This window comes from Pinus tabuliformis, chromosome X, assembly GCF_031772625.1.
Source record: "Pinus tabuliformis cultivar Carrire ecotype Pingquan chromosome X, CPIR1, whole genome shotgun sequence".
Classification (NCBI taxonomy): domain Eukaryota; kingdom Viridiplantae; phylum Streptophyta; class Pinopsida; order Pinales; family Pinaceae; genus Pinus; species Pinus tabuliformis.
In genome coordinates, this window is record NC_142308.1 from 576759016 (window position 1) to 576831104 (window position 72089).

At 38.1% G+C, this 72089-nt stretch overlaps 1 protein-coding gene and 1 pseudogene across 1 annotated transcript; one reads left to right on the forward strand and one right to left on the reverse strand.

The window, feature by feature from the left end:
- Positions 1-8673: 8673 nt before the first annotated feature.
- Positions 8674-60603, reverse strand: LOC149141322 (putative mitochondrial saccharopine dehydrogenase-like oxidoreductase At5g39410). The gene is made up of 2 exons (XM_089449905.1): positions 59741-60603; positions 8674-9719 (listed from the first exon to the last, which is right to left on the reverse strand). The coding sequence occupies exons 1-2, from the start codon at positions 60398-60400 to the stop codon at positions 9033-9035; spliced, it is 1347 nt and encodes a 448-aa protein (XP_089306031.1). The 5' UTR covers positions 60401-60603; the 3' UTR covers positions 8674-9032.
- Positions 29044-30785, forward strand: LOC149141323 (uncharacterized; annotated as a pseudogene).
- Positions 60604-72089: the final 11486 nt, after the last annotated feature.

The window sequence follows — 72089 nt, forward strand, 5'->3', positions numbered from 1 at the left end:
GTTAACACTTTCTTTAAAGCAGAAGCATCAGTCCTGAGAAGAAACCTTTTATGTATGAGGTTGATGTCAAATTTGTCTATACAATTCCATGTAGCTTTTACCTCTTTTTCAATTGTAGAATAGTTGTGTTCTACTCGGTTCCATGTGCCTGAAACAAACTGGATAACTTGTTCTTCTCCTTCTTTAGTTTGCTTGAGAATACCTCCCCATCCAATGTTATTGGTGTCACTTTCTACAATTTTTGGCAAATCCTCATCCGCAAGGTAGAGAATAGATAAATTTTTTACCTTAGATTTTATTTTTCTGATAGCATTGGTATGTTTTGAATTCCAAGGCTAGATCTTTTTTCAATCTTTGATTTAACAATTTTCTGTCATGGGCACATCCTTCATAGAAATTACTGACGTAGTTCAAACAACCTAGGAATCTCTACAATTGTTTTTTATCTGTGATCATTGTAGGAATTTACAGGGTAAGTTCCTCAGAAAGAACACCAAAAGGACACCGCTCACAACCAGATCACAGATCAATACACCAGTATTTTTGACGTGGTTAAAACCCTCAAAGAGGTAAACAGTCCACGGCCTGCGCCAACGTGGCTACTACAAGCAATTTATTAATCAAAAAATGAAAATTTACACAAGCTTCTCTCATGCACGGATTACCCGAACAATGACCCTCCATGCGCTTTAAATAGAACTCATGGACCAAACGGGTGTCAAGCCACGGATCAAGTGTCGGTAATACCGAGGTGAGAGTGAACCGTCGGATCACTACATATCGTGACCGTCGGATTGTAAGTTACAAAATGTACAACGGTAAAGAAACACACTTTACCTAACTCTATACCTAACTCTATACTAGACCAAGTTGAACTTAACTATTTCCTATGTGTCGGAATATCCTAACATCCCCCCTTAAGAACAACTTGGGATAGGATTGAAGGATTTACAAATATGACACAATAGGAGAAGGAAGGAGGCACTAGAGCCTATCCCCCCTTAGTGACAACTTCCTGAACTCCAAGCATATATCGAAGTTTAGTGAACTTCGCCTCTGTGAGAGCCTTTGTGAAGATGTCTGCAACCTGATCATCTGTTGAACAATATTGCACTTCAAGAACATGGTCATGAATGAGCTTTCTGATGAAGTGCATGTGTAGTTCAATGTGTTTGCTGCGCTGATGCTGGACTGGATCTTTGCATAGCTGAATGGCACTTTGATTATCACACCAAAGTGTGGTTGGATGCTGCTGCTCAAAGCCAAACTCTGATAGGATCTGACGAAGCCACAAGGCTTCCTTACTAGCTTCCACGGCACCACGATACTCTGCTTCTGCTAACGAAAGAGAAATGGCAGCCTGTTTCTTACAAGCCCATGTAATAGGTCCTGAAGTAACAGGAAGTGGACCACATAAATCATTATGCACAAGCTGTAAAGGGGCTGAGGCGTGCCAAGAGGCACGTTTGTCAAAACTGTCCCGATGATGTTTTCCGAGTACACATCCGGAACAAACACCATCTCTGCAAGATACCATAGGAAGACCTGTCACCATATTTTCTTTACATAGATGCTGAAGGGAGCGATAGTTTAAGTGACCAAATCGTTCATGCCAAAGTTTGTTCACTTCACCATTATGAGCAACAAATACTGAGGGAAGATTTGATGACCCAAAGTTGTGAAACTTATACAACCTTGTGGAATCATCAGCAATACCAGTAGCTAGAATCTGTTTAGGATCTCTTAGATCCTTGATTACAACATCATGAGGTGAAAATTCAACAATTTTACCTTCACCTGAATGAGTTATCTGATATACAGATAGAAGGTTGCAGGATAAGGTTGGAACACATAATACATCATTAAACTGACCATTGTCTAGATGAACAGTTCCAGTCCCGACAACATTAAGAGATCTATCATCACCAACATATATATTTTTGGTGTTACAATCATTTAAAGAAGAAAACATGGCTTGGTTTTTGGCCATGTGATAAGAGGCTCCAGAATCAATGAGCCACTCATGAGAAGGAGAGGAAGAAGATACATTTAATGCATAACCAGACTTAGATAATTGACAACGACATGCAGAAAGTGCCATTCCGGAAGTTGAAGTTGAAGTATGCTCCACATGGATGTTATGTTTCTTCATTGCGGCTTCCAAGGCTTCCATCTTCTTAAAGCATTTAGATTCTAAGTGGCCATCTCGATTACAAAAGTTACAATGTCTATCAGTCTTCTTCCATTTGTTTTTATTGGTCTTATCATTGTGCTGAAATGATCTTTCATTTTGAGGCTGAGTTGGTTTAGGACCATTCTTTTGAGGATATGACTTCTTAGGATTCTTTGAATTTGGTTGCTGCTGGGCGGCTAAAACTTTCGTGGAAGAGTTTCCAAAATTAAGAAGACCAAGGTGTAAGAGTTTTTCTTGTTCTCTTATTAAAGAATCACAAAAAGAGTCAAAGGAAGGGGCCTTGTAGTCTTTTCCTTGACAAATGAAAGCTTCCCTTGTAGAATGGAAGGTGGAAACAAATACAGAGTAGGCTGGTCCCAACTTAGTAAGGATGGAATAAATAAGGTTACTATCTTCTTTCTTAACCTTAACACCTTCCAAAAGATATCTAAGGGTCTTGAATTTGGACAAGAAATCTTCAATGCAAGAAAAATTATTAGGATCCAATGTAAGCAACTCATTTTCAAGTTGATGGGCTCTAATTTCATTTTTAATCCCAAAAACTTTAGTGAGTTTTTTTCAATGCTTCATGAGGAGTCTCAAGTTCTGCAATATGGAATCGAAGATCAGGAGAAATAGACATCCCTATCAAACCACGTGCTTGATCTTGTCTATTTTCCCATTTTGCAGCCTTGTCTTCATCTTTTGGTTTCTTCTCTTGATCTGTGGCTATTCTGTAGAGACCTTTACTTCTAAGTAAATCTTCCATGTAGGCTATCCATTGGAAGTAGTTAGTGCTGTCAAGAATGACTTGGCATGGACTTTCCATTTTTTAAAAAAAACTGAAGCTGAAGATGCTGAAAGTAAGTGTTCCAATGGATAGATCTCGAAAAATTAGGCTGTTTTAAAAAAAACGGCTCTGAAAAAAGCTTCCGGATGAAGAAGTTATGGCTTTTTGAAAAAAAATTGTTGAAGTTGCCGGCAAAGTGCGCGAATGTGCGGGAATGAAAAAATCCGCCCCCACAAAATGGAGACTTGAACCCAAGACCTCTACTCTCTTAAAATAGCTTTGAACCAATTGATCTATACAAAAAATTTGAGAGAGAGAGAGAGAGAGGGGGGGGGGGCTTGGTTTGCGTGCTTGCCTTGAGAAAGCTCTTTTTCCCTACAAAACACAAAACACAAAACCCAACACGAATATGCAAAGAAAAACGAACCTTGCAGCTCGAAGTTAGCTTTAGCCAAAAAACTAGATATTTTTAAAAAAAATCTCAAGGTTAGCTTTAGCCGAAAAACTTAAATATTTTTCTCAATGTTTCTGATTTTCCGAGATCACACTAAGGTGCAGGGAAAAGAGCATACGCATGAGAAAAATCCTTCTTTTCTGTTTCTGATTTGCCCAGATCGCACAGAGTCGCAAGGCAAAGAGCATACGCAGAGATGAAAGGTATAGATCCGGTTAAAAAAAAAGGGCTAAATAAACCGAAACCGAAATAAGCAGAGAGAAAATAACAGTAAACTGCAAAAACATTGTATACCTCCCGATCTGAAAAATGACGCAGCTAGGGCTACCGGAAACCTTTTCGCGTGAAACGAAAGGGGTTCCTCACTGGAACAGATGCTCCGAACGCAACAGAGCAGTCCTCTCGGCCCGAAAGCAGTCAGAAACAACAGATCTAGGAAACGACAGCCGCATGCAGTTCTACCGGCTTCAGATTTGGATCACCAACGGACACAGCCCTCAAATAGCTCTGATACCATGTAGGAATTTACAGGGTAAGTTCCTCAGAAAGAACACCAAAAGGACACCGCTCACAACCAGATCACAGATCAATACACCAGTATTTTTGACGTGGTTAAAACCCTCAAAGAGGGAAACAGTCCACGGCCTGCACCAACGTGGCTACTACAAGCAATTTATTAATCAAAGAATGAAAATTTACATAAGCTTCTCTCATGCACGGATTACCCGAACAATGACCCTCCATGCGCTTTAAATAGAACTCATGGACCAATCGGGTGTCAAGCCACGGATCAAGTGTCGGTAATACCGAGGTGAGAGTGAACCGTCGGATCACTACATATCGTGACCGTCGGATTGTAAGTTACAAAATGTACAACGGTAAAGAAACACACTTTACCTAACTCTATACTAGACCAAGTTGAACTTAACTATTTCCTATGTGTCGGAATATCCTAACAATCATATCTGGGAATTTATCAGCAAATTCAAGTGCATGCTTTTGTAATGTGATTTGACCATCCTCAATAGTATGTCCCAGGAATTTGATCTTTGTCTGAAAAAATTTCATTTTCTTCTTGCTTAGTACAAGCCCACTTCTCTTGACTACCTATGTAAAAATCTGTACATGTTTGAAATGTTCTTCTACATATTTAGAGAAGATTAACACATCATCAATATATACAATGAGCCAATCAAAGTATGGCTTGAAAACCTGGTCCATGACCTTTTGAAATTTGGATGGTGCATGTTTTAGGCCAAAGGGCATAACATTCCACTCATAATGACCAGCAGGAATGCTGAAGGCAATTTTGAATCTATCTTCTTCTTTTACCGCAACCTGCCAAAACCCAGATTTCATATCAAATTTGGAGAAAACTTTAGCTCTTACTATTCGGCTTATTAGGCTTCCTTTGTGGGGAATAGGATATGTATCATTTGCTAGTACAGAATTTAGAGGTTTGTAATTTATGACTAATCTGGGAACACCTCTAATCTATTCTGAGTGTTTATTTACATAGAACCCATAGCAGTTCCAAGGACTACTAGATTCTCTAATCAATCCTCTTTTTAAGAGATCTGAGATTTCTTTTGGCACAGAGTTCTGTACTCGCTGTTCATAGGTATGGCTCGGCTCTTGCATGATTTTCCATCATATTCTTGTTTGAACGACAATGAAACTCTGTGTTGCTTTCTATGCCAGAAAGCATTTGGGTTTTCAGGAAAGCAATCATTTTCTAATTGCTCTCTGAGCTTTGAGATTTTTTGTTGTACCTTTGGGGATTATAGTTGTTCTTTTATTTTGAGAGAGGACTTGAAGTCTTTTAATTCTCCCAGTTTTCTTTCTGTCAGATTAACTTCCTGCATAATCTGAACCATGGTGGATATTCTTGGTGTTGAAATAAAAGGCAATGTGACGGCTTGTAAAAAACCTTTGTTATCAGGGACAGAGATAAAATAACCATCTTTGCCATCATGTAATCTGGCCGACCCATGTGGTTCAACAATAGCAAGAAAAATATTGCCTAAAATACAGTGAATTGGAATATTTCTGATTGCTCACTTTCATACAACATCTTGAAAAACAAAGAGTTTAACTGGAGACTTCATATTGAATATCCTGTGTACCTACCCCTGTGACTTGCCTATATCCAGGGGTCCAGTGTTTGGTTGGGATCATTTTTTTGTTTAAAACATTTATGTCTGCCCTCGAATCTATTAATGTTCTAAGAGTGAAGATTTCTCCTTGTATATTAACATTTAATAGTACATGGTGATGTTGATACTGAATGGTCATGATCTTCATATTGCCAAACCCTATGCCACTATTTTGCATATCTTCAAAAATCTCAACATTAGGATTTTCTGCTAGTTCTTGCCATTTTCCCTTTTCTATCTGAGAGATTTTTGCTTTCAACTCAACTATTTCATTTTTTAAATGATGAATCTCATGACTGACTTCTCCTAGAGTCAAAGACCTTGGTTTTGTATGTTGTTGGTTTCTTTGAAAATATTTTGTGTTTTTCTCATAAGAAGCATCAACAAACAATGCTTTAGAAATATTACCTTTTGAGGTATTACCAAGATCTTTGTGTCTGATTTGTAAAAAAGTTTCTAGAAGTTTTTCTTTCATTTCTCCTTCTGCAAGCATCTTGATGCCTGCCAGAACTTTTGATTCATCATCATCAATAGTGTGTGCCATACACACTTTCTCTTTGGCTGGTGCCTTTTCTGTTTTTGTTTCTAAGCTAAAGTCTAAGTCTGTCTCAGAAGGGTTGTAGTTGCACTCATCAGTATCTGTGCAATTGCATTGTTGGACATTCACCTGTTCTTCACTATGTTCAGACTCAGATAAACTCAAATCAGATGATTCTGATGAACTGCAACAATTTTGCTTCATCAGGTGTACTTCTTCCTTGAAGTGGATTCTAGGTCTTCTAGAGGCATATTCTTGTGTCTTTTTGCCTCTATTTTCCCTTGACTCTCTTCCTTGAGGACATTTGTTTGCAGTATGTCTAGTCTATCCACATAACCAACAAGTAATCATATTTTTTCTTTGAGACTTAAGATGGATATCTTTGGGCTCATAGTAGTGTGTTCTGGGCACTATTTTATATGATCCTTTCTTGTGCCTATTTGACTTATGAGGATGAATTTTAGCCGACTGTTTATGACCTTTCTTCTGGGCTTTTCTGTGTTTTCTTCTTTGCACAATTAGATCATCAATAATCAATCCATATTTACTCCAGATTTGTTGTCAGGTAGTCTGGACATCTTTTGTAAGGACTTCTTGACTTCCATGCTGGTGTAAAGTCCTACCAAGGCTTTTGTTATGTTGCAATATATCTCTCCCCATGTATAGTATTCAAAAGAAGTTTGGAACACTTCTTGTTGTTGGATGTATTCAACAAATTTGGAGGGTAATGCTGCTAAATATACTTGTTTCGACAGGTCATTCTGACTTTCTTTTACGAAATTAATATCTTGTACCTTTTGTAAAATTTGAAATTAATCATTAATCCTAGACAAGCAGTGGAATGTAAATATCCAACCTTGAACATGTCTAGCCTTAAATAAATAGTTAAAATGATGCATTTAGTCATGTATCCTAACTAAACAGTGAAAGGACATCCAACCTTGAACATGTCTAGCCTTAAATAAATAGTTAAAATGATGTATTTAGTCATGTATCCTAGCTAAACAGTGAAAGGACAAACCGCTAGGGATTAGGATTACCCTTCGGATTGGGTCTAAATTTGGTCAAACCCTTGGGGATTAGGAATATCCTTCACCTTGACTTTGTCAAATTGGTCAAACCAATAAAGATAGATAGATGGTTTATGACAACGACCTGGTCCTCCACAGAAAGAATGGGAAATTATTATCAACATCATAGCATGTGCTGGGAAATATCGATACCAACAACAGTTTGAGACATTCCTATCAAACACAATAGCAGGTGCTGGACATTAAAGGTAACGGTCACGAACAACAGTTTGAGACATTCCTATCAAACACAATAGCAGGTGCTGGACATTAAAGGTAACGGTCACGGTCGAGCTATTCTAAAAGCCGTAGTCTAACGAGACTGCTTTTTTGCCCTGAAAGTTATGCAAATTCTGGCCATATTTTGACAAAATCCGGCAAGGATTTTTGTAAAACTAAATTAAAACTGTCAAAGTTCAAGATTTTAGGTGCCCTAGAAATTTTGGATGGCACTGAATCCATTTGCCCGGATTCTAACCACTTCTGGCCATCCGGGCAATTCCTCCGCCTCCGCAGATGACTCCATTCTAAAAGATATTCTAGAACTTACTAATATTTACAAAAACTAGATACCGTGGAGAAACATGTACAACAAAAAGCTACATGTGTCGTGGATAGACTCCAATCTTTGGGATAACTCATCTCCGCTGCCATCGGTGTCTCTGAATTAATCTGTATGATTGAATAGACGCAACCAGTTTTGTATATGGATTTACAAGGATATAAGCCCCTCTCAAAGCCAGCCAAAAATGGCACATGTTAGTTGCCTGTACTACAGCATGTCAAATGCGTTTTGTATATGGATTTACAAGGATATAAGCCCCTCTCAAAGCCAGCCAAAAATGGCACATGTTAGTTGCCTGTACTACAGCATGTCAAATGCGTGGATTTCAAGAATTTAAAAGGTTACTCATCTCTTAAAGAGCATGTAGAAATGAGCATTATCTACTGCTAATTTGTAAGCACTAAATTGTTTATAATTAGCATCATTCTAATAGGAATAAAATTACAATAGAACAGGCAAGAAATTACAGTATAGTTGCCTGTACTACAGCATGTAGTACACCATGTCAAATGCATGGCTTTCACGGATTTAAAAGGTTAACTCTTACAGAGCATAAGACATAATTTGTAAGCACTAAATTGTTTATAGGCATAAAATTACAATAGAATAGACAAGAAACTATAGTACAGTTAGAGTAAACCACAAAATATGTGGAAAGAAGCATCACTGCCATGTATCTTGCAATGCTAAAACAATTAAAAATTGAAAACCCATCTACCTAATTTACTCTCATGCTATAACTAACACTCAGATAAATCGTGTATAATATGTGTACAGCTTTTAAACCGTGAAAGTAGGTATTGCCCCATTTATTACCCGCTAACAATGTATCTCTACCAACAAGTCTTAAATTACCTAACAAAGAGGCTTCTGCCACATCTGCAAAAATTACCTAACAAAAAGGCTTCTGCCACATCTGCAAAAAAGTAATTCGAAATCCTCTAAAACACCCTTCAATATAATAAAATTGCTTTCGCGGTTGATGCCAAACCAGTCTAGAAATCAAAAGTTTTCAATTGAAAGAAGATCAATGGCTATCATATTCAAAGGTATAACCTACAGCGTCCACATATGTTCAGGACCCAGGTGAGAGTAAAAAAATACAAGTCCTTCAAAACAGCACCTCGAAGAAACCATACTAAGACCACTGCTATTCTCGTTAATTTTGCTAAAGCACATAGATTGAGATTTATTCTCGAAGTAGTTTTCTTTGACCATGAATAAAGACAAGAACATGGCCATCCAGTTAAGAGAAATGCCATAGTTTTTTGTGTACACTATTGCTATCAGATTGTGCGTTTGCTGAGAACTTCAAATGATATGCCATTTTTCTCCAAACGTTCTTGCAATTCTGTTGGACCAAACACAATACCAGGAGGTAAAACCCCTCCCTTTGGCAAATTATGACGTTGATCAATCAGAATAAGAGCGCACTGTACAAGAGTGATAGGAGTTGTTACATAACCGACTTCAGGTCCTGAGATTCTAGTCACTATCTCCATATCCGGTTTTGACTTTTGCTGCAATAAACGACTCTCATCACTGTAGCCATGTCCTACAAATGTCATCTTGAATGTAGCACTGCTTACCTCTTCCTCCGTCGGACCTGTCTTCCTGAAGACTCCAAGAGTAAAAATTTCTGGGTATTTCAAAAGAAGTGAGCGTCCCCACCCAAAACTGCACAACAATGCCATATTCAACCCAAAGAAAATTAACCCAGCAACCCTCGAGATAGAGTTACAGCCCATGTAAACACCATAATGGAGAGGCTTAACCTCGGACCAAAAATTCTTCCTCTTTTCTGCAAAATCAGGGTTCTCATTCACACCAGGTAAGCCATGTGGATCTTCTGCCAGGAAGTTTTGTGTTCTTCGAACAACAATCGCATCTGAGGAAGGTAACTTCAGTGCCCATAATCCAATAGAACTCAAGTGTTCTATCAGCTTAGATTTCCTTGCAGGTGGACCAGGTATCTGCATCCGAGAAATAAAACTTAGAACTACAAGGATTTCACTTTCAATTTAAATTCAAACATTCTTTCCGTTTAATCTCAGGTTGCTGCGAGGGATCAGAAAGTAAGTCCCTTTATGACGACATAAGACATGCCTAGTATGTATTTTAACACTTCCTACATGCACTGATTCCAGAGTATCAATTAATGGCAGATATTTTACAATGGATATAAATACGTCTAATAAATATTTCAGTAATATTCATGTACAACCTCTCACAACTATCAACGAACGAAGACATTTACACTGAACACATTAAATACAGTTCATTGTTCGACCATTAGTTCGGTTCATTTTTTCAAAAATGAGTAACAAATAATACTATTATTTTATCCAATTTCAAACTTTGGCAGCGATAGTCACTATAAGGTACAATTCATTTAGATTCCAGTCCGTCTCTAACCTTCTTTGCTTCATTTGCTTTAGTATGTAGTTATGGTGGCTCACTAATAGTGAACTGCCGTCCACTTCTAATATTTGACTTCTCTTGTAAGTTGTAACAAATTAGCACTTATCCACTTAAAAGTCAAGACCGTAACAGCTCCATGTTAACTAAATTCTTATCTACCGGACTAGAATGAGTGCAAGAGCCTCATTGATTATGTATTTTGTTTCAGATATGTTATAACTAAATTTAAATCTTCATCACTAGAGTGAGTGCAAGAGCCTAATTGATTATGTATTTTGTTTCAAATAAGTATTGCACTAAGTGTCACGTTTAAGTTTTCAACCTTACATGGTATATGCATGAGCATCATTGATCATGTATTTTGTTTCAGATAAGTATTGCACTAGGTGTCACTTTTCACCCTTACATGGTATATACATGAGCATCATTGATTATGTATTTTGTTTCAGATAAGTATTGCACTAGGTGTCACTTTTCACCCTTACATGGTATATACATGAGCGGACTTTGCATAGGCTCTAAATGGCCTCTGGATTCCAAAAAACAACACGCTACGAGTTGCTAGCCTACTAGATACCCTAGTACAAATCACTAACCTGATCAATCATCAAACTTACCAACACTACTGGAAATGGGATCCTAAGCATCAGCATTTGGCTCCAAGTCCTTGGATTCAAGGACATCAACAACTACAGTAGTAGTACTAGTAGAAGCATGGGTTGCATGGCTACATTAAGTGGTGTCAAATCCACTACAAACAACCCACAAGGATTTCCAAACAAGCTCCAAGCTTACTCTAAATTGCGGCCTCCAAAAACTCCAAATGCTCAAGGAGTGAAGTGTGATGTAAATATGGAGGAGTCTCTTTATGAAGAAGTTTTAGGGTTTAGGTGAGTGAAATTAGATATTAGGTTTAATATTTTAAAACTAACTTTTCCCTTAATCTGTGCACCACAGGACTATGATAGGCCAACTCAGTTCGACTCAAGTTGGACCAGTTTGGTACCAAACCAACCAAAACCAGCCGAGTCGACGTATGACACAGCCAATTCAGTACTGAACCAGTCCCCCAAACCATTTTTAAGACCAAGCTGACTTTTCAAGGGATCAACTCGATCAACTAGGTCAGGTCTGAGTCCGAGTTGACCAAGTTTTAAAACTTTGATTGGGAGATGTTACACAGTGAATTATTCAATTATGTTTGACCAGAATTTGATCTATCATAAACAAGCTTAACTAGACCTAAAACTCATAAATAAGACTGAAAGTGTCCTTGAACAGGCGACACCTTGATTATTATGATTTGATAAACCTTCAGTAGACCCTAAAAAGTCTCTTCGTGGCTCTAACCATAGAGCAATCTTAATTAACGAGTTAAGGAAGTCATTTTAAGATGAAGAGTTTCCTTCTTCTAAGGGATGTGCTCCTTTAGTGATAGTGAGTTGTGGTCGTATCAACTGTAACTTGTTCCAAGGTATAAACACGCCTTATTTACCCTACCCAAGGTAGTTATCTATGCATTTATTGTCATTGTCACCTCTCACAAGATTATACCCCTCGAACATGGTAGGTAGTATTCATGGTAGGTAGTATTCCTCAATAACATGTCCACCTCGAACATGGTAGGTAGTATTCATGGTAGGTAGTATTCCTCAATAACATGTCCAAGAAGCAAAGGGATCCAATGACATAATCCTGATGATGAACCACACAGCTTGGTTCGAAACGTGTTGGCCTAAATCTACCAATGTGATTTCTTCCGAAAATGTTTTCAAATAATCACCAAATTTATTAACGTGTTGGCCTAAATCTACCAATGTGATTTCTTCCGAAAATGTTTTCAAATAATCACCAAATTTATTAAAATACTTCTAGTTGATTTGAAGAAAAAAGATGGTAAAAGGATAACACTACCTATATTAACACAAACAGTGTGTTATCAAACTCAAAGAAAAAATCAACTCAGTGGCCGCATTTGAGGAATTTGTGTACCATCAAAATTTACCCAAAACCTGCATTTGGCATTGTCTATTCACCCAACATAATCATGGACTCGTATTAACACAATGGAGCAAGTCAAGCAAGGTTTGAAAAATTTACATGAGTTACACAACATCGAATAAGTCTAACAAAGTTTGAAAATTTTCCTCATGAGTTACACATGACATCGAGTAAGTCAAGCAAGGTTTGAAAAATTTACATGAGTTACACAACATCGAATAAGTCGAACAAAGTTTGAAAATTTTCCTCATGAGTTACACATGACATAGAATAAGTCAATCAAGATTTGAAAAGTTGTGAGTTACACATGACATTGACTAAGTCAAGCAAGGTTCGAAAAATTTGATCACAAGTTTACGCATGACATCGTCAAAAACTTACCCAAGACTTGCATTTGGCATTGTCAACTTACCCAACATAATCATGTGTTTGTATTAACACAATGAAGTCAATCAAGGTTTGAAAAAATTTTGAAAACTTTACTCATGAGTTACGCGACATTGTCAAAAATTTAACCAGCACTTGCATTTGGCATTGTCTACTTGCACAACATGATCATGTACTTGTATCAACACAATGGAGTAATAAGTCAAGCAAGGTTTGAAAAATTCACTCATGTTTTACACATGACATTGTCGACTTGCCGAAGGTTATTGTGAGCTCCCATTAACATAGTGGAGTAAGCCCAACAAGGTTTGAAAATTTTAAACATGATTTGCACCTAACCCTCTCAACTCACCCACATGTTATCGTGGACATGTCCTAAATTGTGTGAGCAAGCATATCCCAACAAAGTTTGAAACCCGAGTCGTCATCATCTTAATTTCCTTACCATATCACTAGATCATAGCACATTGTTGTTAGAATTTAATGATTATTTTGTTCTTGTACTTGTACATATAGAGGCATGTGTGTTGTGTCAACTAGTCATGTTAGTATGTCAATTAAGAAAAAGGTTTTAGTAAGCTTGTCTCTAGAAAGATCCAAAAGAGACTAAAGAAGATGTCCATGGGTTATTATGGGACTAAGAAAGCATAGCCCAAACCCAGGTCATCATCATCGTAGTTTCCCTACCTTATCAATAGGCCGTGACACATTATTGTTAGAATGAAATGTATTTCGTTCTTGTGCTTATGCATATGGGGGCATGTGTGTTGCATCAATAGTCATGTTAGTATTGCAATGAGTGCTAATTAAGAAAAAGGTTCCAGTAAGTTTGTCCCTAGAAAGATCTAAAAGAAGAGGCCAAAGAAGATCAATACATCTACACTTCCTCCTCACCAATCCTCACAATTTAAACAAAATTCATCTTTATTAAGTACTCATTTCTCACCATGATTCGGGGTGTCAACATACACTATTTACACTTCTCCTAAATAACCCCCCTAAAGGATTTTGCATCTAGATACTCAAAAGAGTACCTAATCGTAAAAACATATTAGTCCACATTTGTCTTCCCTAAAGGAAGCACATAGGCTAAATTCTAGTGTGCAACAATTAATGTGTCTCGGTAATAAGATTCGGCACACAAGATATAGGACAATAATACAAGACATCTACCGCCCAAGGACAATATGATAAGGCATCTACAGACTACTTTTTAAAAGAGATTCTCATATGAGATGATAGAGAACCATTGTACATTGTGGATGCTTTCGGCAAAGCCCACGGGAACCATCAGAATATCTTTTCCATGCAATTACACAGTGGATACTTTATGCAAAATCCCACGAGAAAACAAAAACAAGAGATTTGAATATCTTTTCCATGCAATTACACAGTGGATACTTTATACAAAAGCCCACGAGAAAACAAAAGCAAGAGGATTGAGATACTCACCACGCCTCATATGCGCAATGAGCAAAGAGGGCCCACCAATGCTTCCAATCAAGGAGTAGGGATATGATAAAGTTGTTCAAGAGATGGTCTCATATGTGGCTCATCATGCGGTGGCATAGAAAAGAAACAATGTAAGAACGACGAACCAAAGAGACCTGGAACAAGATCATTGTGGAGGGAATATCTCCATAAAACCAAGTAGTTAGTTTATATATTGGTTTAGCAGGTGGATTCCAACTATCATGTTCCAAATCAACCTGTAGACAGGTAAATTCAAAACTAAACCAGGCATTATTGTGAGCACTTTCACGCAGTTCCTCCCTTAGATAATCAATAAAATCATATCATGAAACTGTTGGAAAATATACATCCCTTGGACAATATTTATGGAGAAAAATCTTGAAATATGCGGACCAAGCAGCATTGCATACATCTCCAAATTCAAACATAATTTCAATAGTTCCTTGTGCCCTGGAAAACATGCAAATGTGGCAGAAATCTGCATACTAGATCTAGGGATCATAAATTCCGATGTATGATCCCCGATCAAATCTTCGAACACCCTGATACATAACTAGAGATCTGAGAAAATATGAAATAAGAGGAGAAGAATAATCTGCTTTGTTTGCTAAAAATGAGACAACTTTTTCATAACATGGATCAGGTTGACTTTTAATTTGTTGGATAAGTATCTCCACCCTGAAGTCTGTAAAACGATTTTACATAAAGGAACAAAATTTAATTGTGCAGCAGTGTTGCGAACATCACGATTTTATCGCGATTTTTTCAGATAAACGATTTTCGATTTTTTTATTTTCAAAAAATCGTGATCCTCTAAGTGACAAACAAAACAGTCGCAATGAGAAGGGATCAGACCATCCTAGATTAATCTTTGGTGGAATATTCTAATCGCTAGAATTTTGTAACGACTTGTCATCATAGGACTGGATTGAGGTTACATCACTATTCTCTGGAACGTCAATTTGTTGTTTTTGTTCTGAAAGGTCCCGATATGTAGCTTGGTTGAGTTGTCTACTGTCATGATTCGGATGTAGATAGGGAACTTTTATGGTTTGACTTTCCCTTATTAGGTGTGAGGAAATTTTTTGATTTTCTTCTTGTGAGGACGTTGTTGAGTTCGTTACCAAACCTTCACTTGGGATGTTCATCGTCTGAACTACAATATCTAAGTGTATATTTTCTTCGACTTGCTTGTCTTTTTCCTGAGTTGTGACATTCACTAGATCGGTATCTGTTGTTTTTTCGTCAACTTGAATTCCTACATTTGATGCTTCCTCCTCGATAAGTTGTTGTACCTTGTTTTCTAATGACTTCTTATCCTTCTTAAGTTTCTTAATTTGCGTCAATAATTTTTCACTATGGTTTCTCAGCTGAGAGACTTCTTCATTTTTGTCAACGGTGATTTTGTCAACTTCCTTTTTCATATTTTGTATCACTTTTTAACTTTCTTGAAGAATTACTTTTGAGATTTCTTGTGTGTCTTCTGGCATCACTGAATTTGGTTTCAAAGTAACATATTGTAGCGTTATTTTTTTTCTTTTTGTGGGAAAAGGTCAAAAATTCCTTTTTCATATTTAGAATAAATGACCCTAGATTTTCCATCCAGGTTGAGCCCAAGACAATGTCATTATTGTCAAAAAATAAGGTTTTCGCAGTGAATTGCGAGGTAAAAGTATAATCCCCAATACTTAGTTGTAGATTGTTTATGTCGTATTGTTTGTTACCCGACAATTTTTTTTTCAATTATAGTTGATTCAAGGATTACTAATTGGTTAGCACATTTAGTACTAACATAATTACTATCTTTAGTAGGACTGATAGAGATTATAATATCTCTTCTTGCCAGTGATCCTTTGATTTTAAAAAGTGTACTAAAACACTTAATAAAAGTTTTAGGAAATCTTCTCTCTCACATTTTTGAATTACACTCAATGTTTTTCTTGTCAGTGATTGACTCCATATTTTTTATTTTTTTAGAGATAGACTCTATTTGTATTAGTTAATAGTTTGGTTTTTTTTCCTCCTTTTACTCTTGAAAAATGCTTCCTTAATTTTGATTAATTATATTCCTTTTAATAAATATATATATTCACTTGGTATCTTAATAATCTCCCCCCCCTTTTTTTCAACTCTTTCACTTATTTGTGGGATCCCCTTTATTTTTATTTTTAGTGGATATATATATATATATATATATATATATCTCCTCAACCAACTTTGGAAATAATTAAATATTCCCTTCACTTGAATGATCTAACACTTGGTCTTCGAATTTTAATTAGAAAGCCCCCCCTTTTTTTTAAATTCTCAAATCAAAATTTGATTTATAATTTAATAACCAATTTAACTTTTCATAGACTAATTCCTCAATTTGGGATGTGATTCTTCACTTGTAGTGGTTCTTCCGAAAATCCTTATACCAATCAATAAAATGAAATTAAAAAAACTGTGAATTCTCCAATAGTCAAATGAATCGGGTGTGATGGTGACAATGATGGAGAAGGTCGTTATCGGTGGGGACATTGGGTGCATGGCGTATAGTGGTTGTCGACAACTGTGCGTTGGATGCCAATGAGGGAAATTGTTGCGATGCTAAACACCGGAAGGGCGATGGAAACGACTGCAACTTATAGCGTATAGGCGTTTTGTATTGCAAGTGTAGGCAATAGGATGTGGTTGCTAACAGGGTTTGTAGTAATGCACGTTGGCAGTGTCGAATTGGCAAGGACGCGACGAGGACGGTAGGGCGGCTCGGCAAGGATCAGGGCCCGAAGATGCGATGGCGATTGAAACAGCGAACAACAATGATGGTGGTACAGAAGTGGTGGAGAGTCGATCAGAAAAATGAGCGTGAGCGTACACAGCGCTTGTCGACGACTGGCGGCTGTGGTTCCCCTAGCAATGGCTGGCAGCAATTTCACCTGACTGGCGGTTGTGGTTTCCCCTGGAATGCGGTTGTCATTTTCATTTTTTGGTTTTGTTTTGGTTAAATTTTTATTTTTTTATTTTTTTATTTTTTTAATATTATGATTTTCGTTTTGTATTTTTAATAATAATAAAAAATTGTTTTTTTTCATATTGATTTTTTTAAATATATATATATATATATATATTAAATAATTCTTTTTTATTTTTCTATGGCCAAAGGCCAATTGGCGAATTGGAGAACCTCCAGAAACTTGTAGCAAAATGCTCCATCGGCAACAAGGTTGACGAATTTCAATGGCTAATGACCGGATCAGACTGGCTCTGTGTAGAATCTTGTAGCAAAATGCTCCATCGGCAACAAGGTTGACGAATTTCAATGGCTAATGACCGGATTAGACTGGCTCTGTGTAGCGGTTGAGCAGCTAGAGGATCGAACAGCTCTGATACCAAATGAAGCGAATAAAGTTCCTTCTACAAATTAATTACTCCAAAAGACTTGGAATATAACTAGCAATTGCCCCAAAAGGTGCAAATAAAGGCCGATAGAAATGTTAAATTGAAGAATTGTATTTTGGTTCAAAATAATAAATATTATAATAATTCAATCATCCAAACTAAACCTAGTCAATAAATTAACCAAAATAAAATAAATCCTTAATCAAAATTATACAAATTAAATCTGGTCATTGGGACTATTGCAGTCACCTCTAGCAGAGGTCCCACCAATGGCAATAATAATAAGAAAAAAGCTGGCAATATGCGTAGGACTACATTTGATAAACATGGACAGAATTTTGAAGAAGAAAAGGAGCTACAATTTAGGCCTCCACCGGTTGAGCCTTCAAGGCCGAAAAAACATAAATTTCCTAAGGGTAAGGCTCCAAACCCACCCATTTTTTCACCAAAAACCCATCGTTTGTCTCCCCAGCTTGAGTCTTCAAATCCTCCAGAGTTTCTGAGAAAAACCCATCAATTTTCTCCTCCAATTGATCCTCCATTTCCGCCTCAGTTTTCAGGAAAAACCCATGATTTTCCTTCTCTGGTTGAGCCAACCCAAAGCTTTTCTCATGTGGGAATGAACAAATCTAAAGTGGCCGCGGCCGCATCCAACGTCTTGGAAGTTCCTCATAATGAAGATATGACCAACTGTGTTAGGACTAAAGATGGCACAAACCCAGATGGCCTATCCACGGACAAACTGAATGCAATGGCTGAAAATTTCATTCATAATTTCAAGCAGCAGTTCATGTTATAGAGAATTCAATCCCGCAACGAAAGGAGGGGCAAATAGCCCAGCCCCATGGAAGGCCTTGGGCTATATCATTGTACTCGGCAATTTTTAGGCCGATTGCTTTAAATCGTTATATTTTTCGATTATGCAATGGCAAGGATATGAATTTCCTGTAATTTTTGTTAATGTTTAATACAGAACACGAGGCCTTGTGCCAATGTTGTTAGCCTTGTTGCATCTGGCACCTCGCCAAAATGTTTGCCGGTGAAAATCAATTTTACATGTATTGGAGTCTTGGTATCCACAAAAAGTCATTTTCAGATGTTTCTGTTTCAGTGGCAGATTGCTGGATCCTTCCATAATCTGTCTATTCTGTCTGAATTTGAACATGATGATGATTCTTTGTTAACATTGTCGTATTCATTCATATGAAGCAGTCTCTGGCATAGGTGCCTAATTGAGCTGAACTTGTTTCATTTACATAGTCCAATCTTCTTCAATGCTGGAAACATTGACAGGCTTTGAAGAAAACTTTTTACAGTATTTTGATTTTAATGCCTCAATAAGCAAGCATTCTGTTTGTCCAAAAAATATGTTGTTGTCATTGAGAACTTCCGCGAGTAATAGGTCTATTGACGAACAAGCTTTGTGTTGTTATTGTTGAATATATATGAAGCGTCTGAATGCTAAAGAAAATGAATTGTTATTATTGAATATATATATGAAGCATCTACTAGTAACCAAGCATGCTTTTAGTACTCAAATGCCTGTTGTAACTCTTGCTCGACAAGAATGGATTTTATTATTTTTATCTCTTTCATTGTCAACAGTCCTAGTCATAGTCCATATCCAAAATCAGGCTGGCTGCTGTTAGAAGCTGATAATGTGAATCCTCTGTCATCTTAATAGTCTGCTATTGTATTCTCTTCAAAGACTTAAACATACCAAGCTGATAATTTAAGTATATCTGCCAATGACACAAACAAACACATATATAATATATATAATACTGGCTGATAACCTTTAGTTCTAGTGCTATGTTTAGTCTGTTTCTAGTTATCCTCTCCGAGTAGAGCACGGTATTTTGAGATGTTTAATATTCTTATTGGAAGAAATGTAGAAAAAATTACAAGGGATGGTTGTTGCAAATGATCAGTACATTGTATGTCTAGTAGATTCAGTTGGCTGATGTTTGGGTGAAGGTTCATAGGAGGTTACTATATTTTTTAAGGTCTGATGGTCTGAATACATACAAGCAGAGAAGTTTGCAAAGTTATGCAAAGACATGTTTCTTTCAACTTTGTAATGGTCTTAGGATTGCAGATGTGTTTGCTTTGTTTGTTCTTTGAAATACATGGGTTAAAGATAAAAGAAAGTCTGGCATTAATGTCTTGCTCGAGACTCTTTTATGTCTATCAATTTTCTCTTTCAATTCAAAGAATTGCAACAGGTTTATTTTGCTCTAGCAGTTGAATGCCATTTCAAAGATAGATTACCACTGTATTTTATTCAGTTATGAAATAATTTCCAGTTGAGTCTTTCCTGCTAATTGTTTGCAAAGGATCGGTGTTCTGAACACGGATAGGTTACTGTTTTGATGTTGGAAATGGAAGGTGGTTGTAGGGAAATCAATTTATCATTAAGGAGAAAGTTCAAACAACTTTCATAGCCCAGAAGGTGGTCTCATCCAACTTCTCAACCTGAACGTGCTACAGAGGTGGCACTTCCACCAATTATATACATTCTGTCTGCAACAAGCCTTCGTTGATGCAGAGTTCTGGAATCTGGACTGAGAGGAAAGGGTGGCAAGCAGACTCTGGTTATCAGTCTCATATTATTATAGTTCACTTGTCAGTCTACCTTGCTTTATGCAATACACACACACACCTGTGAGTTAATTTTTAGTGTAACTGCTTCTAGAGTCCTAGGCAGTTTGCCTACCACCTTATTGCAAACTTGTTTTTCTGTTATTAAAATTCTATCTTCGGAGGAATTTTCATAGCCCAAAAGTTGCACTTGGCAATTAGCATTCATTGCTGCACACTTATAACACGAGCTCATTCTAGCAATTTTATACGGGATACATTCCTACAAGCAGCAGAAACATATTCCCTATACACTCTAGTTTTATGCTGTATTATTTCTCAGTACTTCTTGGTCATATTAAATCTAAGCGGGTTCAAAATTCTATGTTAGTAGAGTGATCTCAAGCTGCAACGGATGACAAGGAGCATTAACAGATGCTTGGAAACTAACACAAAAACCAAATGAAACGCAGTGTTTATGGATACTGTTAACATTCTATAATTAACCTCTTCCACTTACCATATTAAAGAAGAAGCTTCGCTGAATGTAATGGTTTGTGAATATTGTCGTTGATATCTAGAAAAGAGAAAAAATTGTGTTTAACTGATATTATAATTAGTATTACAGAATGGGTTAGTTTTATATTTCTAAAAAGAAACCCAAAACTCTCATTATTGTATTTTGTAGAAGATGAATTGGTAAGGGGAGATCTGGATTATTCCAAAGGATAAATGATGATACAAAAGGCTCAAAAAAACCTTATGGTTACTGGTATGTCCTTTTGAACACCATTAGTGGACTGTTGATGATGTGATAACAGATGTTAAATTTTTTTTAGATAAGTCATATGTTGGGTATTCACGAGGTGTAGAGTAGTTAATTTGTGTGGGGTTTAGTCCTGTCTGTCACTAGTTCAAATTTCATGGGGAGGGGTTGAGGGTGTGAGCCAACTGTGGGGATAAAAACTGTCTCATGTGGTGTCCGGGTCTGACTGAATATTGCACAATCCCGGTAGAATTTAAAAGGACTTGAAGCCGAGCCAGACCAGAACCAGAGACTTCACGGCTCAGCTAGGCTAGAACTGGACACCTCATGACTCAGCCAGACTAGTTGGAGGCCTCATGACAAATCAAACCAATTGAGCTAACCCACTGGGTTCTTGGCAGTAAATATTTCCCTTCATTATTGGATAGAGAATATTTCTGATAACATTCAATCTCCGGACGAACATGGGGGTGTTGGCCAATTTATCCCATTGCAGATCACCTTGACAAGAATGGAACATTCAGGATACCAAAACAAGGTGGATGAGGAGGCCTCAAGCCTCAAGGTATCTAGCCATCCAACTATTTTGAGATTAGAATGTTTGGGTGGTTCAATCTTCGTATGGGTTCAGCAACAAAAGATAGACTATATAGCACTGACCTTACAAATGCACGTTGTGTAGTTTGCTGGGGGATGCATAACGGTTAGGCATGTTATGTGGATTTGCAAACTTGCCAAAACATTTTGGGTCTGGATTGCCGCTCAGTACAGGGGTGTCTTTTTCTCTCCTTCACATAGGAAAAGGATTTTTTTTTGGAGATCAAATGAATGATTTGACAAATAGTAGTGGGTGAAACGTGATAAGATTGATTGGCATATTTTTCTTCTGAAAACCAAGAGAAACAATTGGTCCATTCAGCTTGAGAGAAGTTTTAGCTGTTCAATTTTCCCTCTTTTGAATTCAAAGCACTACAGGTCAGATATATCAACTTGAAGAGACTGGGTACTGTAAACTCAGTTATAAATCATTTCAGTATACATATATACCCTCCATTATTCATGAGGACGTTAATGATTTATTTGGTAAGAAAACATACTTGTTCTACATAAACGAATTTACGGTTCGGATCTTCTTGCAATGAGTAGACCAAAGAATCCAATATGTTCCTCACACATGTAGGTTGCGCCGGCTGCAGATATGATTCACAGTCTATGGTAAATACATTTCATTCAGATGCATTACAACAAACCGATTAATGTAGAATAAGGCTTGATATTTGAATAGAGGAATTAATAAGACCTGAAGACTGTCATTGGAGCCTACGTAGTACTGATCAACGGTCTTAACCCACCCCACGCCGTCGTGAGTATGGGGGACCAAATACACATTAAGCTTGCCTTCCACAGGCCCAGCTGTTGTATTGTAGTGAATATACACACCATTAATCCTATGCTGGGATAACAATACTGAGCTTACCAGTAACAAAACCAGTGCCCTTAATGCAATAATCATTCTGCAGTGCACTAGTATATTGCAGAAGCTTGTAGTTGCTTGCAACAATGGATATGATCACAAATTTATATTGGGATTGACTGTAGCAAACTTGCAATTGCCCTACAAGCAAAAGGAAGAGGGCATTTAACTCAAATTTAGAAGATAGGTTAATCTTTAGACGCAGAGACATCCGGCGTGAGTAAAAATTTAAGCAACCTATGTTTCCATAGATTTATTTAAAAGAAAGAAAAAATAATTTCAAAAGACAATAGCAGAAGAATTTAAGGTTTGACGACAGTGAATCAAACCGGAGGGATTCCATTCATTTCCAGCAACCGCCAGAGTTTAGACAGACTCAGTAGCAAAAAAATACGAAGTTCGTGGAAGGGTCAACGCCCTTAATCATCAAAATATACAGAAGTAACCCCAGAGGGAAAATCCACACATCAACTTAGGAACTTCGTCAAACCCTACCAAACAACGACGGATTTCTGGAAAGAACAGCGCCGAGGATATATCCGTCATTCTGTCGCTGTTGGGAGAAGATAATAATACTGATAATGATAACAATTCGAGGCAGCATATATGTGCAAGGAAAGCCGAGCACCTGCTCCCCCAATTCTTATCCACGGTCGCTCCCGTCACCGCAAGCTTCTTCCTTGTCCTTCAAGGATACTGATGAAGAAAACAACAGCACCAAATCTCATTTTCTCTTTCAAAAGCGCGATATTTATGAAGATCCCTGGCCTCCGTTAAAAGGATCACGCGGATGAATCAAACCCTGACTTCGACTATTGACTGCATAACCAGAAATTAAAAATATTAAGTAATAAATATAAAACCGCGTCAAAGACCGCTGGAAGTTGGAGGATAAAGCCCTAGCTGCGCAGAACACGAACAAATTAGCGGATGTTAGTTCCTCAACGCTGCCCCCCTCTGGCCTTTCCATGATACCAAGTGCCTGTTCCTCGTCCAAGTATTAAACAAAAATCACTCCAGTCCAGGCATTTCACCTACTCTGTCATATTGTGAGAATTAAAAGAAGGAACCCCATCGCTGCTAACTCTACACTGCCTTCTCAGTAATTTGTAACGTTTTATTCACGGATTACAGGGAGCTGTAACAAATTTGCGGATATTTCTGCCTGCGAAATAAAAGAAGGAACCCCATCGCTGTTAACTCTACACTGCCTTCTCAGTGATTTGTAACGTTTTATTCACGGATTACAGGGAGCTGTAACAAATTTGCGTTTTATTCACGGATTACAGGGAGCTGTAACAAATTTGCGGATATTTCTGCTTGCTTCATGTAGTGGGTGAAGATTCGGTTTGCCGGAAGTTCTCAATCACTGAGAATAAACAGAAATTACCTCAACATTAACAATTTGCCTGCTGTATGCCCGCCAGATGTCAGAATGAAAGGGACGACGAAAGTCTCTTTCAAAGGGAAGGCCTATCGGCCTAACCAGGTGTCATCCTCAGAATGAAAGGGACGACGAAAGTCTCTTTCAAAGGGAAGGCCTATCGGCCTAAACATATCCATGAGGATACAAATATTATATATTAATGTGTGAATAAGAATGATTGATACAATGAGAATGAGAGGCTTACTTATATACCAAGCACGTGTCTCTTCATGGAGAGTCATGTCTCTTTATGATTATTACCATTTACATTATTTTACATTATTTGAAATTTCTTATATATTTATTCACAACATATGCTCAGGGGGATGCTCGGAACGCAGATTAGGGGGCTGAAAAGCTTCAAGATTCACCACGCTGGGTTGTGTCAATGAGTGATATTGATCTTGCAAAGTAGTCAACTAGCGTTCATAATAATGTCTAGCAGCAAATTCACCAGGAGTACAGGCTGCAATAGAAGCTTTTAGGTCAGCAATTTCACGAGGGTGAACCATAGAAAACATTTTAACAGACAGAAAATCAGGAAGATCGGAATCCTCAGTAATAGAAGAGGAGTCAGAGGCAGAATCAGAATCTATCTGATAATGATGACTATTAACCATCTCAGAATCATCGCTAGAGGACTCTGTAACTGAGAAATAATCATTGTCTTCTTGTGGTTTTACTACTTGCTCCCATTCTGTAGGATCATAACAATTTGAAAAGATATCAAATAATTTAGAAGACATTTTTGATTTCTTGCAATCAGGACAGCGATTAGCCCAATGTCCTTTTTTACCACAAATGAAACAAGTACTGTGGGCAGAGGAAGGAGCTTGCTTTCTCTTCTGAAAAAACCTTTTTTTATCTAAAAATTCTTCTCTTAATAACAGGATATTTCTGGCATCTGGATTTCTTTTTGCAACTTGAACAACCACAATAAAATTACCAGAACAAATCCTTTTCTTTTATTGTTGTTTCTTGTCACATCCAAAATTATAAGTATCAGCAAAACTGTCACAGAATTGAGGATTAAAGCCAAGATGTTTCTTGACTGACTTCTGCATTTTCCTCTGGAGACAAGCTTGCTTTAAAATATGATTATGTAATCCAACCAGAGAGAGCTTTTCTATATCAATTCCCCTCCTTTTCAAGATACTGACTTACAAGGTCAGGAATCCTTCCTGGCATAGAAGCTAAATATTTTCGAAGATATGCTGGATTCTGAGGATGATGTGATTTACACAAAAATTTCTGCATAGTACAATAGTACTCATCTAACATATTTATATTACAAAGTCTTTGACTCGTAAACAAATCTGAATATTGTTGACTATTTACATGCACTTCTCCATGAAACTGATTCAATACTGCTTTACAGAGATCAGCAACAGGAGTTTCAGAACTAATGATTCTCAATTTATCACTTTCTTTTAATCTGGACCACCAAATGGCCAAATTACCTTGAAATCCCCAAGTTATCCTTAGTGCAATATCAGACCATTTAACATTATTAACAGCTTTCTGAATTTGAGCCCAAGCATTCAAAATATCTTCCTGACTTTTGCAATCAAGATTTGTAATGGGACATTCCTCAGAATGAAATTTACCAAAACTTGAACTATCTTTAATACTATCATAACGTGCTTTGCACCAAGTTTCCCAAGCAGTATTAGTTCTAGGTCTTTTCACACCAGAGGATTCAGGTTGATCATCAGAAATCTTGTTAATCGCCAATTCATATTTCTCTCTTGCTAAAGCAGTAGTTTTCTCATATTCCTGGAGTCCATTTTTTACAGGCTTAAAAGACATTTGAGAAGTAGAGGACTTTTCATCAAAATTCAATCTGAAAATATGCTGATTAAATTCTTCCATATCAATAGACTTTGCAGAGCTTATTTCATCAGCTTCTTTATTCAGACTGGTTCGCAAGTCATTTACTACTTCTATGATAGTAGATATCTGGCTAAAACATTCAGAATGGATAGTATTCAGCTTATCACGCAAGTTTGAGATATGCGCATGTGCTTTCAATACTTCTTGATGCATATCATCAAGATTTTGGGCGACACAAGTCATCTGATAGTTACTGAAATTTTGTAATCTCACCATAGCTTCCGGGTGCTGTTCATCAGGTTTTCTATACTGAAGGAAATCAAGATCAGAGAGCAGAGAACCATCTTTAAACTTGGGTATAGTATTGTCGGGTAACAACCTTCTTTCAGGGAGTAAAGGTTTTTCAGAAGAAGACTCTGTAGTGACCCATCATTAATATAGAGAGCACGAGAATATTAGCATGCATACGATGCACGCATATGATAGCTACATATGCATGTATCGCATGCACTGCACTAGTAGTTATATTCTAAATTACCTAAACTATTAAATATCCTGACACCCCTTCATATAGAAAAGTCGCATTCACCCATTAACACATATTACTTAATGCCTCATGATTAATGAGCGATTACCAATGATATTAAGTTTAAAAGTATAAAGTAAAAGGGTTATAAAGAAAATAAATGTAAAGAATTATGTAAATTCTTAAAAATCAGGTTATATAATTATCTATTTGAGCAATTTTTAAATAAAGTATGTGAATGAATTATTAAAGAGATAAATTAAATCAAAATAAAGCCCCTATGTATGAACTTAGGACTTTTTAATTAAACATATAAAAATCTTAATCAAAGTGAAATGGCACATGTCAAAATATCCTTAAGAAAAGATACGACTCTGCATGTTGAGAGGTGTCGTTGAGAAGGGAAGCGGTGGGCTCATAGGTGGAGAGAGCAACCACCGCTAATAAATGGTACATAAGGAGAGGCCGAAAGGAAGGAGGGGGGTGGGTGTTCTTTGCCTGAGAGGCTATTTGCTGTGAGTGGGAAAAACTGATTCGGGTGCTGTTGGAGGAGGAAGGAGAAATTTATACATACTGGTTATGAGCCTTGCTTGTTTTGGAAGTTTCTGGGCACGGGGGAACGGTATGCATCGGTTGAGAAGCATACTGGATCGAATATCTAGGTATATTCGGTTTGGCTGGGTGGTTTTGGTCATTTTGTAATGAGAGCGCTGGAGCAGTTCTGAAGCACCCTCACCGCAACAGCCGTAGCAGGCCAAGTAAGTACTTCATCAAATCAATAATACCATTTCAAACAGTTCAGTAATCTTTACAGTTTCACAGTTCAGTAATCTTTACAGTTTCACGGTTCAGTAATGGCTCTTTATTTCGTACGGCTACTACACATGGTATCAGAGCCCGTCGTTCAAACCCTGCGACCTCACAGGCCCTACGGTCGTGTAGATTTTGTGGTTAAAATCTGCTGGGTAAAATTGGCCATTGTGAAGCTTGATTTTGTGAAATTTCTAACCTATTTGGTACTGGTATTGCTCCCGTAACGCAATTTCAAACCCCTGCCCTTGTGACCAGGGAAATTTTATTAAATAAGCATGAAGGTTTAGTAATCGAAGCCTCTCGAAGGCTAAACACGCTGTAAAATGCAGAGCTTTGAGGAATTTATGAAACGCAGGCAGAAGGAATTGTAGCGTAGTGTGGTTCTTTGACAGTTACTGTGCTTTATTTGAAGAAAATTAGTATTATTTTTGAAGTTTTATAAACCTAGGGTCCGGAAAATGGCCGCAGAGGAAGTTTGCTGCAACGCAAAGTTCTGGATTTATATTCTCATAATTCTGCTGCTGGTTCTTTTCGCGGGTATGATGTCCGGCTTGACTCTCCGTCTCATGTCGCTCAGCTTGATGGATTTGGAGGTTCTGTCCAAATCTGGAACACCGGAGGATCGCAAGCACGCCGGTGTGTATTCGATTGCCTGTTCTTGGATTAAGACTGATTGGATGATTTTTCCCGTTTTTATGGTGGACGATTTTAAGCTTAATATTATTGCGGCGAATTCGCGCAGAGATTTAGTTTAGAATTTATTTCTTTTTTTTTATTATTAATTAAATTATCTATCCGAGCCTGAATTTTGAGAAAAATATTACGGCAAATTGAGAGGGAGCTCTAGCTTGGAATTCATTTTATTGTTTATTCTTGGTTAAATATTTTTTGGAAATATTTACGTCAAATTAGTGCGGAGATTTAGCTTGGATTTCTTTTCAGTAAATTTATAAATCAATAAACTCCTCTAAGTCAGTTATATATGCTTAAAGATCTTGTAAATTTAAAAAAAATATTACGGCAAATTCTTGTACCCCATTATGCTGTTTTATTTTGTGTCTGAGAAAAGCGAGGCTCCGAACTTGAAAAAGAGGAAGAATTGCCCTGATTTCAGATGGGTTTCCTTCTCAATCTACTTTTGATCAATCTGGATGTGACGATAGTTGTTGGCGCACGGGAGTCACCTCGTACAATTGGCTTTACAGCAGATAAATGCAGGATGCAGTTTCGATGGCTCTAAACTTAAAGAAAACCGAGGGAAGAGAGAAAGCTTAAGTGATTTTTGTGTCGAAGATGTTACGGGTTCGAACTTTGAACTTCGGTAAATTAGAAACATCGAATGATGCATTATTTTCAAATTGTGTATGACCCTACTTTTATGTCCTTGATTGCTATAATGACTGAAGGATTTAATGGAAGTGGACGGATTCTCTATGATCTCGTTTTGTTGAGATTTGCTCCGAAGAAATTGCGGGCTTCCTGACATCTGGAACTCTGTTGAACTTTAAAGCGTTTCCTATGTTGTTCGCTGTTGTCGTTTCCCGACTGTTCGGAATTACGCGCGACAAATAATTCGACATTTGAATCTTCAGGGCTTAAGACACCGATTTACAGAAACGGAAGAGAAGAGATCAGAGGATTGGAATGCTAAATGTATACTGATATAACTTAGATTTGAGAATTAGCGCCGTGGAGGAAGTCTCTATAAAATCATTTGTCGTAACTTGTCCTGCATTTAAGTCCGAGCTAGTTTCTGGAGTAATGAAGGTCATCTGGTAAAGGTAAAGCGGTTCTGGCTTCTACATGACGATGGAATCGAAGATTTAACGGGGAACATTTTGGAACTTTAATGATTTGTCAAAATCTATGCCGTGCGAGTTTAAAGGCCTGTGGATGCTTCTAGGAAATCGTTTTGGAAGATTTTCTGGAAAACTGTAACTAGTGAAGATGTTGGATAGCTTGCTCGGCCGGGGTGACGTCCCCAAATGCAAAAATTTGATTAAGGTCATAAAATCCCGGGTTGACTTTTGGCGTAAGAAGAGCAGTGCTAAATTTGAAGCAACCCTATTCCGTTCAGAGGAAGAACTGTCAGCGAGCTGAACTTTAAAACTATTGTGGAAATTCTTATGGGGACATCATTTATTATCCTTATTTTGCTTGAGGTGAAAGTATACGTTCCAGATATGCATCCTTTCTGCTCCCAAAATAGCAATATGGAAAATCAATATTTTTATATTTATCTTGGTAATCTAGCTACAAATTTGCGAATCTGGAAGGCCTTGCATCCTGACTTGGATGTTGAAACAAGAAATTTAGCTATGCTTGCCAAAGCGGTATACTACAATACAGAGGAATCTACTGAAGCCTTTGTTGAAGAAAATAAAGATGATATAGAAATATTGAGAAACAAGCATTTCAGGTCCCACGAGTTGAATGATTCTCAGACTTCTGCTATAGATAATGCAGTCAATGCTGTTAAAAAGAAAAGTGTCCCTGCATAAAGCTGATCCAAGGTCCCCCGGGAACAGGGAAGACCTCAATGCTTGTTTCACTTCTCTCTATCTTACTCCACCTGAGGTACAAAGTACTTGTGTGTGCACCAACAAATGTTGCAATATCAGAAATTGCATTGAGATTTCTGAACTTAGTTACAAATCTGTCAGATAAGTGCCCCAATACAGATGATTTTCCCTGTGTTTTGACCTCGAGTGACCTTGTACTTGTTGGAAATATGGAGCGCTTGGATGTTGAAGGTCCTCTGGGAAATATTTTCCTTGAATCTCGAGTGGACCGTCTGAAAAATTGTTGTCTGCCACTGACAGGATGGAGGAAAATTGTGACATATATTCTTGATTTTCTTGAATCAGCAATTTCAAAATATGAAGAATTTAAAGAAACAGCAGAGCAGAAGGATCAAGTTAATTTTCTACAATTCCTCAGAGTGAGGTTGGAAATATTAGCTTTAGAATTTTTTCAAATGTGCAGAAATTTTATTGAATGATTATCCAGAATCAATCTCAAAGAAACAGGACTTGGGTTTTCTGATTGAAGTGGTTGAGCATTTTGTAAATCTAATTCAGAAAAATGCATTCAAGGACAAAACCCTTAGAGAATGTTTTTCTGGTCATGGAGAAATCAATAAAGAAGCATCAAAGTGCACAGAGAATTCTAGAGAGAGTGCGATTAACAATAAGAGACTTTTAATAGAAGCTCTTTGCTCCAGGAGAAGTGAATGTATACATTACTTAAAAGAAGAGTTAAGCTGTGAAAGAACACGCCTTAACCAGAATATTTTGGAAATTTGTTTGTCACGTGCCAAGGTGGTATTTTCAACTGTAACATCTTCTGGGAAGAGCTGCATGAACTTGGCAGCACCATTCGACTGTTTAATTATTAACGAGGCAGCCCAGCTTAAAGAAACCGAATCTACAATTGCACTACAAATTATGGGTGTAAAGGATGCATTTCTGATAGGAGATCCAAAGCAGCTACCTGCAACAGTAATTAGCAAGCTTGCAGAGAAAGTGAACTATGGAAGAAGCCTCTTTGAAAGATTGGAAGCACTTGGACATCCAGTCCATATTCTAAATATACAAATATCGAATGCATCCATCGATAAGTCTTTTTCCAAATAGGGAGTTTTATGAAAACCTTATCAAGAATGGCCCAAATGTTGAAATGGAGCCTTATGGCTATACCTATCTCACATCTGAAATGTATGGAGCATATGCATTTATTAACGTAAAAGATGGAAGAGAAGAGAAAGACGATGTTGGGAAGAGTAAGAAGAACATCATAGAGGCTGTTGTTGTCATGTATATACTATCCAAACTGTACAAAGTTTGTTCTTGCTCGGGCAATTCAATCAGCGTTGGTGTGGTATCACCTTACCGGGAGCAAGTTCGTTACTTGGACAGTAAGTTAACAACTAAAAAAAAAAAAAAAAGATGAATGGAAGGACGTTCTTGATGTAGAGGTCAAATCAGTTGATGGGTTTCAAGGTGGTGAAAAAGATGTTGTAATAATTTCCACTGTTCGTACTGGGAAAAATATAGGCTTCCTTACTGACCGTAAGCGCACTAATGTGGCTTTAACACGTGCAAGATTTTGTCTTTGGATCATTGGGCATGGGCCATCTCTTGTTGAAAGCAATTCTGTATGGGCAAAAATTATAAAGGATGCTATTTCAAGGAAGTGCTTTTTAGATGCTAGCATGGATCCGGAAATAGTGAAAGTAATAAGAAAAGCAAAGGCTGAATTGGACCAGCTAAAAGATTTGCTAAATTGACCTAGAGTGGTTGAAGGATATTCCACCTGATGATGCAAACTGGCCTTTCCTGCCGATGATGATATGGACTCCTTGATGCTGTGAAATCCTTGATGATATGGACTTCCTGATGATGATAATATGGACGAGATTAACTCCTTGAAGAGTTGATCGAAAGGGAGTTGACGTATTCTCTAGAGATAAGTACCTTCTTGAATATTTTGATATTATGCTTTTAATTATTATTAGTCTCTTGTAATTGTAAATTTTGCTTGGATGGATTCGTTTTTACTATTATTTATGCTCCAGTAACGAACAAGTGGTAATGATGTTTATATTCTTACAAACTTCTAGATATTCATTTTGTTTAGTCATCCTCCTTTATAATTACTAGGGGACTCACTCCTCAACCTGTCTTCTTCTACCTTGCATAGAAACCACAAGTTGTTGAATGGTTAGAATCTGCTCTTGCCTTTTATAATCAATGGTGCTCTGTAATGATATATTCTTCACTGTTGGGTTGATGCAATTTAGGAACATCTTTAACAATTGTTTGAAGGCTAGTTCTGTTGTTACATGCCTACCTCATACATGAACAGAACCATCACATAAACCTTAAACCTCACACATTCTACTGCTGGTGCATTTGATTACAGTTAATACAGTCTTTTGTTATTGGCTCCTGTAGTTATTGTTCGGGACATTTCAATCTCTAAGATATTTTGCTGAGATGTGATGATAATTCTACTCTACTACAACCTCGTAGATATTCCTCCTTGATAATTGAGTTTGTATAAAGTTCTTCTATGAGACCTTTCTTCAAGTTCGTATGAAAACTTCTGTAGATGTTTTCTTAATAGTTTTTACTTCAGAAAATATATATATACTGTGGACAAATAACATTCAATGAGGCCTCTAAAGAGTCACATATAATATCTTCCTTACTCAAAATTACCCCAGCTGTTATACATAATTTAGCCATATTATTATCACAATACCACAGTAAAAGATGTAGGATTCCCTCCTGTATATTTCTGAGTTGTGTGAAGGTTACAGTGATCCCCTTTTTGCACATCGGTTGTTATCTGTAAGCTGTAGTTTGTGTATCATGGCATTGCTTGAAACGAAAATGGAAACAAAGGCTGATAAAGATAATCTTTGTTACAAAACCATATTGGTTCCTATTGTGTTTTAAACTGTTTGAGTCCTTAAACAATTTCTGTTAAATTGGCAACTAGGGCCAAACTCCATGTGGGTCAGCTTATTTATGGCAGCTGATATTTTTATTGGATCCCTCTTGTCGAGAGGTGTAGGATTGATCCAAAGATCATCCGATTCCGATAAGTATTTATGGAGATATGAATTTATTTTGTTTATGTAATTATTATCAAGCCGACCAGCACTTATGTAGGCTCTAGAAGCCCAACCGACGTGTCTATTCAACCGCTACAAGTTAGTATAAATAAAAGAGGATTTGATGTCATTTGAGACATACATTATTGTGGTGATCTCTTCCTCTCCACGTTTTGGGTTTTTGGAGCAGGAGAGAGAGACCATGAAAATGTATGCTGGCCTATGATGCCCTAGCCACAGTAAATCTATCAGCGGCATTTAAGGGTGCCCTAGCCATAGCATTTGAGGGTACTCTTGACAGCAATAAATGATAACCTAAGTCACAGCAAAGGGAGGCTCAATATGCAGTCCATGAAGGCACAGTAATTAGATTCTTATACGCTGTTCTATATGCAGCAAGAAGAGGGACTTCGCTGTCCCTATAAACACAGTCCTAGGAGACTCTTTAACGCAGGTAAGAAGATGCCCTAGGTACAGTTCAGTGGGTGCCCTATCCGCTGTCATAATGTGCCCTAGCCGCAGGCTTATGAAGAATCATATAAGCAATCCTGATTCACGCAAAGGATACATGCAGTCCTGTACACTTGTTATATGCAGTCAAATGGATTAGAAGTATCCTCGTGAGGGTCTAAGGTACAGTATCCCTGTAGCAGACAACAGTATAACTTGGCATAGGAATATATTACAATGAGAAGACCAGATCTATTATTCTCAGCATACTTGTAACTTGATGATCTCATAACAGTATACCTCAGCGTCCTTCATTCTTGCTTCAACCGCACATATTTGTGATCACTGTCTCAGTCCGGATACCTTCGTGGAAAGATACAACAGAAAAATGATCTTGGTGATACAGCTGTGAAGTTGTAACGACGATGGTTTCAGTGTCAAGTAAGATCTTGTTAAAGGCTGTTGTAGTAATAACAATGATAGTTACATTCTCGGCATATACAGAAGTATTTTTGTGCCCTTACTATCCTCACTGTCTGGGTCTAATGGAGATCATAGTAATGCTGTAGTTGCTATCTCAGTCTCAGCATTGATGTGATCATGTTGGAGAGTATTTAAGTGATGACTGTGTCCACTACACTCTAAGCATAATCTACAGTGATAGAATGGCATACCTGTAGCAGCCATATGACAATGAATAGCAGTGATAGAATGTCATCTGTTAAGGCAGCAACATGATGATGATGCACATTAGTATGGGCAGCGTGAAGTTGAAAGATGATCATGGATATGAAGGGCAGCATGATGATGGATAAGATCATGGACATGGGCAACATGATGTAGATCATGGACAGCATGATGTATGAGATCATGAGCATCATGATGGTGCTACACAGTAAGGTGCAGCAAATGGACGAGATGCAGCACGATGATAGGTGAAGGAGTCACCTTGGAGGATCAGTTGAAGCAGAATGTCTTCAACTGATCTCATCGTTATAGAAGATGATCTATGCTCAGATCTAGACAAGTCAAAGTGTTGACTTCTGTTTTAAATGTACTCTCTCTCTCTCTCTTTCTCTGTTGAACTTTGAAGATAAAAGAAGAATTGATCAAAGGGTTTCCCCACACATTGTGGGGTTTGTCCCTGGCTCGCGCCATATCTTGTGTCCTCTTGTCTTGGCTTGTCTTCTGCGTTTTATATTTATGTTCTATCTGCAGTTTATCATTATGCTGATGTGATTGCTATCTGTGAAAATTTGAATAAATTGCTCTAGCATAGAACATACCTAAACTTAACATGGTATCAGAGCTGAGGTGAAGACAATGCCCAAGCAAGAGTGAAGGAGCAATCACCAAAGACAGTTGGGACAAGACAAAAAGATCAATGGGTTCTTCACAATTCACTTAGGGTGAAGTCGAAGCAAAGCATATTATCAGAATGGCACAGCAAAACTTCAGATGGCATACCTAAAGATCACTTCATTGGGAAGTTCGGATCTAAGGGTGGAAGGAGAGGTAGATTTCTTGGTTATGAGTTCAGCCCTTATGCGAATAGCAGAGATGCCGGTCATCCAAGACAGTGGTCGACTCTTCCACGAAAGCAAGGAACCCCAAAATCTCTTTTATGTACCTGATTGAACCTGATGTCCATCTCGGAAATGGAAGTCAAAGGTTACAAGGTGGCACTTATCAATGGAAAGGTACGTGTTTGAAAATAGATATTTTAAAGATGTTTTTGAGTTCAGGGTTGTATCAAGTTGCAGGAAGTCCACTGGGGACCATGTCCATTGACTCAGCTCTAGAGGTCTGTGAGTCAAATGGTGACTAGGATGCCTGAATTCAAAAGGAAGCATGAAAGTACATGTCTGAAATGTACCAAAGGAAAATATTATAAGGGTACCATTCCCCTCATGCAGCAGGGTCACAGGTTTGGAACAACCCGAGGAGTTTGAGAATCATGATCAAGGAATCTCATGTATACAGGTGGAAGAAAGCCCTCTATGGCTTGAAGAAAAACACCTCAGGCATTATATGAGAGGATTGATAGCTGTCTAATGTAGCTGAGATTCACTAGGAGTGAAACCATTACTCGAAGGTTGTGGATGATAAACTTCTCGTACTGACACCTATGTCTGACAGGTGCAGACCCTCTCATTTATAGGAGACAGAGGGAGTTGGATTCTGAATGTGGGAAGATAAGATGCAAGCTTGTGACTGCCTTGAGGATCTTAACTTTCAGAAGTTATATCGTAATGATGTCGGACCAGATTTGGGAAATGCCTCTAAGTTTCATAAACTCATTCGCGTTGATGTTCTTGGAGAACCTCCGTTCGAACATCTGTGTTGCAGTTAGCATGGTGAGCTCATATTTGGTTGAGCCTCACTAGATTGGTGCCAAGAATCTTCTAAGATATCTTCAGGGCATAATCTCTCATGAATTGAGATACACTGCCGGAAATATGAAACCACATGATTATTCGAATGATGAGTGGGCAGGAAGTATGGAGGATCACTAGAGCACTTCTCAGTGCTGTTTGGAATCTGCCTTGATATCCTGGATGAGCAGGAAGCAGAAGTCGGTGACTCTGAACACCACCAAGGCAGAATACATTGCTGATAGTATGGCCTTCTGTGAGGCAGTCTGGTTGCTGAAGCTCTTCAGTGAGCTGTTTGTACACATGATGAATACCACTGTGAATCTCTGTGACAACCAGAGATGGGATTCGATTATTGAGGAATCCCGTATTTGACAATTGCTCCAGCAGATAGACATCAATTACTGCCTTATCTAGGATATGGTAAGTCGATGATCAAGGAGGCTCCATCGCACTGAGATGATGTACAAGACAGAGCCCTGAGGAAAGATCAAATTTGTGATTTTCCCGAACGACTTGGAGTTGTCGAGAGACCTTTGTAAAAGGGTCCTGCATGTTGCATACATTGAGCTCTGGGAGCTTTGGGGGGCTTGCAGTTCTATTGGAGCAACATACGACCACAGGGTGACTCACCCTCCCCTGGTGGTGCACACTGAAACAAGATGATTCGCTCTCTTGAGGGACAAGATGATTCGCTCTCTTGTTGGACAAGATGATTCGCTCTCTTGTGTAGCAGGATGATTAGTTCTCCTGTGAGGCCTGGATTGATGTGTTCTCCATGGCAATTGTAGCAGGATTGATGTGTTCTCCTGTGAGGCCTGGATTGATGTGTTCTCCATGGCAGCCTGGATTGATGTGTTCTCCATGGCGATTGTAGCAGGATTGATGTGTTCTCCTGTGAGGACAGGATTGATTAAGTTCTCCTGTCGAGGCATCCTACCCATGCAGTCTGGGACTCATGGGAAGTACCTCTCATCTGATCAATGAGCAGGGAAATGAAGTTAGGGACCATAGTAGTACCGATGGACGCATCGTTGTATCTACTGTACTCCCTATGCTAGGATGTCCTCCATTGATCTGGGATCAATGATACTGGTCTGGGACCAGTGGTAGGAGTTGTACATGCTATGACGCTGACTTCGGGTCGGCTGAGACTGGTCTGGGACCAGTGGTACATACTCCGAGACTGACTTCATGTCAGTGCAGTACTGGTTTGGGACCAGTGAGAGTGGTACATACTATGACGCTGGCTTCGGGTCGGTTGAGACTGGTCTGGGACCAGTGGTACACTCTCTGAGACTGCGATACTGGTCTGGGACCAGTGGTAGGAGTGGTACTTACCTTGAAGCTGACTTCGGGTCAGTTGAGACTGGTCTGGGACTAGTGGTATGCACTCTGAGACTAACTTCAGGTCAGTAGAGAATGATATGACTCATTCTCGATCAATTCTTCTTGTTCATAGTTCAGCGGAGATGAGCAGAGCAGAGCAGAGCAAAGCCAGTAAAGCTGAGCAGAGCAGAGCCAGCAGAGCCAGCAGCACTGAGCAGAGCAGAGCCGAGCCAGCAGAGCTGAGCAGAACAGAGCAAAGCCAGCAGAGCTGAGTAGAGCACGCAGAGCTAGGCAGAGTAGTGCAAGGCACTAATGGTAGAGATAGTACAGTCGTTCATATGGATCAGCGGATGGAGTTCTCCCTAGTTGAGAGGGAGTGTTAAATTGGCAACTAGGGCCAAACTCCATGTGGGTCAGCTTATTTATGGCAGCTGATATTTTTATTGGATCCCTCTTGTCGAGAGGTGTAGGATTGATCCAAAGATCATCCGATTCCGATAAGTATTTATGGAGATATGAATTTATTTTGTTTATGTAATTATTATCAAGCCGACCAGCACTTATGTAGGCTCTAGAAGCCCAACCGACGTGTCTATTCAACTGCTACAAGTTAGTATAAATAAAAGAGGATTTGATGTCATTTGAGACATACATTATTGTGGTGATCTCTTCCTCTCCATGTTTTGGGTTTTTGGAGCAGGAGAGAGACACCATGAAAATGTATGCTGGCCTATGATGCCCTAGCCACAGTAAATCTATCAGCGGCATTTAAGGGTGCCCTAGCCATAGCATTTGAGGGTACTCTTGACAGCAATAAATGATAACCTAAGTCACAGCAAAGGGAGGCTCAATATGCAGTCCATGAAGGCACAGTAATTAGATTCTTATACGCTGTTCTATATGCAGCAAGAAGAGGGACTTCGCTGTCCCTATAAACACAGTCCTAGGAGACTCTTTAACGCAGGTAAGAAGATGCCCTAGGTACAGTTCAGTGGGTGCCCTATCCGCTGTCATAATGTGCCCTAGCCGCAGGCTTATGAAGAATCATATAAGCAATCCTGATTCACGCAAAGGATACATGCAGTCCTGTACACTTGTTATATGCAGTCAAATGGATTAGAAGTATCCTCGTGAGGGTCTAAGGTACAGTATCCCTGTAGCAGACAACAGTATAACTTGGCATAGGAATATATTACAATGAGAAGACCAGATCTATTATTCTCAGCATACTTGTAACTTGATGATCTCATAACAGTATACCTCAGCGTCCTTCATTCTTGCTTCAACTGCACATATTTGTGATCACTGTCTCAGTCCGGATACCTTCGTGGAAAGATACAACAGAAAAATGATCTTGGTGATACAGCTGTGAAGTTGTAACGACAATGGTTTCAGTGTCAAGTAAGATCTTGTTAAAGGCTGTTGTAGTAATAACAATGATAGTTACATTCTCGGCATATACAGAAGTATTTTTGTGCCCTTACTATCCTCACTGTCTAGGTCTAATGGAGATCATAGTAATGCTGTAGTTGCTATCTCAGTCTCAGCATTGATGTGATCATGTTGGAGAGTATTTAAGTGATGACTGTGTCCACTACACTCTAAGCATAATCTACAGTGATAGAATGGCATACCTGTAGCAGCCATATGACAATGAATAGCAGTGATAGAATGTCATCTGTTAAGGCAGCAACATGATGATGATGCACATTAGTATGGGCAGCGTGAAGTTGAAAGATGATCATGGATATGAAGGGCAGCATGATGATGGATAAGATCATGGACATGGGCAACATGATGTAGATCATGGACAGCATGATGTATGAGATCATGAGCATCATGATGGTGCTACACAGTAAGGTGCAGCAAATGGACGAGATGCAGCACGATGATAGGTGAAGGAGTCACCTTGGAGGATCAGTTGAAGCAGAATGTCTTCAACTGATCTCATCGTTATAGAAGATGATCTATGCTCAGATCTAGACAAGTCAAAGTGTTGACTTCTGTTGTAAATGTACTCTCTCTCTCTCTCTTTCTCTGTTGAACTTTGAAGATAAAAGAAGAATTGATCAAAGGGTTTCCCCACACATTGTGGGGTTTGTCCCTGGCTCGCGCCATATCTTGTGTCCTCTTGTCTTGGCTTGTCTTCTGCGTTTTATATTTATGTTCTATCTGCAGTTTATCATTATGCTGATGTGATTGCTATCTGTGAAAATTTGAATAAATTGCTCTAGCATAGAACATACCTAAACTTAACAATTTCAAAGGCCAGTCATTTAACCCTGTTAAAGCTACTGGAATATGGATGGGGTTTGGAAAAATACCAGATATATCTAATGTTATGATAGATGAAGCAAAATCACCAATTTCATATTTCTTGATCTGCCTTTGTCAAAGGTGGCTTTGTTTGAAAGAAAGTAGAATCAGCTCCCCAAATTACAAAATTTGCGAAATATGGTGTTGTGTAACTTGTCCAGAGTTGACATATGCCTTCATAGGAGTGTGCCAAAACATGAAGTTTTCTATCTGGTTAGCAGGCCTACCACAAAAAGTCTATCTTATCTGAAGTAAAGTCATGAACAAGTACAATCATAGGTGCTGCTGACGATATTCTCGAACCAAATAACATTCTAATCTACTTGCACTGTGATCCAATTATTTATACCAAGTCCAGAGATGTAAATTATACAAAATTGAGAATAGGAATTGTGCTTAAATCGCAGGAGTCAGGTTATTATTTTTCTAGGGTTCTTGATATTGTAGAGCACAGTGGACTGGCATTAATTTTTTTGTAGCAGGACATGATTATGTGCTTATCTGGTCAACTGACATCGACAAGTGTCTGATGCTCCTAGAGATATTGTCAGTAAAATAAAAAGTAGGCTTCTCAAGAACGTGCAAACCTTGTTGGCCTTCCAATGGTCATGTTGCAACGATTGCCATATTTTGGAATGTTGATGGAAGCGCATGTTCTGCAAATTTTGATGGTTATTCTGTTTCACCGGACTGGTTAGTCCTTTTTCCTCTGTATCAGGTTCAGATTGTGACAGAGGTGTGGGTTCGAAGAATGTCATATCTATATCTATCGATATTCAAATATTTTTCAAGGACGTTAAAGCCATATCATGCCCTTTTTATTCTGCATTTTAATATTTTGCAACACAGTGGTCAGATATATAATAGAAGGTTAATATCAGGAATATTAGGATGCAAACAGGTTTTATTTCCATTTTTGATTTGTTGCATTCAGACAATCTAAAGTGACGTGTCTCAGCTTTCAATTGAACTCTGATGAACAGTTTTTCCACTATACTTCCAGTTAAATGATAACAGAACCAGACAATTGAGCTCAAGCGGTTATATATACCATTCACAATTATTCAACAAGGAATACACTGCTATTAAACGCCATGTGATGAGGAACTAACTCAGAATTGCAAGCAGCCATTAACTCATCCATATAGAGGCATATAAATAACTGGTATAATGCATAGAACTTAAGTTCGGACCCTGGAATGTGCGCTGGCAAAAGATCTGGAAACAGTAGTTCACTTGGCATGAATATCAACTCCTTGGTAGTGAAACAGTCTATAGGAACGGATACTACGCAACATTCAGACCTAATTTAGCAATAAGATAAGTGATGAATACAACCTGAGCAAAGGTTCCATGAGCATAAATTCAACCTATAGGGCCAAGGTGTTGAAAGAGTACTACCATTTAAACATAGAGCAGTGTTCGGTGTATTATTGTTAAAGGAAATGTTGAGTACAAAATATGTTCCCAAAATGTGTTGCATACCATACTTTGAGCTAGGTATTTCAAACAATTTATACATAAAAGAACACAACAAATAACAGTATTGTTAAAAATAAGGAATTGAGATTTGTCTTTACTAATGACTGTCGGTATGATGCATTTTGTTACCAAGCAAGACAATAACCCAGTTAGTTGTTACTGGAACAAACACATACAGATCAATGAATGTTTGGAACATAACGATATGTGCTCGTAAGATCAAATATCAAGTGTCAGTTAGCAATCTAAAGTCATGAGTTTTATGCACAAACAATACACGAAAGAATGATTATAGTGTAATATGAAAGCTAATGACATGAATAGATTATGGCAAGGTATGTTATACTTTAGATGACATGTATGAAATATACATAAGCTATGTGTTTTTGAAAATATTAATGCACATGTTATAAATGCATGGACAAGTGTTTATGATTGCAGATCAAATCCGTTACCGAAATGACCACGTGATGACAGAAACTTCAGAACAATTAAGGCTCAAAGAGATTCCATGATAGGGTATTAACCCTGATTCTACTGGGAGGGGTGGAGGTGTTGCCCACCGTTTATCCTCCGAACCCTGGAGTCATGGGAGGACTGTGCGAGTCACGCTCCCCTAGACGTGTGATGATGACTGCCAGATGCCTACTAGGGATCAGGTCGGTATAGCCAACGCTGTCACCCTTGGAGTTTATGAATGGTAAGGTCAGTATAACTGACGCCATGGCATACTCCAGTAGAGGACGGATAGGATGGGAGCGGAAGAGATTAGGAAGGATAGGATGATGTAGTGATAGCCTGGGGGGCCTGATGAAGTAAGACATGATCATTAAGTTATAAACTTAAAAGTATTCAAAACGCCAATTTTATAGTGTTCTCTCATTAAGTAAAAATTTAACCTCAATACGCAAATCCGAACAAGAATGTACTAATCACTATTATAAGTATTGAACTCTAACTTCGGGACGAAGTTTTCTGAAGGAGGGGTGTATGTAGTGACCCATCATTAATATAGACAGCACGAGAATATTAGCATGCATACGATGCACGCATATGATAGCTACATATGCATGTATCGCATGCACTGCACTAGTAGCTATATTCTAAATTACCTAAAATATTGAATATCTTGACACCCCTTCATATAGAAAAGTCGCATTCACCCATTAACACATATTACTTAATGCCTCATGATTAATGAGCGATTACCAATGATATTAAGTTTAAAAGTATAAAGTAAAAGGGTTATAAAGAAAATAAATGTAAAGAATTATGTAAATTCTTAAAAATCAGGTTATATAATTATCTATTTGAGCAATTTTTAAATAAAGTATGTGAATGAATTATTAAAGAGATAAATTAAATCAAAATAAAGCCCCTATGTATGAACTTAGGACTTTTTAATTAAACATATAAAAATCTTAATCAAAGTGAAATGGCACATGTCAAAATATCCTTAAGAAAAGATACGACTCTGCATGTTGAGAGGTGTCGTTGAGAAGGGAAGCGGTGGGCTCATAGGTGGAGAGAGCAACCACCGCTAATAAATGGTACATAAGGAGAGGCCGAAAGGAAGGAGGGGGGCGGGTGTTCCTTGCCTGAGAGGCTATTTGCTGTGAGTGGGAAAAACTGATTCGGGTGCTGTTGGAGGAGGAAGGAGAAATTTATACATACTGGTTATGAGCCTTGCTTGTTTTGGAAGTTTCTGGGCACGGGGGAACGGTATGCATCGGTTGAGAAGCATACTGGATCGAATATCTAGGTATATTCGGTTTGGCTGGGTGGTTTTGGTCATTCGGTAATGAGAGCGCTGGAGCAGTTCTGAAGCACCCTCACCGCAACAGCCGTAGCAGGCCAGGTAAGTACTTCATCAAATCAATAATACCATTTCAAACAGTTCAGTAATCTTTACAGTTTCACAGTTCAGTAATCTTTACAATTTCACGGTTCAGTAATGGCTCTTTATTTCGTACGGCTACTACAGACTCAGAGAAGTCACGAGGCAACCGAAACTGTTTGATATCTCTAGGTGAGGCTAAAGCAAGACACTCAGGACAATCAGCGTGTTGACCAGCATGCTCAATAACAGGAGTACCAAACCTTTGATAAGAAACAATAGGAGGAGGTATGGGATTCGCATGACTAACTTAAGGTTTACGAATAGCATTACAATATTTACAATCAGAATAAGAAGAAACTTTAGGGCTATGTAAATGATCATGTAACGTATGTACAGGGGTTGGAATACTTGCAGCAGAATGAGACTGGCTTCTAGACAAACGAATGGCAGGGCCATGATTTGTATGAGATACTTCAAGTTTTGTAGGTTGTAGAGAATTTGAACCATATCTTTCTGATAACGGATGATATTCAGCAGACCATTCCTCAGGAAGAGTAAGTTCAGCAAAACCTGGAGTGAGAGGGTTGCCATTACCAGGGCCAATAATAATGCTCTTTGATTTAATTTTGGATTAATAGGAGGCATGGTTGTGGATACAAATTTCTAGCAGATGTTAGTTTTCAATTGGTCAATTTCGGATCCTACCACCATATCAAAACCAGAGTATTGTATATAAGCTTGGAAAATGCAATTAACACTTGGGTCTGTAAGAGACAGACAGTTACGGGGAATGAGAGAAGACCAAACAGGGCCATTGCAACGAGGATCTTGAAAACCTCCAATCAAAGCGTCTTGGAACTGATTATGTTTGGAGTCTATAACACAAGATAAACAAGAAACATTCAACCCGGGGTGTACCAATGGATTTACTCCAAACTGTATAAGACCAAGATGTATATAGTGATATCCATGCTTTAATCCCCATTCAACATCTTCTTTCCTAAGTAGAGGAATTTGATAGACAGGATTGTTCAAATCTATGGGAACATTAGTTGAACAATAAGGAATCAAGTTTGCAGACTTGAACTTGAACATCAGCAAGTCATAAATTTTATCAGGAGTAATTTCAGGAAGAGACCAATTAGGATTTGGATCGAAGTCTTGGCTAGTAATTCTGGAATCATATAATGGTTCTTAAGACTCTTTTCCTAAAATCTTATGAATCCAGTGTTACCAGAAGACTTGGATGGTTTTGAGTCAGAACTGAAATTATAAGATGCCCTAACTACAATACAGAAAGGTTGTTTATCAAAGTACCAACACCAAGCAATTTAATGGACAGGGAAACCAGGGAACTGGAACCAACACTCGGCTAACATGGCAACACAATACGCCTTCAAAAGCCTACACAAGTTCCACCTTACACTCGGCAACAAGCCTACAGGTTCCCTAAACTCAGCAGAGATCCTTCTCAATGCTTACAATCCACCAGCACCACAAGGTTGTTCTTGATGCGATCCTTGAGGTCACAATATGTAGTATAATAGCAATAACACCATGAATTCCAGCTAACCAAATTAAAACTGCCTTGTATAAACACACATAATATATCTTACGCAATATTTTAGGATGTCATTAAACACAAGTGATGATACAATAGATAATAATGGGCTCTGATACCAAAATAGCCAACTTCAATATGCGTAGAACATCTAGGCTCTACGTCAGGCTAAACAAAGGAGAACTGACTTACAGACTACAGGACCGATAGCAGCATAAACACAGACTTGACTTGCTTGATTCTCTGTTCCTTCATAACTTCTCCAAATATTTCCAGATTTTTCTTCGATGATCACTAATGGAAAGGAGTAGTCCTTATATACAACTAGGATCCGGTATCCAGTAAGATAGGTACTTACAACTGTCGGTAATAAGAATCGGCACACAAGATACAGAAGGACAATAATACAAGACATCTACCGCCCAAGGACAATATGATAAGGCATCTGCAGACTACTTTTTAAAAGATATTCTCATATGAGATGATAGAAATCATTGTACACTATGGATGCTTTTGGCAAATATGGCCTATGGCCCGTAGGCAACTATAGTGCACTAAGCAACTACAGTGCACGAATCCTCTCTATCTGCTCTACCTCCTATCCCTCTTGGCTATTTTTGCTATGGAACAAATGCACTCGAAAGAATGGAATGTCTCTTCCTCCTAATGGCCCGGTTATAACACAGCCCAATAGCCTACTAGTGGTTAAGTTTGACTACATCAACTCTTAACTAGAGTTACAATATAGACTCTTCTAGAGTCTTTTACATCACAATCATGTGGCTAGCCCCTTTTTCCATGAATAATGGGGGTTGACGCGGCATCCTCTCGAACCATGGTGGTGAAAACAGGAAGGTCAACTTCTGAGTGGCATAACTTCTGCATACGAACTTTGATTGATGCGCTTCTTGCGTTGCTGGAAATATTTCTGTGTAGAATAGCATGAAAAGTTGTTGACCTGAAGTGGCAAAGTTTTACCCCCAAAAAACATCGTTTGATGCCTCAAAACGCTCCCGAAAGGTTTCAAACCCCGTTTTGCCAAACTGGGTCCCGTCGGTAAAACAATCTCATGCACTAGTTCCTCTTTTTCCACTCCGAATGCATCGAGATAGATGAAAAACAATATAATGATCCAATCTGGATCAAACAAATATCCTTGCTTACCATTGTTTTCCTCTATGTTGGAATAAAAATCTTGTAAGACTTGGAGGTCTCACTGTATCCCACAAACAAAGCCTTCATAATGGAGGGTTCCAACTTGGCCCTCTTCTCTACAGGTACATGTATATATATTGGGCAACCAAAGACGCAAAAATGACTCACGTCTGGCTTCACACTGGTGAATGCCTCCTCTAGTATCTTGTCCCCCAAGATCCTATGAGGACTCATGTTTTGGATGTAGATTGTTGTGTTAAATGCCTTTACCCAAAGAAGCATAGACAAATCCTAATCATGGATCATGCGATCAAGTGCGGACTCTTGCTCTAGATATAAATTGTTGTTACATGCCTTCACCCAAAGAAACATAGGCAAATCTTGATCATGGATCATGGCCTTAGCTACCCCTACAATGCATCAATTCTTCCTCTCTACAACCCCATTTTGTTGTGGATGTATGATATTGTCAGCACCCTCTCCATTCTTGTCTTCCTACAAAAATCCTTTAAGTCGTTAGAGGTATACTCACCCCCATTGTCTGACCTGAACACCTTGATCTTCTTCTTTGCCTGGTTCTCCACAAGAACCTCAAACTCTTGAAACCTGCTGACGTAATGTCCCAATTTTTGCATTACCTTGTGATGAGATTAGGAGGAGTTTCTAGAGCTTATGTCAGCCACGTCACAGAAGCTTGATTACATTATGTGGTTCGATGGAGATCGGTTCCACACAGTTCGATATTGGTTCCGCTTCATTCGAACGATTTCTGTAAAAGGGAGTTATTAATGGGCATATTTTGATTAATTACGCTTAAGGTGTTGTTTTAGGTTGATTAATTGAAGAAACACCTTAGTGTAATAGCTCATTAGAATCGAGGTGAAAAGATTTGCAGGGCAAATGATTAAAGGGGGATTTAGGTGGCCGATGTGACCATGGAGGCAAATTAAGTTTTTTTCAGGGTTAAAAGTGGCTTTAACTAGTTAATAAAAGTCACTTTATTAGATAAAGAAAAGAAAAGTGCCTTTAATATTTAATTGGAGGGAAAAGGTAAAAAAGAGCGGCAAAAAGAGTCAAGTGAGTTATAAAAAGGGAAATGAGGGGGTATCTCCTCATTCTATGACTTGCATTTTGAGAAAAAAAGCTCTTGAGGTGTTTTTGGAGAGAAGCTTAGGGTTTGAGAAACTCTAGCCGCCATTGCTAGCTTCGGTTTCAATACACCCTAGTTGGTTCAAAGAGTGGAATCACTTAGATTTCACCGTTGGGCTTCAAAGGAGAAGAAGAATTGAAGGAGATATTAAGGTAAAGGTGCTATTAGTCGATTTTATTTTCTAATATGGTGTTTACCTTCCTCTTTACATGCTGAGAATACATTATGGAAAGAGCCAAAATCTGCCATAAAGAGGGGTCGATTTTCAGTGGTAGAGAAGCCAAGTCCTGTGATATCTCTTGTTGGTCGAGTTCCATCTAGGAAGGTTGAGTCACATTGCTATTTGTTGGTTGGTATGTGTGGAGTTCCTCATTCATTATACTGGCTGAGCTCACTATGTATTAGACCGAGTTTCTTCTTCATTTTCAGCTGTGTTTCCTAGTGCTGGTCATGGGTTCCCTTCTCAAGTTGGTCGATTTATGTACCCTATGCAGTCTATTTATTTCCACATATTGAATCCCTGAGGAGCACGCAGAGGGTAGTATGGTTATCAGTCCAGAAGCTGCGTTTAGTGAGCTATATCAGATTCATAAGGGGTTGAGTTACCCTTCATTGATGGGTCATTTAACTACTGTAATGAGGGACGGGTTTATATGTTGAAGAAGCTTTGAATCTTCTTTGTTTTGTTGTTGGGTAATCACTGAACGAGTTGTTGGTTATTGTCTCTTGTACTAGGGCTGATTCACTAAAAATATATAATAGAATTACCAGAGGGGGACTGATTTATATTTGTAGCTACTCCATCCTGTGGTGGCATCATATTCAGAGAATCTACTAGTTGAAGGAACACTACAGGTTCTATTACTCTTATGTTCATTATGCCTTTTGTGATGAGTTATTCATGAGTCAGTTCATGTTTAGATTTTAATTCCATTAGTATTGTACTAGCATTAAGAACACACACACACACATATATATTTCAAAATTGTTATAAATCAGTTTTTCGTTGTTGAAACGCATCCTAATGGCATGAAAATACCACTGTGTACATTCTCTGAGTTACGTAAATAAAAATTATACTTACAACAGTATACCCACAAAGTGTTTGACGAAAAATATCACTGGAAAACCATATAAAATCTGAAAACTACAGTCAGGTATTTTGGGAGATTTCCAAGAGGAAATTTTAAGTTGAGGACTTCATCCTTTGTCTTCAGGAAATCGGTCCATGTCTTGCAAGAGAAATCATCAATCAACGAAACATAATACATGCCTCCCTACGCTAATGCTACTGACATTGGTCCACACAAATCCAAATGAATCAAATCCAAAATATCCTTGGACCTATGTTTGCTGCTTCGAAAAGCAACCTTGATGTACTTGCCAAGTGCGCACCTGCATACGCCTTGTTCAATTCTGAAATCTGGAAGACCTATGACCATCTCCCTCATAATGGGCAATGCTCTATGACGTAGGTGCCCAACCTCTTGTATCACAACTCGCACAAGCTATCACTCCTATGAACCAAAAAGCTCAAACAAGCTCACCTTGTAACATGTAGAAATTACCTTCTCTAACCCCAATCACAGAAGTTGTGTCTTGGTTAGATCCTTCCCGCTTGATTGATACTTGCCCTTTCTTGAATTCCACTGCAAGACCATTATCCTCCATGGTCGAAACTACAAGAAAATTCTTCTTGAGCCCTATAACAAACAACAAGTCCTACAAGTCCAAAGAGCTCCCTAAATCGAGTTGGAATGAAATTGAACCAACTCCAGTTACTGAATACTTGGCATCATCACCAAGCTCCACCTATATTGTTGATTCATGCTTTGTTGGACCCATAAACCAATGTTGAGCTAATGTATATGAAAAGATGCCCCACTGTCCAAACTCCAAATACTATGCTCGTAGAAAGGCAAGAAACCAATGAGAAATCTTTCTCAAACTTCACAACAAATCAACTGATCCAAGTTTCTATTGAGGCTACCACCTACTTTTGTTGGTGCTTCCCTTTTCCCTTTTCCTTCTTTGGATGTTGTGATGCATAATGTCTAAACTTATGACAAATGAAGCACGTGATTTTACTCAAGTCCTTCTACTTCTCTAGCTGTGAACATGACTCCTCATGCTTTCCCTTACTCTTAGTGGAACCCTTTCCTTTTCCTTCATTGTTCGCCCAATTACGGCCAGGTTCTTGTCACCTCCGTTCTTCCTGGCTTTTGACTCCATCCAAGTCTTTTTCTGGATATAGTCATCCCACAATCTCTCAAGTTTGGAAGATTCTCACGAGTACATATTCCCTGGGTGAATGGTTCCCAAGAGCTTGGGAAACTAGTCAGTGTCGTGTTCGCTAGCACAAAGTCCTCTACCTTCTCCCCAACTACTACAAGCTAATCACGAATTTGACTAATCTTCATGAGGTAACTAGTAACTGTGTTTAAATATGGACATATCTATGGATCTAAGCTTGTCTCTCGGGATCGTCTTCCTGTTAATGTTCTCACTCTAGTAGAGGCTTAACAATGCATTGAACATCTCATTTTCCCTCCAAATTTCATGAGATTCCGACGGTGGGATCTTGAGATATCGCAAGCCCTAGCTCGAAGACCAATTCTTGCCCTTGGTTTCCCTTAGGCTAGAAACCTCACTAGGATCCTTGCATTGCCTTTCATTGAAAATTCATTCCTTGATCCCTTTCCCCTCCCTAATTAGGTCAAGCATATCATTGGTTGCTAAATCCTATCCCCTTGACCTAACTTGGGTCCACTTGGTCCCGTGTGGTCCCATATCTTATCAAAGTCAACTCTTCAAAAACCACTTGGGAAACCAAGTTCCACAAGGATTTTAGGGTTTAGGAAGCTCCTTTACAAGTCACATTCCCTAAGCCAAGCCCTCAAATCCCTACTCCCCTATCCTAGAGAATCTTGTACCTTGCTTAAGAAGCAAGCAAGTCCCACTCTTGAGTCTCTCCTAGGAAAGGGTTATCGAGATCACTTCACATCCATCTTAGTTGATCTATCCTTCATAAGTGATTCTCTATATATCGGGTCTCCTCCCATCGGTGAAATTCCATAAAGAGTAGGAAGCTTTAGTTGTGGTGACAGTGGGCTTTAGCTTCATTGATGCTCTGGACCTAGCAAGTGCCCCTCTAGGACCCCCTACTAGTTTGAGCGATAACAAAGCCAAGATGTCAAGGTTGTATCATATGCGATGTCATCACTGTATCATATGCGAGAACCATAGTCAAACTATGCAATACATAACAAATATACAATGCACGTTCATACATGCCATAGAGATGTGATGTATGTTCCTTCATGCAAGTGATGTGGTGTATCAACAAAAACAATAGCGTAACAGAGATACGAGTGTCGTGATGAATGTCTATGTGTCGCAGAAATGACCATCGTGAGTGCCCATAGTAAATGCAAGAGCCATAACGAGCCATATTTGAGAGAATTATTACAGATGTACGTGAGCTATGGCAATGTTAAAAATGCGATAGCTGTTGCAATACACCGCTATATATATATATATATATATATATATATATATATATATATATATATATATATATACTCGGACCTTATAATAGAACGATACCAATTATCAAGATGAAATGCGAGACAACAACGAATGTGGTCCGCCAAAAAATAATCCAAGAATGCCTTCGAACCATTTCAATGAACTTCAAAAGTATATGTCGAGCCTCCACCAAACTCTTGATCCATATGAACCACAGAGAATAGTTAATCAACCTTCTTACTTTTCATTCCATAGTGTGCCTCCCTTTTATAAGACTCACGGCTTGTCAAATGAAACCCTTGAGTGAGGCCGACTTTGAGATTTGGAGGGAGAAATTTTATTTTGAATTTGCTATCAATATTTTAAATATATATTTTCAAAAACTATTTGCCCAAATAATTCCTTTTAACCAATTTATAACTCTTCTCTTAACTGATATAAACTTCTTTAAGGTCTAATATGTTTTCCTTGGGGCTAAGGGGTTTCCTTAAGGGAAATTTGTCCAGACGCTGCCCAATTTTAACAGCCTACATTGCGACATTGCAATATGATGGATGGATGTTATGCACTAGACCACAAGGTTGCACCGCGTTGCACTATAAAAGTGCGATGCACCATCTAACTTCCCAAAAATTCTTAAGTTAAAATTACCCTTCCCTTCCTGCCCTAATGGTATGAAGAATAACTTTAGGTGTTTAACCATATAGACATTTATGAATTGAATGAGGGGGGGCTTAAAATTTGGCTCTTGTTGAAAAATTTTAGCACAGTTGTAATCGCTACAACAATTGGCGAACCCATTGGGAGAACTTCAACATCTTTAGTTTAGCTTTTAAGTTATGATAGAGCTTAAAATTTTGGGAAGTATTGTCTTGACTCTATGGGTACCACTTGTTTCGCTGTTTGATTCTAGTCAGAGATTTAGTCTCTTTGTTAACTATCTTGGTCTTGGTTCATAACACACACTGATTTCAACAAAAATTGAATACAAAAAGTTTTGATGCGAAATAGAGATTTTGTGCATGTGAATTAAAAATGCTTATAGAATTAATGAGTTTCGGTGTTGCTCTGCTGCAAACTAAGTCACCAGGTTCATGTTCGTGTTCGAGTTTGGCGACCTTGAAATTCGAATAAAGTTCGGCACCTAAAATTTTGCCAATAAAGTTCGACATAGAAATTTGAAAAAAAAAAGTGTATAGATTAAAAAAAAAACACAAAAGAAAAAACCAAAAACAAAAAAACAAAAAAACAAAAAAACAAAAAAACAAACCCATTTAAAGTCAAATTCAAAGTCCATAATGCACATTGCAAACACATAAAATTATTGCTCAAACATTTAAATCATTTCCACATAATTTTATAAACCATGAAAGCAAGTGCCAATAAAGAACCAACTTCCATACATGTAACATAGTAAACAAGGTGAGAAATTCATCATAGATATTCACACCCATATCAAATTCAACAAAACCATGGGCCATATCAGATTTCATATATTGAAAAACAACCTGATAAAAAAGTATTCAAAAGATATAAACTCAAAAGTTTAAAGTAGCTTAGCAGTTTTAGAAAATTGTTCATGCAAAAAGTAAATTAGAAATCTAAAACAGGAACACAAGTTTTATTCTTGATGTTCCTGTGGCCCACTTGTTATATCAAAAAGTTCTATATCATCAAGAGCAATAGGAGCTGTGAATCCGCTAGATTCTTCAGCATCAGAATTAATTAATATTTAATACATTTAATAATATAATTTATATCTTGAAAAATATTATACAATTTAAAAGTGTAATAAGAAAATGTATGTGTGTATTTCTGTGGAAAGAAATCAACCCACAATTATACTCATATTTAAATAAGAGTGTTTAAGCTCAAAACTATTATAACAATATTCTTATGGACATCAAAACTCAACATATCACTAAAGAGGATTGAAACTTAGATATATAGAATTGGAGTCATTCTACTCAACCAATATGTATAACAATAATTGAATATATATATATATATATATATATATATATATTATTTTTTAAATATAGTCTTACAAAAAAATTAATTTTATAATTTAAAAAGATAAATTTATTATTAAAAATGTTAAATAGAAAATTTTAAATTTAAATGCATATAAATAATCATCCACCCACCCGAATATATATATATATATATATATATATATATATATATATATTGAATTATTATTATTTTATATTGTTTTAAATAAGTTTTTGGATTTAAGCCTAACGTTACCTAACATCCATTTTCTCTCACAATCTGTTGGATGTTTTGCAATAAGCTCACAGTATATCGTTAATATTACATTGCATTACATTAGTATTGCATTGCATTATGGAGAAGATTTCACAGTTTCTTTGTTTGTCTCTCCATAATTATATTTGCAGGAATAGCTTTGACGTGGAGAAATCACAATGCACAATGAAGGTTCTATCACATGGATAAACTACAATGAACAATTCAAGTGCTGTCACATGGATAAACATACCGGATTGTAAATTAGAAACATCTCGAGTATTGCACGTGGTCTGAAATAGGATTTAGTCTTTAATCATACATGTTCCAACCTTACAGGGTTATCATGACTGTGGACTGGTCGGTTCTGTTTTCACGTTTATGGTCACTGTGGTCACGGTTCTGTTTATAAAACAAAACACAGAACCCGTTGGCTGTAACTTGGAACAAAACCAAACCCACGGGCCCGCAAACAATGAAACCTAATTTTTTTTTTAATTTTAAACAGCGAATACAAATGAATAATTTTTAATTTTTTTTAAACGGAGAAAAAACGAACCTAAATGAATACAAACGAATTTAATGGTGTTTTTTAATTAAAGTTCGGCATTTTGTTCGTCATTTTGTTCGAGTTTGGCATTTTGTTCGGCGAACTTGAATGAATAAATTCAAATTCCGTTGAATTTCAGCGAATTTCGAATTTATTCGTTCAAATTCGCCGAACCCGGTAACTAAGGTTGCAAACAAGTGTCCACAACCCCGACAAAGCCACTTCAAGGAACACAAGTATTGCTTCACTACCAACGAACATCCATAGCCCCGACAAAGTTACTTTGCATCAACCTTTTGTGCGAGAAGCCTTTCTCGTGTCTTTACCCTTTTATTGATTTTCTTTATATGCAATTTTTGCATTATTATTTGGAGTCTCATCCCAAATGGTGTCAAGTCTAATTGAGGCATCATACTAGAGAGATCCCCTTAAGATGGTAAGCAGTGCATTAAACCCATCAACAGGTATCTATAACTTGAAGATAATAAAGAACAAGAATATTACAATGTCATTTTAACCTAGGTCACTCAACATAAAGAATGGAAGATTCCTTCCAGATACTAGGCTTATGAAGGAAAATGCTTTGAAAATATTTAAAGAGTAAAGAGGCTCATAGTCCATTTACCCTCCTAAAAACAAAGAAATGAAGAGCTATATTAATGAGACAACCTTCTATGACATTTTACTTGAAGTAAGAAATGATACCAGCACTCTTCCAATAATAGATTTCGTTGAACAGAAGGGTTTGGAATCTGGCTGAGACATATGGCATTTTCTTGTAGGCACAAGGTGGTCCTCAAACCTCGATTCAACCATGCATTGGGAACCAAGCATTCTAAGGAGAGAAATCCAAGTCAAAACTAATTATGTTTATAACTTATAGTCAAGTACGTCCTTTTCCAACCTTTATAAGTTTTATTAGGCATTCTTCAGTCATGTTGGACGCCTAATCCTCTATGGGTTAGTGTGGAAGCCGAATAGACAAACGAAGTCCAAGAGACCTTGGGATGTGAAACCCAACAATCAAACCATGTACTATAAATGTATATGTTTTGTTAATAAAAAATGTACTCTCATGTTTTATCTTTCATATTTTGTCGCTGCCATGTGTGTGTTTAACATGGTATCAGAGCAGGCGTATTCCTACCCTGCATAATTACTTTGAGACATTTGTATTATGGCCTTTCTGTGCAGGTCATTTCTACCATCAGTTCTGCATTTCATGAATGTTTTATCAGCCACATTTTAGCTGCATTCTCTGCGCACAATTCCCCGGATAGAAAAATTCTAACATACCTGACGCTAACGCTTCCACTAGTTTGACATACCTGTTCCTGTCGTTGTTGGATACCTACTCCTATGGCTGCTGGATACCAGCATACAAAAACGCTCAGCTTTTGTGTTACATCCGTGTATAGTTGAGAGCGTTGTAATTACCATATCGCCATGAAAATTCACAATGTATTTCCTTAATTTGATCATTTCTTCGTTGTACTCGATTTCGAAGAAAAATGCCCCGTTCTGTCTATTGTTGCTCTTCAACCTTTCCATCCTGTTCTGCAACTCCTTCTAAACTTGTCGATCTTAGCATTCAGCAAATCAACGAAGTCAGACTCCTCCATAGCCGTTTTGTGCTTATTGCATTCAAAATCTAGAGTCGGGGAACCCTATTCCAAGCGTAGGTTCTGTGTGTCGTTAATGCCATCACCTGCCACCATTTGTTCTTGCACTCTCACCACTTTCGAAATGAAAACTGCACATTCTATTTCTTATTGAATTCATTCAAGGCAAAGCACACAAGAGATCAATAAGGGGACTATGTTGAACTATTGCTAGTGGTGCCAGCGCAGGAATGTCACCATAAGAAAAATCGCTCTCCACCTCGTTGCTCTCTGTTGCAACCTCGCCTTCTCCAATGGTCATATAATACTTCCAGTTAACGCCTCTCAAATCACTATCTTCCATTGTTTGAAGCTCGGTCCATACATACGCCCAATCCAATACCATCTCACACCTTCCTCCACGGCCCTCCTCCATACACAGTGCTCTGATACATTTATGTTGAATGTTGTAACGTTGTTGGTCTCACAACAGACATGGAGGTGAACATATACGGCCTATAGTGTTGAATCTGGAATGAGAGGTGCAAAATGGTGCGGCTCACACCATTGGTCTGAGCTTGCATACCTTCGCTCTGCGTTGAAGATGTGAATGCCCCCGATGGCTAAGGTTGAGTAACCGCCGCTAAATCTTATATTTTGAATTTGCAGAGTCATGCTATTTGTTTTTAATTGGCCATTGATAGTTGAATATAGGGAAGGGGGAAGGATAAAATCCCACCACCATATTTGAGGGCTAGAATCTTCCTACGCAGCAACTATTTCTGACATAATGTTCCTACGCATAAGCAGATGACGCAAGGGATTTTAATCCTCGTTGGTGTTTGACTTTATCATGGATGGATCTTCCATTGGAAAATTACTACTTACTTTTGGGCTCCTCCCTCTATCATAAATGGATTTTGATATCCGAAGATTCCTGTTTTGAGGAGGTTCTTAGTCGGAATGCGATCCAAAACGAAATGAAGGTCAAGTACTATAATTTATTCAAAGTGGAAGCTACAGCCAGAGACGAAGTGGGGCGCCTTCAGGTTGTCCACTGTCACGCTATCCACTGTCCACTTCTGGTGTCTCGGTGACTTCATGAATTTAGGCCTTTTTGCGAGTATCGATCCCTCGTCCTCTTGCTCGACTCCGGAAACAACGCTGAATTGAACGTTACAACGCTACAATGGTGAATATTACAAAGCTACAATAGAACGAACGTTACAATTGAACTTTGCAACGTTGATTACAATTCTATATCTTAGACCAGAAACGGCCCACGAGGAGTTAGGAGGAGGAGAACGCTGGCGCCCTTCACATTTTTCCTGTAGTGCAAGATATTTATGTAAGGGAAAGCCCCACAGTCTTTTTCTGGCTCGAATGGGGGACACAAGATTATAATTTCGTAGGAGCTATGGCACTTTTCGCCATTAATGTTGTTATTTCTACCACAAATGTAACTCACTGTAATTAAGATGCATGTTATTATTAAAATCCAACCTGAGATTTTGGATCTGTTCATGCTTGGGCACCATCACAGTCAGTCTGCCTAAAGATTAGAAGGTTGAAGGGAATTAATCTCTACAATTGTTGAGAATGCTTGGTTAAAGGTTTTTGAGAGGGGATATGAATTACTTCATGGGGAGGAACATAACGCAGTCAGATTTCCTACACAAGGATATTTGTTGTATTTCTTTATTGTAATTTTTGTTCCATGCAAAAAAATGAAGTTATCAACTAAAGCAGTGAACCTTGCACTACTCCAGATATCTGAACTATTTCATGCATAGGACTGATGAAGGACATTCTCTTGGTGGCATCACTAAATGATTCAAGAAAAATTATGCCTGCATTATATATTCAATGATGGTTTGATGCACAACTCATATTCTTCATTTTTGAAATCTTCAATAGTTGAGGTTTGTTTAGCCCTGCTACAGCCTCACTGGCCGAGAAAGTGAAGGAGTATCTGAAGGATCCAAGCAAGTTTGCAGTTGTTGCTGCCCAAGTTGTGGCATTGTATTTAAAACTCATTATAGTTTTTGTCTACATATATATGCATTGATTCCTTGTTACTTCGACTGCTGCATAAGAGTTTGGTGGGCTGTATAAAGGCAATGATTGTTTTGACAAATAAAAGTAGTCTTTTGTGGAGAAAAGTTTAGTCGGTTGTATTGTCAGAACATAGTGCTGGTCATGAGTAAACTCTTATTTTTATGTAATGGATTGTAATTGGTGCTTGCTGGTTGCACACTGATCATTTGCTGCACATTTATAAAGGATATTGTTGTGTACTGTGAGTGGGTATTACTTTTCTGCATTGAGTAGTAGTTGTGATCAGTTTTTAAGGTGTAATTCTGACATTGAAGAAAAAAATGGCCAGAATCAATGAAGTATTAGAGTTCCTCAAAACTCTGATATTGTCTACTACTCATGATACATTAAAAGTCAGCAAAGTTTCTCTCACAGACATTCAGGTCTGTCTACAAAATGCACAAGAGAAAATTGATTTTTTGCAGCTCGAATCTCAGCTACAGCAAGAAGAATTAAAACAAAGGAGTCATCATTCTGAACCTGTTTCTGTTCAGAAGATTGAAACAGAGTCCCATAAAACAACAGTTTTACATGCACATGCAGAAGTTCAGTTTGCACTTCCCAAACCCATCATCAGACCTTGGGAAGAGCTTGTCCATAACAAGCACAAAACTGGTCTTGGATATGACAAGGACTTGTCCTTTCATATTCTATACTACTCCAAACCAATCCAATTTCAAAGTGCTGGATTCATTCATGACAGTTCACCTCCAGCTGTTCCAAATTCTGCCCCTCTTCTATAGCAGCCACAACAGATTGTGAAATGCCAACACTGTGATCGAGTTGGCCATCTGAAAGATCACTGTTTTGATCTTCATCCATGTAAGCATTGTCATAAAACCAGTCATTCTTCAAACTGATGCTTCAGAAACAAGTCTTGGCAATGGGCATCAACAGCCAAGAAGATATTTCAGTGACATGTCAGAACTTGTTCCAGTGACGGGGGGAAATGATGGTCATCTACAAGCTTCAAAGCCACATCAAGCAAGCCTGAGCCACAACCTGCTATACCAGATTCAGAGTTGTAGCCAGAGACAAAGATGCCCCTAAGCATGCCTTCAGTTGGTAATCTGGGACACTTCCTCTAACAGAAGACTTCAGCTTCTTGTAAGTTTTGGAAGAGTTCCAGGAATTGCATTAAGCATTCCAAAGTTGGTGGTAATCCTTAAACCATCACAGGTTGAGACTTCCTTTTTCAGGTTGAAGTTCTCCCTTTTATGCGGGGTGAGACCTCCCTTTCATGGTTGAAGGTTTCCCTCTTCAAAACATCAGGAGCACTTCCTCTAGCAGAAGACTTGAGCTTCATGCCAGACTTGGAAGAGTTTCGGGAACTGCACTAAGCGTTCCAGTGTTGGTGATCATCCTTAAACCACCGCCCTTTATACCAACATTTCAGAGAGCACATTCAGCCTAGTGTTGCCATGCATTTTTTGCACATTTTGTATTACAGCTCTCTTCTTGGACTCATACATAACCCTTTGGATTAAAGGGGGGAATGTTGGACACCTAATCCTCTATGGGTTAATGTGGAAGCCGTATAGACAAACGAAGTCCAAGAGACCTTGGGATGTGAAACCCAACGGTCAAACCATGTACTATAAATGTATATGTTTTGTTAATAAAAAATGTACTCTCATGTTTTATCTTTCATATTCTGTCGCTGCCATGTGTGTGTTTAACAAGTCTCAATCTACCTTAATTGTTCTTTAATATGGTCTAATCACACTTAAATAGTACTAAAATTGTTTAGTTATATTTATCCTTAACAGGAATAAATGCAAGGAAGAAAAGCATCATATCCTAAGTCACATGTATGTGTACTCACAGAGTCACAGCTAAATACTTTAAATTAGTCATAGTCAAGTAAGTCCTTTAAATTAGTCACAGTCAAGTAAGCACTTATTTATCCTTCATAACTCTTAATTAGGGGGGTATTAACTCTAACTTTTGGCTCAAATGTTCATCATTACAGGTTGATTATGATGGCTGCATTTGCAGGCAGAAAAATGCATTCTACAGACCATGTCGAAGGGAGAGGAGGAGAAAGTCATAGAAACTATTCCAGGACAACACATACAATGTATCCAAGTATTTATTCTCATCTTTATTAATTACTGTTTACTATCACACAATTTATTATCATGTTTACTATTCATTGTTTATAATCACATAACACAATTCCTCATTCCACAGAAGAGTATTCATTGTTTATAATCACGCAACACAATTCCTCATTCCACAGAGAAGGATAGGGATGTAGAGAAAATACACATATTCATACCACAACCAATTAATATACCATTAGGATAGGGATGAAGAGAAAACACACATATTCATCCCACAACCAATTAATATACCATTATGTTAGTAGGAGGGCCCTGTGGAAACAGCAATTGGTGTAAGGATCATGGTATTATCATGTTTGCTGGTGTAAGGATCATTGTATTATCATGTTTATTAGTCATTATTTATCAATGTTGCAAACAACGGCATCAAGATAAAATCGGCAACAGCAAGGGTCTGGAAAACCAAAAAATCGGGAAAATCGGGAAAATATTGGTAAAAACGGCAAACATCTGCAAACTTAAGATACCATAAAAATATCTTTAAAAATTGGCAAAGCCATCGTGATTTCGAGATAAAATCCGGGTGTTATCGAGATGTTCGCAACACTTATTATTTATCATCAAACAACGTCTCACAAAAGAGGAGATGGAGTCAAAGTAAGCATGCAAATCGATTGCATAGCCAATCAACCATTATTGTAGGAGAGCCCTATGGAAGCCCCATTGGCATAAGGATCATCGTATTATCATGTTTCCTTTACACTACAACATGTCTCACAGAGGCAAAACGGGAGAGAGAGCGCCCTAAGGGAATCACAATTGGCCCAAGGATCATGGTATTATCATGTCTACTATTCACTGTTTATTATCACACATGTTTCACAAAGGAGGAGGGGGTGGCAGAGCAGCCACGATTATTCAATTACAGCCAATTAACCATTGTGTTTGTGTTAGTTCGTACGAGGGCCCTTGGTATGTTGAGACATATACATGATCATATGAAGGCATCTATCTAACACTTTGTGTAACTGTCTATTAGTTTTTTTGGTTCTTTTCTTACTATGCGGCAGACAATGAATTGCGGTTCTTTATATTATGAATTCTAGCATAGTTTTATACACTCACAGACAGATATTTTAACCCGGGATCTGTTATGTGCACAGTTCTCCGATAACACTAGACACACTAGAGGTAGACTATAGGTCCGGACTCCCGAGTTAAAATGGATCTGTGCTAATCAGGCATTAATTCCTGGCACAATTGGGCTTAATTATGCTTTAAAACCTATTAAAATAGGTTGAATACAAAGGAATCTAGATTAACCCATAGCCAATTGGTAAAGGCGTTGATCAGATGCCAATGTTCAAATCTCCCTCAAGTGGATTATCGTTCCATGTTAACACAGAGTTGAGGTTTATAGCTACCAAAGAATCAAACAAAAGCATTTAAACATGTTAAAAGATGCTAATGCAACAAACCCTCAACCCTTCCAAAGAAACAAGAAAGACAGAAAGTAATGCCAGTACCCTCCTTCCCTCACCTGAGGCTTGGCCCGCCGGGGCCTGGATCTCCTAAGCTTCTGCAACTCATGTGCATTGGACACGCCCAGCACTGCAGACTCAAACGTCCCTATATTCCCCACAATTCTCTTATCCGACTCCAACAGCAGATATGAATCCACACTATGTGGCACGGAGGGCGGCTTCCACTGCCTGGAATGGAAAATGACGCCCAGCTCCGCCGGGATTGAATCGTACCCGCAGGCAGAAATAACAAGAGACCCCGTCTCCTCAGCCCTTTGGTGATAGGTCGCCTCCATTTTTTCCATGAATTCAGGCTCTCCTGAGATGTCCAGATAATCCACGCCGCCTTCAACGCAGGCGGAGACCACCGGCTCACCATAGAGGCGGTAGGGACCCACGCAGTTGAGCACAAGTTTCGTTCTCCTGCACAAGGCCGCCAGCGATGGCGGGCTCGTGACGTCTGCCTCGATTATGGGGATATTCGCAGGGGGCAGCGATGGCGCCGCGGCCCATCTAAGCGCCTCTGCGACCTTGTTTCTGCTGCGCCCAGCTATTCCTAACTTTACTCTTTGCCCTCCTCCATCGCGATCCAGATGGTTCAAGAAATATCGCACAACATATTTGCCTGTGAATCCTGAAGCACCCAGAATGACAGCATCCAACCGATCGTCTTCCATTGCGGAACTTGTTCGGTTATTACACACTGAACTTCTCGTGGTGATTGTGTTTGTATGAATTGATGTGAAAAATGATATAAATGGCACTGCACTCAGTGTTTCATTAATCACAAGTTGTTGGAGTTAGTCGACGTGTGTTTCAAACGTGACCTCATTTTGCCACTCAGCCAACTGAGACATCAATGAGTTGCTGGCTGCCCCATTCCCCAGGTTTCTTCAAACAAGTTGTTGGAGTTAGTCGACGTGTTTTTCAAACGTGACCTCATTTTGCCACTCGGCCAACTGAGACATCAATGAGTTGCTGGCTGCCCCATTCCCGAGGTTTCCTCAAACAAGTTGTTGGAGTTAGTCGACGTGTTTTTCAAACGTGACCTCATCTGTGGTCATATAAAATTGCAGTTGTCTATATCGCGACTTTTTGAAAGCCTTTCCGGCGGGTTTTTCCGGTCAAAATCCGGCAGGAATTTATTGGAATCGCAAGTTTGATAGCTAGTTTCTGCACAATGAAAGCGTCCCAGAGGTTTTCCAGGGTGCTGAATCCAAATATGCAGTTAAAAAACCATTTTAACTGCAACAAATCGAGATTTAGCCTCAATTTCTTCCGCCGGATTCCGTCACCCGGAATCTCCAAAAAGTCACATTATAGACAACTCCTATAAAATTTGTTGAACTTTAATTATTCTGATCATTTTAAATATGCTAAATATGTCTAAGATTAATTGGTCAATTTAATTTTAAATTTGCTTAATTAGCTCAATTTGTTGAGATGAGAAACACTATAAGTAATTTGAATGATGAAAAATGATGAAATAAAAAATTTGAATGCAAACTGACAATGTAACAATGTTGAATGATAGAAAATGTGAATAATAAGAATGTAGTCAATTACAAACAATCTTCATTATGCTCAATCTCAAATTGTTTTTTTCTATTGTTCTTATTTTCACACATATTAGTTTTGTCATCTTTTCATATCAAACATATGAAAGGGCACTTGAAATCATAGACCATTCAAATATTTAACTCGAGCTATTGTAGTAAACATCGTACCTTGTCTCTCTTGCTCTCAAGTATTAATAGTATTTTTCTCCAAAGTCAATCATTGTGACTTATGGAGTGTTAAACCCCAAATAATTTTCAATGGTAGTTGTTTTTTATTACCTCATTTGAATGTAAAGTGATAAACAATGTTGAATGATGGAAAATGGGAATAATAAAAAAGAAGCCAATTACAAATAGTTTACAATTTCAGGAAGCAAGCATTTCAGGTAAGTGAACTTTTTATTTATGATGAAAATTTAGGTATTGTATTTATGGTTGAATTACTGTAACATAGAAATCAATGCACGTCATCAATAATTTTTATCTGCTTACACTAAAATCAATGCAAAATATTAATTTAATTACTTTGAAATTAATGTACATCATACATCTAGTTGCATCAAATCATAAATCAACATCTACACTGAAATCAATGCATCTAGTGCAAACAATCAAATAAGATTAGAAATCAACATCTCTATTGAATCAATACATCTAGTGCAAACACTCAAATAGGATTAGAAATCAATATATACACTGAAACCAATGCATCCAGTGCAAACAATCAAATAGAAGTAGAAATCAACATCTACATTGAAATCAATGCATCTAGTGCAAGCTATCAAATAGGATTAGAAATCGACATCTACACTGAAATCAATGTATCTAGTGCAAGAAATCAAATAGGATTAGAAATCAACAACTACACTAATCAATACATCTATTTTAGTGAAAAACCAAAATATTCATGAATTTCTATATCTAACTTCTATGCTTGTATTTTCCTCTATGTGTCTCTTTTTTCTTCCCTCTCTTTCCACCTTCCATCTCTCTGTCTATCTCCTCCATCTCTCCCCCATCTCTCTCTCTCTAACTCTTTGTCTCTCTCCCTTTCTCTCTCTTCTTCCCTCTCTCCCCCTGCCATCTATATCTATACCTCCCTCCATCTCTCCTTATTTGTCTCTCTATCTCACCCCCGTAAACACATGTCACACACACACTCTCTCTCTCTCCATATCTATCTCTCTTCCTCCCTTCCTCTCTCTGTCTCTCTCTTCTTGCCTCTCTTCCCCTCCATCTATATATCTATCTCCCTCTATCTCTCCTTCTTTATATCTCTATATCAGCCTGCAAGCTCTCTCTCTCTCTCTGCCCCCTCTATCTATATCTTTATCTCCCATTGTCTCTCCTTTGTTCTCTTTATCTCGCCCCCCAAATACACACATACACACACACTATTTCTTCCTCCCTCCCTCTCTCCACCTCTCTCTTCCTCCCTTCCTTTCTCCACCTCTCTCTTCTTCCCTCTCACCCCCTCCATCTATATCTCTATCTCCCCTTGTCTCTCCTTCTCACCCCAAAACATACGCACTCTCTCTCCATATCCATCTATCTCTATCTCCCTCCCTATCTATATTCCCCCTCAATCTCACTCTATCTCCGTCTCTTAAATTTGATCACATTATATTGTATTTAAGAAAGTAACTAAATTAAAAAACATACTTAGTTGTAAAATATTAAACCTATATTTTGGATCAATCATGTCAAAGAAAATACAATAATAAAAAACTTAAATGAAGCATGCACTATCTTTTCTCTATCATTGTTAGTTACTTTGCTTTCCCTCTTTGCTTGGATGAGGATTCGTCGATTTTATTTTTTATTTTTTTAATTGACGACCTAGATTGATTCGCAAGGGAATATGCTCAGCATATGCTTAGTCTTAATGTTTATCAACAAGTTATAGAGTTTCTTAGGTTGCATTGGCTTTTAATGAATTTAAAAAATTATATTCGTGCCACGTGGCTCCCACCCACCAAATTTGCAGGGATTTGAGATTTTTCCAATTCTAATAAGTTCCTCCATGATAATTTCCTTACTATTATATATAGCATTCATTTATATATAAGAAAAAATTATTTAGCAAAATGGTCCATTACTTTTAATAAATTTAAAAAATTAGATTTGTGTCAGTTGGCTCCCCACCCACCAATTTCCTAGGGATTTGAGATTAATTCCAATTCTAATAAGTCTATAATCTTTTAGAGAAGGGTTTGAATTTTGCCTTTCCTCCTAGAAAGATCACAGTCGACGATATCATCTGTGACATCGAATATGGTATTAGAGACTTACCGGAAGTCACTAAGGATATCATTAGACAAGACTGTGTGGTTGTCCTTAGAAAGGCAAGGCCCCCCAAGAACAACATCAGTAAGCTTGAAATTGATGCTCTCAAGTCCTTAAACAATAACAAGGATATTGTTGTTCTCAAAACCAACAAGGGTGGTGTTGTAGTTATTCTTGATAAAGAGGATTACAAGCACTAGTAGAAAATGATGAAATTAGTGACTAGGTGACTAAAAAATTTAGTCACCGCAATTATTTCAAGTGAATTGCTACTAAATTTAAGCGATTTTAAGTGACCGAACTAAAAATGACTGACTTAAACGACTAATTTAGTCTAGGGATAAAAGATACGACTAGATAATAAGTGACTAACTTAAATGACTAATTTAGTCTAGGATTAAAATATATGACTAGATAATAAGTGACAAAATTAATAATGATTAACGTAAATGACTATTATAGTCTAAGAATAAAAATATGACCAAATAACAAGTACAACAAGGATATGAATTAGTCATTTATGTTAGTAATTTTTTATTGTGTCACTCTAGAAATGGTAAATTGCAATTTTGATACCGAAGTGTTACATTTCACTACAGGGGTCTCTGAATCCATCTGCGGTGTTAAAATTTAGAGACAAAGGGGTCTCTAAATCCATATACAATGTTAAAATTATGAATACCCTTTTGTCTCTAAAGTTTAACACTGCAGATGGATTCAAAGACCCCCTTCTTTGAATCCATCTGCAGTGTTAAATTTAGAGACAAAGGGGTCTATGAGTCCATCTGCAGTGTTAAAATTTAAAGACCCTCATCTGCAATGTTAAACACTCTAGAAATGGAAAATTGTAATTTTGATACTAAAGTGTTACATTTCACTAAATTTTAATGCTATAGATGGATTCAGAGACCCCCTTGACCCCCTTAAAGGAGGTCAGCTCTGAATCCATCTGCAATGTTAAAAGTTAGATATTAGATGGATTCAACGACCCCCTCAAAGGGGCCTATGAATACATCTATAATGCTAAAATTATAACAATTTTATACAATATTATTGACTATAAGTTTACAATATATAATAGTTTTACACTCTCTAATTTGGAAGGAGGAATAAGAAAGAGAGTTTGAAACTGATATTGAAGGGTTTTAAGAGTTAATAGGAATTTGTTCCTCACATCTTAGAGAGACAACACACTATTTGTTGTGGGGTTTTTGTGGTGTTGTTACATACCATGGTTGATTATTGCACTAGATTCGTTGAGGCAATATTGATTGTATTAATTTGAATTCAATGTATGTTGATTAATTTAAACCTTATCAATTAATATAAATGTAGACTACTCTAAAGCCATATTATTCTATACATAATTCTACAAACACATGCAGGGGTTGCAAAGCAGAGCTCAATTGCCAATCTTGCACCTAGGTAAAAGTTGGATTATTCTCCACTTATTACAAATAGAGGAAACTCAATTAGCAAATAGTTGAATTATTTAAATTTAAATATAAAAAATGTATGTGCTTATGTATTTTTAGTTGATAATAATTATCATATTCTTATTTATATTCCCTCATTTAAACTATACAATGTAAAAGAAAAGGCATTTCTAAATATCATGATCCCAGATATGAAGATGGACATTCAACCTAGTTTTTATACCATGGTGGATAACTGTTTTCAAGCCAACAAGTATAAACCATGGAATACCATTTAGTTTGGAAATTATCCCATCCTAAGTCTTAATTTTATCTTTCCTTCTTATTTGTTTGTCCAAATACATTATCCCACCAAAAAGATGCATGCCCTTTCAACTTTGTGAATATATGCTTCACTCTCTTGGGGTCCTCAATTTCTCAAACTCGAGGGATTTCTCCATCTTCCCAATCTAATAAATCATCTAGTCTTATCTCCCATGGGGCCTCTACTTTTCACTCTTCATTACTCACATCATGAATATCTACTGCAACCCCTCTTTTCTTAGCTTCCTCCATGGAATCCATTCTAGTTAACATGAACCTCAACATCTAGGGGATTTTATTTGTGGCTATGTTTCCCTCTACCCTATGCTTGTATTCCTAATTCCCTTATGTGCTCTTTTGCAATTCTCCTTGTTATAGCTCCACCAAACAAATTCCCTTTGATAACATTGTTCTTCAATTCATATGTGGGCCTCAAACCTACTTTGATACCAAAATAATGCAACCTAAATTAGTATTTACATAGGCAACAATAATCATGGTTACAAATCCACTTCAAACATAACACATAATAAACAATTAAAAACACACACAAAATTTTATATCCTAAACAAAATAAAAGATGACTTTGCTCTTAGAAAAACATGAAACCCATATCAAAACCCCTTAATTCTTCTTTTTAGCTAAACTAATTTCTTATATTCAACAATTCATTATAATTTACACTCTCAATAAATTAGAAAAAATATATATTTTACAACATTTTAAATTTCAACAAACTAATTTTTAATCAACCAATAACTTAAAAACTTTAATAATTATAAATGAATAAAATAATAAAAAGCTCTATAAATTTTATAATAAGAAGAAAATCATAAAAAGTTTAATATAAAACTACATATTTATCTATCTTTTAATACCAATCAACCAACTTTGATAAAAAATAAATATGAAACAATCTCACTATAAATAATTTTCCACAACAAATTCAAATTTCCCTCAATAATCTCAGTCCATGACTTTACATCAATGAATTCATTTGATCTTAAGCATCTAAACCCTCAAAGACTTGGATAAACCCGACCAGAATAATATGCGTCCAATGAAATCCTCTGATATGCTCATGTAAAATCCACCATTATTCCACAACGGCCTCGGAAAAGATGACGAAGATGGAGGCCATGAACAACAATGGAAAGGAGGTGGATAGGGATCCGACCGCTGGTTTTCCTCTGGTGATCGCAGAATCGACGAGAAACCCTCTGTGGCATTGCCTTCGTCCAGCATGTGGGCGCATAGAATCAGCCATGGCTGTGCTCCTTCACTCCCTTGCTTATCTACCTCGGGACGCCCAGAGGAGGCTTCAACCATGGCATTTGATCCTCTGCCTCGGCTCGTCCGACAAGGCCGTCAATATCACCCTCACCACGGATCTAGGGTTGCAGCTCCTCCATGTCCACACAACCAGGGCCGAGGAGGTGGTCGATATTGTCATGGTCTTGTTGCACACATACTTGTTGTTGAAACAGGGCTTTTCCAGCTACAGTTGGCTTGGATCGCTCCATCCCTAGTGCCAAGGTACCCACTGCCATGGTCTCGTGCTCCAGATCACTGGCCAACCAGCCTCGGCCTACACTCTTACCACCAAGAGCTTGGCATCCAAGATGACAATCCTCTATTAGGATTGCGAAGAGGTATGTGCTATTGATACATCTATTGTATTTTTTAGAACACTTGCCTCTAAATAAATAATTTTGCAAGTCAACTCTCTAGTGGAATTTGAGAATTAATGAACCCAAAAAACATTCTAGAACATCAATATTTTTTTGGCATTTGAATGTTGGATTTGTGTACATTTCTGAAAATGCCCTAACAAACACTATCTTTAAATAAAGACTGCCCAAGGGTAATTTGCAATGACCTTCCATGATTTTTTTCGAAGGACGAGCCCTAACAAAACATTTCAAGCCATGGAGCATTTCTTTGGCTTTAGAATGATGGATCTGGAAACATTGCACTCATAGGAATTATACTGCGACCAACTTCATCTCAATGTGTATAACATTTACATAATTCTTTTCCTATGCTTGGGGACATGAGTAATGATAGAGGTGATTTTAAACTTCCCTTTATGTGAAGGGAAAAGTTGTGAGAGGGTGCAGATCTTTCCCTCTAGCCACCAAATAGATGGATACTTTTAATGATTTTCTTTCGACAAGTGACCTTGTATCGCTCCACTGTGTTGTGACAAAAGAAACACTACAGATTCTCAATCTTGAAACTTTGCAACACATAAAGCTAGGTAATGGATCTAGCTTATTTCAAACTATTTCTCTTTGACACTATTAGTTTATTACATTCTCCAAAACATAGTATTCAAAACCAGAACCGATGACCAAACTAGTCCAACTATCAAACTAGGTTTCAAACCAGGACTGGTTAGATCTTGTTAATTTTAGGTTAACATGTTCTTTTCTTAGGACAATTACTTTAGAGATCCATATTAGCCCAATTTTCCATTAGCAATCACATAAGACATCATTATAATGACAGTAACTGAAGGAAGAACATAGACGAAAGATGCAAAAGACAAGCCAAGACAAGAGTACACAAGGATATGGCACAAGCTAGGGAAAAACCCTAAGACGGGGAAAACCCTTGATCAGTACTTTATCTTATTAATAATATCAAATGTTCAACAGAGAGAGAAAGTACAATAATTTAAAGTCAAAATGACTTGCCAATTTGAAGATCCAATATGATTTCCCTTGGACAAGTGAATAGCCCAAAACTGCAATATCATCATTCTGTCAATAGTGGTCAGCTAAGATCTGGTTAGGGTTTCTTACAGTCCACTATTGTTCCATTCAATTGATCAAGAAACCCTCCTTTCAACTGCGACTTTCCTTGGCAAGAAAGAGGTTGTCCATCATTGGCCCTTAGAATTGATCTGAACCCAAGATAGGCTTCTCAACCCCTCTATCTAACCTGGTGCATGCCTGCAGACCTACCTAAAGTAATGGCTTTGAAGTGCGGACACAGAAAGGGAGAAATTCTTCCTTAAATTGACCATAGATCAACTCAAAGTCAATACCCAAACATGACCTGACTTTCTGAGGTTGAATTTGGACCTATAATGACAAGATTACCCATACAAGTTGCCTTGAAATTTCATCATCCTGCGGTTGTTTATCTGAGGAATCTTGACCCTAGTTGCTGAGGAAGAAACCCAAAACAAACAACCCTTCGTCCTCCTTAAGAGCTCAGCTACCTTAGATATAAATTGGATCCCTTTGATGTATCAAATGAGGTTGAAGGCACCTCTATATATACAAATTGTTGAGGGTCAAAAGACATGACCATTGGGCTTTATGATGATGAGGCCGACCTTGACAATTTGCACATGAGTGGACATAAATTCAAAAACACACTTCTGCTTGTCCAAATTTGATGATCTTTAGGTTGTTTTTGGTCCTCTCAAAAAGAGGAGTTCAATGCAATAATCATCTCCAATAGATGAGTTGTCCAATGGTGGAATTTGTCCCTAGTTGCCAATTTTAACACTTCCTCTCAACTAGGGAGAATTCCATCTGGCAGTCTATCATGCCATCCAGTCATCATGAACTATCCTAATGTCACGTGCCATCTTTGTATCTTATCTCTTCTCTACTCTGTTGAACACTGATAAGAATAATGAAGAAGAATCGATTGAGAGTGAGTCACAATACCTTACCACTCTCCACCGACAAAAGTCAATCCATATAACCAGATGTAAAATCGTAATCAGACTTGGTCCCAAGTAATCAAGTTTGTTGAACATCATTCATCCTAGACATAGGGAGTACGACAGTACACGATGCGTCCATCGGTAGTGCTATGGTCCCAAACCACTTTTCCAAACTCATTGGCTAGATGGTAGGTACTTCCCATGTGTCCCAGACTACATGGGTAGGATGATGTAGGAACACTAGCAGGGAAAAAATATATCACATCTTGCTCACAACCACACGTAGGGAAAGGAGAACCACATCCTACAAACACATGTCACAACCATACGTAGGGAAAGGAGAAACCACATCCTACAAACACATGTCAAAACCATACGTAGGGAAAGGAGAAACCACATCCTACACGCATGCAAACCAAGAGTAGGGAAAGGATAAACCACATCCTACATGCATGCCAATCAATAATCGTAGGAAGGATCCTACACGTGGGGAAAGGGTGAACCACGTCCCACCGACATGTCAACCATCAATCGTAGGGAATGAGCATCCTACATGTGGGGAAAGGATGAACCACGTCCCACCAACATGTCCACAAGCAGATGCCTAAATGCATCTCTCACCTGGGGTATCTACAGGAGAAGGTGTGTTAATTTTAGGTATGTTCTATGCTTAGAGAAATTTAATTCAATTTTCACAGTTAGCTCAATATCTTTTCCAGATTAGCAATCACATCAGCATTAAAGTAAACTGCAGATAGAACATAAACATAAATCGTAGAAGACAAGCCAAGACAAGAGGACACAAGATGTGGCGCTAGCCAGGGACAAACCCCAATGTGGGGAAACCCCTGATCAATTATTCTTATATGTTCTTCAATAGTTTAGCAGAGAGAGAGAGAGTACATTTACAACAGAAGTCGACACTTAGACTTTCTAAATAAGAGAATAGATCATCTCTACATGAGATCAATTGAAGACATGTTGCTTCAACTGATTCTCCAAGGTGACTCCTTCACCTATCATTGTGTTGCATCTCATCATCATGCTGCACCTCACCGTGTTGCACCATGTTGCACCCATCATTACAATGCTGGACCTTATGACTATTGCACCTTGTACTAGCTGTCCCATTTACTAGCTCCATCAAACTTCATTGTTGCTCCATGCATCACCATGCTTGCAACTGTCCATGCTTTACCATTTAGACATGTTGTACCTTTTCATGCTAGGTGTACTTGCTGCTAAGTACCATACAACTGTCACAATATTAGTTTGTTGTCCCTTGCATGTTGTTGTACCAATGTGCTTCCAATTGGCTCCAACAGGCTGCAAGGAAAACTGGTGTATCTCCAACTGCTCACGTTGACCTCAATACATGGCACTTAGGGGCTGCAATAATTCTGTCCACACTAGGACTGATCCTCTAGCACCCAAATCAACATAAATACATACCTCTGCTTCTTCAATGTTTGGTGATTATTCTCTGCACTTAGGTCACTGGTTAGGGCTTCCTTGCTGCCTACTACAACCCACTTTTATTGACTTCAAGACCTCCCAAATAGTGCAGCTTTCTCCCACACATATATCTTCTCCCATGTTGTTGTTAAGTCCACCTTCTAGGCCTCCAAACGCTGCCCTACAGCCTCCTGTTCACACAGTGACCTGCCTATGTCTTTCTGCCTCCTGAACAATGCCTTTTAGGCCTCCAGCTGAGCTATAGCAGCTCCTCCTAGCTACGGATCACTTGTGGGAGGAAGATACCACAAGGAGAAGGCTTATCCACCACCCAGAACCACCCTACATGGCTGCGACCTCCTGCTGTTGAAATCTGAGGCCTTGTAAGGGACAAATTAACCAAAAACAGTCTCCTACAAGCTTCTCCTTCTCCCTTAGCTAAATTCGGCTATTTCAAAGGTGTATTACTCATGAATGGATGCACTTTGGATCCCCTTCTTCCACATTGTCCAGACTCCTAAAATCCTCTTGTTCTCTTCTAGGTTGCTACGTCTAAGGCTTGATATGATAGCAGTTAGGTATTCTTAAGATCTCGGATAGGCCTCCTCTATATAACGTATAGGAGCCTTCCTTCAACGACAAATATATGAGTGTATTAGACCTTCTTTTGTTGTGGCTACGGCATGACTAGATCCCCTTCAACTGCGGCTAGGTGTTCCTCTCTTCAATTGCGTCTAGGTCACCTTGATTTTCTGCGTCTAGGGCTTCTCCCTCTTGATCTCTTTAACCACCAAGCCCAGATGAGTGGAGAGAGATCTTAGGAGAAGTGTGTGTCTAAAATGACTCTCAAGTCATCTCCTTTTATACTAAAACTTTGAGAACTTGTGGGGTTTATTTGGTTGCTAGCCGACCTTGATGAATTGTCCCATAACAAAAATAAATTCATATCTCGATGAGTACTTATCGGAATCGGATGGTCTTTAGATCAATCCTACACCTCTCGATGAGACGGATCCAAGAAAAATATTAGCTACCATTAATAAGATGACCCACATGGAGTTTGGCCCTAGTTTCCAATTTTAACAAGGTGAACCACTCATCCTGCTCATATGCCATAGGAGAAGGTGAACCACTCATCCTGCTCATATGCCATAGGAGAAGGTGAACCACTCATCCTTTGCATATCTCATCAATCGTAGGGGAAGGTGAACCACTCATCCTTTGCATATCTCATCAATCGTAGGGGAAGGTGAACCACTCACCCTACACACATGTCAACCATCATGGGGTATCATAGGGGAAGGTGAACCACTCACCCTATTGTTGCTCATAGCTCTCAAGAAGTACCCCAGGCCCCCAGGAGCTCCCAGAGATCAATGTTCAACCGGACCCTCCTAGTAAGGTCTATCCACAACTCCCAACCTCTCTTTGAAGAAAGTAATATTCTCATTCAACAATGATGAATCTAGGTAGCTTTCCAATGCACCATAAAGCGGTACCCAATATATGTGGAGTATGGATTCTCTGAAGAATATCACAATATAGCACGTGCTCAAATGGCTCACTAAATAACTTCTTCAACTGAAATGGCTTCGTAATAAGCCATGCTTGCTGCTTTATATAATCAGCCTCAATAGTGCTT

Excerpts from the sequence above, each read along its gene's own strand:
- LOC149141322 (XM_089449905.1), bottom strand. The coding sequence starts at position 60,400 with ATGGAAGACGATCGGTTGGATGCTGTCATTCTGGGTGCTTCAGGATTC. Across the intron at positions 9,720-59,740 it reads CCCGGCGGGCCAAGCCTCAG|ATACCTGGTCCACCTGCAAG; the intron begins GTGAGGGAAGGA and ends TCTCGGATGCAG.